Source organism: Somniosus microcephalus, chromosome 1 (genome assembly GCF_052327205.1).
Source record: "Somniosus microcephalus isolate GS21.2 chromosome 1, FLI_Smic_1.0, whole genome shotgun sequence".
Taxonomy (NCBI): domain Eukaryota; kingdom Metazoa; phylum Chordata; class Chondrichthyes; order Squaliformes; family Somniosidae; genus Somniosus; species Somniosus microcephalus.
Window position 1 is genome coordinate 62,021,969 of NC_140987.1, and position 72,089 is coordinate 62,094,057.

A 72,089-nucleotide genomic window follows, 5' to 3' on the forward strand; every position below is an offset into this window, starting at 1 on the left:
GTTTCTCCTCATCTCAGTTTTGAAACGGCAGCCCCTTATTCTAAGGTTATGCCCCCTAGTTCTAGTCTCACTCATCAGTGGAAACATCCTCACCGCATCCACCCGATCAAGCCCCCTCACAATCTTATATGTTTCAATAAGATCGCCTCTCATTCTTCTGAATTCCAATGAGTAGAGGCCCAACCTACTCAACCTTTCCTCATAAGTCAACCCTCTCATCTCCGGAATCAACTGAGTGAACCTACTCTGAACTGCCTCGAGAGCAAGTATATCTTTTCTTAAATATGGAAACCAAAACTGTACGCAGTATTCCAGGTGTGGCCTCACCAGTACCCTGTATAACTGAAGCAAGAATTCCCTGCTTTTATACTCCATCCCCCTTGCAATAAAAGCCAAGATTCCATTGGCCTTCCTGATCACCTGCTGTACCTGCATACTAACCTTCTGTGTTTCATGCACCAGGACCCCCAGATCCCTTTGTACTGCAGCACTTTGCAGTTTCTTTCCATTTAGATAATAACTTGCTCTTTGATTTTTTTCTGCCAAAGTGCATAACCTCACACTTTCCAACATTATATTCTATCTGCCAAATTTCTGCCCACTCACTTAGCCTATCTATGTACTTTTGCAGATTTTTTATGTCCTCCTCACTCACTGCTTTCCCTCCCATCTTTGTATCATCGGCAAACTTGGATACGTTGCATTTGGTCCCCTCCTCCAAATCGTTAATATAGATTGTAAAGAGTTGGGGTCCCAGCACTGACCCCTGCGGAACACCACTAGTTACTGATTGCCAACCCGAGAATGAACCATTTATCCCAACTCTCTGTTTTCTGTTAGATAGCCAATCTTCAACCCATGCCAGTATATTGCCCCCAATCCCGTGATTTCTTATCTTGATCAGTAATCTTTTGTGTGGCACCTTGTCAAATGCCTTTTGGAAGTCCAAATACACCACATCCACTGGTTCCCCTTTATCCACCCTGTTTGTTACATCCTCAAAGAATTCGAGCAAATTTGTCAAATATGACTTCCCCTTCGTAAAACCATGCTGACTCTGTCCGATTAAATTATGCTTATCCAAATGTCCTGTTACTGCTTCCTCAATAATGGACTCTAACATTTTACCAACCACAGATGTTAGGCTAACTGGTCTATAGTTTCCAGCGTTTTGTCTGTCTCCCTTTTTAAATAAGGGCATTACATTAGCAGTTTTCCAATCTGCTGGGACCTTTCCTGAATCCAGGGAGTTTTGGAAAATTACCACCAATGCATCTACAATTCCTATCGCTACTTCTCTCAAGACCCTAGGATGCAAGCCATCAGGTCCAGGGGATTTATCCGCCTTTAGTCCCATTATCTTACCGAGTACCACCTCCTTAGTGATTTTAATCGTGTTTAGCTCCTCCCCTCCTATAGCCCCCTGTTTGTCCAGTGTTGGGATATTTTTAGTGTACTCTACTGTAAAGACTGATACAAAATATTTGTTCAGCGTTTTTGCCATCTCCATATTCCCCACCACTAATTTTCCGGTCTCGTCCTCTAAGGGACCAACATTCACTTTAGCCACCCTTTTTCTTTTTATATAACTGTAGAAACTCTTGCTATCTGTTTTTATATTTTTTGCTAGTTTACTTTCATAATCTATCTTCCCTTTCTTAATTAATCTTTTAGTTATTCTTTGCTGGCTTTTAAATGCTTCCCAATCTTCTATCCTCCCACTAGATTTGGCTACTTTATATGCCCTTGTTTTCAGTCGGATACTATCCTTAATTACTTTACTTAGCCACGGATGGCTGTCTTTTCTTTTACGCCCCTTTTTCCTCAGTGGAATATATTTTTCTTGAAAGTTGTGAAATATCTCCTTGAATGTACACCACTGCTCATGTACCGTCTTACACTTTAATCTATTTTCCCAGTCCACTTTAGTCAACTCTGCTCTCATACCTTCATAGTCTCCTTTATTTAAGCTTAGTACGCTGGTTTGAGATCCAACTCTCTCACCCTCCAACTGAATTCGGAATTCAACCATGTTATGGTCACTCATTCCAAGGGGATCCTTTACTAGGACATTTTTTATTCATCCTGTCTCATTACACAGGGCCAGATCTAAGATTGCCTGCCCCCTGGTTGGTTCAGTTACATACTGCTCAAGGAACCCATCCCTAATGCACTCTATGAACTCTTCCTCAAGACTGCCCTGCCCAATTTGATTTGTCCAGTCAACATGAAAGTTAAAATCCCCCATGATTATAGCTGTTCCCTTATTACAAGCCCCAACTATTTCCTGAGTTATACTCCGACCAACAGAGTTGCAACTGTTAGGAGGCCTATAGACTACACCCACTAGTGACTTTTTCCCCTTATTATGCCTTATCTCCACCCAAACTGTTTCACTATCCTGATCCTTTGACCCAATATAATTTCTCACTATTGCAGTGATTCCATCCTTTATTAACATAGCCACCCCACCTCCCTTTCCTTCCTAATTGTCAAATACCCCTGGATGTTTAGTTCCCAGTCATGGTCACCTTGCAGCCATGTTTCTGTAATGGCCACCAGATCATACTTATGTGTAGTTATTTGTACCTTCAACTCGTCTATTTTGTTACGAATGCTGCGTGCATTCAGATAAAGAACTTATAAATATGTTTTGTGACAATTTATTCCTGTTTTTACCCCCTTTACTACTCTACCTTTATCTTTATACATTCTGTCCCTTCCTGACACTCTCTGGTTTTTAATTCCCCCACTGCTACCTTGCTCTATTGCCTTCTCCGCTGACATTTTTATTTTTCGCTCTCTTGAAACCTCCCCCCCACTAATTAGTTTAAAGCCCTCTCTACAGCCCTAGTTATTCGATTCACCAGGATTTTAGTCTCAGCACTGGCCAAGTGAAGTCCGTCCCAATGGAACAGCTCTCTCCTGTCCCAGTACTGGTGCCAGTGTCCCACACCAGTCTTTGAGCCACGCATTTAACTCTCTGATTTTATTTACCCTAGCCAAATTTGCTTGTGGCTCAGGTAGTAATCCAGAGATTATTACCCTTGTGGTTCTGCTTTTTAATTTGGCCCCTAGCTGCTCGTACTCCCTCAGCAGAACCTCTTTCCTTGTCCTATCTATGTCGTTGGTACCAACATGGACCACAACAACTGGATCCTCCCCCTCCCACTCCAAGTTTCTCTCCAACCCCAAAGAGATGTCCTTAACCCTGGCACCGGGCAGGCAACACAGCCTTCGGGACTCTCGCTCTCGGCTGCAAAGAACCCTATCTATCACCCTAATGATACTATCCCCTACCACTACAAAATTTCTTTTTACTCCCCCCGCTTGAATGGCCCCTCGTTCCACGGTGCTGTGGCCAGGTTGTTCATCCTCTCTGCAGTTCCTGTCCTCACAGGGTGTAAGAGCCTCGAACCTGTTGGACAAGAGCAAGGGCTGCGGCTCCTCCAACACTACCTCCTGGATCCCCGTACCTGCCTCACTCATAGTCACACCCCCCTGTCCCTGACCACGGAATACATCTGAATTAGTTAATCTAATTGGTGTGACTACTTCCTGAAACACAGAGTCCAGGTAACTCTCTCCCTCCCTGATGTGTCGCAGTGTTTGAAGCTCAGACTCCAGCTCATCAACACGGAGCCGGAGTTCCTCGAGCAGCCTACACTTACTGCAAATGTGATCACTGTGAACATCAATGGTGTCCACCAGCTCCCACATATTGCAGCAGTAACACATCACCTGCTCTGCCATTCTATGTAATTAATTAAATTTATTATTATTATTTTTAACTACCCTCTGCCCGGATTCTAGATGATGAATATCACACCTCTATTTAATTGAACTTACCAACTTATAAAGGTTTAAAAGGGAAGGAAAAGTACTCACCAACCAGCCAATCACCTACCAGCTTGGCTGTGATGTCACTTTTGAATTCTGACCTCCCTTTGGAATGTTGCCTGTGGAGCCTGTTTAGGCTGCCTCGCCTCGCTGCTCTGACTCGACACCCGCTGCTGCTCCCGGCTGCCTCGACTGGGCCTCACCTCGCTACTCCACCTCCGCGATGTCTGCTAATCCTGAGACTGGCAGGAAAAACAAGACAAAAAACAAAACAAAAGCAGCACCTCACACCCCACTGACCCTAGCTCTCTCACTTACCCAAACTCTCAAAAGGCACTCTCTGCTGCTAGCTACGCTAGAGAGGGCTTTAAACTAAATAATGGGGGGGGGGGGGAGGATCCAGGTGAGCGGGAATTTAAAAAGTCAACGAGAAATGAGAAAGCAATAGAGCAGGATAGTGATGGGGGGAATAATAACCAGAGTGTGACAGGAAGGGACAGAATGTTTAAAAATAAGAGTGCAACAGAAAATGGGGCCAAAACATAGAAACATAGAAACATAGAAGATAGGAGGAGGAGTAGGCCATTCGGCCCTTCGAGCCTGCTCCGCCATTCAACGAGATCATGGCTGATCATCCAAACCCTAGCACCCGGTCCCTACACCGACAGCCATCCCACCCAAGCCCTATCCCCGCAACCCTGTAACCCCACGTATTTAATCCCCCCTAACACTAAGGGTCAATTTTTTTATCATGGCCAATCAACCTAACCCGCACATCTTTGGACTGTGGGAGGAAACCGGAGCACCCGGAGGAAACCCACGCAAACACGGGGAGAGTGTGCAAACTCCACACAGACAGTCACTTGAGGCTGGATTTGAACCCGGGTCCCTGGTAAAAAGACAAAGTTAAAAGCTCTATATCTGAATGCACGCAGCATTCGTAACAAGATAGATGAGTTGACGGCACAAATAGATACAAATGGGTATGATCTGATCGCCATTACAGTGACGTGGTTGCAAGGTGATCAGGGCTGAGAACTGAATATTCCAGGGTATTTGACAATTCGGAAGGATAGACAGAAAGGAAAGGGAGGTGGGGTGGTTTTATTGGTAAAGGATGGGATCAGTGCCGTGGTAAGAAGTGATATTGGCTCAGAAGATGTAGAATCGGTTTGGGTGGAGATAAAAAATAATAAAGGGAAAAAGTCTCTGGTGGGCATAGTCTACAGGCCCCCAAATAATAGCAATACTGTTGGGCAGAGTATAAATCAACAAATAATGGAGGCCTGTTAAAAAGGAACGGTAATAATCATGGGTGATTTTAATCTCCATATTGATTAGACAAATCAAATTGGCCATGGTAGCCTTGAGGAGGAGTTCATAGAGTGCATCCAGGATGGTTTCCTAGAACTGTATGTAATGGAACCAACCAGGGAGCAGGCTATCTTAGATCTGGTACTATGTAATGAGACAGAATTAATAAATGATCTCATAGTAATGGATCCTCTAGGAAAGAGTAACCATAGCATGGTTGAATTTCAAATTCAGTTGGAGAGTGAGAAAGTTGTATCTCAAACCAGTGTCCTGATCTTAAACAAAGGCAATTACAGTGGCATGAGGGCAGAACTGGCGAAAGTGGACTGGAAAAATAAATTAAATGGTAAAACAGTTGAAATGCAGTGGCGGACATTTAAGGAGATATTTCATAACTCTCAACAATAATATATTCCAGTGAGAAAGAAAGATTTTAAGAGAAGGGAGCACCATCCATGGCTAACTAAGGAAGTAAAGGATGGTATCACATTGAAAACGAAGGCATACAATGTTGCCAAGATTGGTGGGAGACCAGAGGATTGGGAAATTTTTAAAAACCAGCAAAGGATGACTAAAAAAATAATAAAGAGAGAGAAGATGAATTATGAGAGTAAACTGGCAAGAAACATTAAAACAGATAGTAAGAGCTTCTACAGATATATAAAAAGGAAGAGAGTAGCTAAAGTAAATGTTGGTCCCTTAGAGGATGAGACTGGGGAATTAATAATGGGGAACGGGGAAATGGCAGAGACTCTGAACAAATATTTTGTATCTGTCTTCATGGTAGAAGACACTAACAACATCCCAATAATGGATAATCAAGGGGCCACTGGGAGGGGGGAACTAAAGACAATCACTATCACTAAGGAAATAGTACTTGGTAAAATAATGGGACTAAAAGATGACAAGTCCCCTGGACCAGATGGCCTGCATCCCAGGGTCTTAAAAGAAGTGGCTGCAGAGATAGTGGATGCATTGGTTGCAATATACCAAAATTCTCTGGGCTCTGGAGAGGTCCCAGTGGATTGGAAAACCGCAAATGTAACACCCCTATTTAAGAAAGGAGGGAGACAGAACGCAGGAAACTATAGACCAGTTAGCCTAACATCTGTCGTTGGGAAAATGCTGGAGTCCTTCATTAAGGAAGCAGTAGCAGGGCATTTGGAAAATCATAATGCAGTCAAGCAGAGTCAGCATGGTTTTATAAAAGGGAAATCATGTTTAACAAATGTTCTGGAGTTCTTTGAGGAGGTAACGAGCAGGGTGGACAAAGGTAAACCAGGGGATGTGGTGTATTTGGATTTCCAGAAGGCATTCAATAAGGTGCCACATAAAAGGTTACTGCATAAGATAAGAGCTCACGGAATTGGGGGTAATATATTAGATATGGATAGAGAATTGGCTAACTAACAGAAAGCAGAGAGTCGGGATAAATGGGCCATTTTCCGGTTGGCAAACAGTAACTAGTGGGGTGCCACAGGGATCGGTGCTGGGGCCTCAACTATTTACAATCTACATTAATGACTTGGATGAAGGGACCGAGTGTAATGTAGCCAAGTTTGCGGATGATACAAAGATGGGTGCGAAAGCAAGTTGTGCAGAGGACTCAAAGGGGTAGATTTTCCTGGAGCTGTCAGGCGGGATTTCAGGCGTGTGGGGGGGGAAATCCCGATTTCGGGGGTCCGACACCATCCCGCCCAAAACCCACCTCCACGTAAGTTTCAGGGGAGGCGGGTACCCGCCCCGCACTGGGACCCACCGACCCGAGGCGGGAAGGGATTAGTGCCAATTAACAGGTAGTTAACAGGCAGTTTTTAGCCTAATCCCTATTTTGAGGGGTGTCGTGTGGGATTCCCGACGGCTCCAAACCACGCCAGGTTAGAGGAGTCGGGCCGTCGAGTTGAAGGACTTGGAGGGGTCGCGATGTCAGTGTTTAGGTGAGTGATGGGTGCATGAGTGCAAAGGTAAGTGTGTTTGGTGTGTCTAAAGTGTTTAAAGAAGTTTAAATTACCTGTACTTACCTTAACAGCCTTTCTTCCTCTAGGTTTTGGGAGTCCACCACTCAGCCGGCACTGAAAGCAAAATGGCTGCGATCTGTCAAAAGTGACAGCCTTCAGCTTTCATTGTCGGTGACAGTTCTAACTGAGTCTGTGTAGAAGGGCTCAGGTTAGAAATAAGACTGTCAGTGTTTGACAGCTTCAATCGGCTGTGAAACACTGATATTTCATCTGCCAAGACCTCTTGACAGATGAAATTTCAGTCTGTGACATCACCTGTTGCTGGGTGGCCCTTAATTGGCCTGCTGAGCCCGCTGGGCGGGCTCAACAAGGTCAATCAAGGGAAAATCGCATGGATTGGCCGAACGTCGATGTAGGCGGGACTAAAACCCGAAAGTTGTAGTCCTGCCTCCTTCCCGGCAGTTTTAGGAAAATCTACCCCAAAGAATCTGCAAAGGGATATAGACAGGCTAATTGAGTGGGCAAACATTTGGCAGATGGAGTATAATGTGGGAAAGTGCGAGATTATACACTTTGGCAGGAAAAATAAAAAAGCAAATTATTATTTAAATGGAGAAAGATTACAAAATGCTACAGTTCAGAGGGACCTGGGGGTCCTTGTGAATGAAACACAAAAAGTTAGCATGCAGGTACAGCAAGTAATCAAAAAGGCAAATGGAATGTTGGTCTTTATTTCAAAGGGGTTGGAGTATAAAAGCAGGGAAGTCCTGCTACAACTGTACAGGGTATTGGTGAGACCACACCTTGAGTACTGCATACAGTTTTGGTCTCCTTAATTAAGGAAGGATATACTTGCATTGGAGGCAGTTCAGAGACGATTCACTAGGTTAATTCCAGAGATGAGGGGGTTGACTTATGAGGAAAGGTTGATTAGGCTGGGCCTATACTCATTGGAATTTAGAAGAATGAGAGGTGATCTTATTGAAACATATAAAATACCGAGGAGGCACGACAAGGTAGATGCAGAGAGGCTGTTTCCCCTCGTGGGGAAATCTAGAATGCAGGGACGCAGTTTTAGAATAAAGGGTCGCCCTTTTAGAACTGAGATGAGGAGGAATTTCTTCTCTCAGAGGGTCGTAAATCTGTGGAATTCTCTGCCCCAGAGAGTTGTGGAGGCTAGGTGATTAAATACATTTAAGGTGGAGATAGACAAATTTTTGCAAGATAAAGGAGTGAAGGGTTATGGGCAGCGGGCGGGGAAGTGGCTTTGAGCCCTGGATCAACCATGATCTTATTGAATGGCGGAGCAGGCTCGAGGGGCCAAGTGGCCTATTCCTGTTCCTATTTCTTATGTTCTTATGTCAACTTCTTCTCCTGCCACCTCTACTTGCTCCTCCTTACTTGTGAGTTGTGCTTCACCCAGTGTTCCCTCTTCAAATTCAGTAACTGTTGGCAGTAGCTTGGGGAAGGTGAGTGCTTGACACAACACGTTATGATGCCTTGGGGCTGAGCCGTCATTTCCTCTAACCTCTTCATCTTGGGAAAAGCCTACAGGAAAAGAATAGGGATATGCTTTACAATACAGTATAGCAGCTGTACCCCATAAACAGAGCACGTTTATAAAGATGTTAGCAAGTGACACAGCAGGCAAAACCACACCGTTCTGACCACTCCTCGCTTCTGGTCTGATGACTCCCATGAGTTTTCATGATGTCTTTCTGGGCCTGATGTTTTGTGGTTGACTTGTCAAGAGCTTTATGCTTGGAACTATTGGTCCTGCTGGCAATATGCCATGTATCTTCTGCAAAATAAAGGTGTGTTACAAAAAGGAAACAGTGTTGTGTGCTGGCTTGATAGATAATCTCTCTGAGGATGCTGCTAATGGAAAGTTATATTGGGGCCATGCCTTTTATACTTACGAATGTCTGTAAGAATGCCTACACTTACTTTGCCACTTTTTTTGATGTCATTGAAATTCTTTCTTGTCTGCTCTCAGTCACAACAGACTGCATTCACTCAACCAATGAACTCCGCCCAGCCAGGTTGGGGTTCTGCTTTTAAACTTTTTGCTTACTGTTCACTTACCTTGTTTATCCTTTATTGGAGGGATAGGAGTCATCAAAGCAATGTTAGACATGGCACCAATTTTTACTCACATCTACTTTTTCACTAAAATCAATAAAGACACCGATCCCTGTGGCACTCCACTAGTTACTGTTTGCCAACCGGAAAATGATCCATTTATCCCAACTCTCTGCTTTCTGTTAGTTAGCTAATTCTCTATCCATGCTAATATATTACCCCAAATTCCGTGAGCTCTTATCTTATGCAGTAACCTTTTATGTGGCACCTTATTGAATGCCTTCTGGAAATCCAAATACACCACATCCGCTGGTTCACCTTTGTCCACCCTGCTCGTTACCTCCTCAAAGAACTCCAGCAAGTTGTTAAACATGATTTCCCTTTCAGAAAACCATGCTGACTCTGCTTGGTAAATTATGAAAAAATGAGAGAACCTTCAACTAGTGGGAACTCCAATTAACTGATGAAACTTAATAATTATAAAAGCAAAATCAAATGAAGAATTTGAAAGGACACTCACCTGCTAGATAAATAATGAAGAGTAAATTATTAATAGCTAGGGACATTTTAGGCTTTGTGTTAAATGCTACTGTCATCAATTGGAGACCATGTTGGTTTCAGCAATAAATATGGGATTGTGCAAATCTAATCTTGTACTTTACTAGGGGGTGAATTTCTCTGGGGAGTTTCCACTTTTGCTCTGTAACCTTGGCTGAAGAGACGTGGAAACCCCAGAAAAATGGCATAAACGGTGTTTATGTTGTTTCTCGAGGATTTCCACAGCTCTTCCGATGAAGTTGCAGCAGACGATCAAGAGAACCCAAGCGGAAATTCACCTTAAGTCTAATGATGCACCCGATAAAGATCTGTCTTCAAGCTATTTGTCTAAAGTACATATTTTTTTGCCAAAATCATAGTGATAAAACACAGACATTTTGTCAAAACTTGATGTCTTTCTGGGCCTGATGTTTTGTGGTTGACTTGTCAAGAGCTCTATGCTTGGTACTATGGGCTACAGCTGCTGTATTGTATTGTAAGGCATATTCCTTTTTTTTCCTGTAGGCTTTTCCTAAGATGAAGAGGTTAGAGGAAATGACGGCTCAGCCCCAAGGCCTCATACCATGTTTTCAAAGACACAATGGGCCGAATGACCTCCTTCTGTGCCGTAAATTTCTATGATTGATTCTATGAACATATTTTTATAGAATTGTAATAAACTATTGATGGAACTAATAAAGTAAATTTGTTTTTCATGTAAAGCTGTAAGCATTTCCTACATTACAACAGTGCTGACGCATAAAAAAAGTACTTAATTGGCTGTAAAGTGCTTTGGGATGTCCTGAGGGTGAGAAAAGTGCAATAAATACATGTTCTTTTGTTCTTTCTTAAAAATGGGCCTTTGGAGTTCAAATTCAACATAGTTTCATCAGTTAATTGGAGTTCCCACTGGTTGAAGGTTCTCTCATTTTTTCATAATTTACCAAAGCATGGTACCGCTTAAAATAATTTAACACACAAATGGGGTGCATACAAGAATCTTCACTCCTTGCATTCACTCCATTCAGTGCACATGTTGTAACTCTGTGCTGGGTTTGCTTTATAGTATATGCAAAGTAGCTTGGGAAATTCTTCTGAAATAGTTATTGGCATAAGTGCAACCAAAGTCAAAATAACATTTAGATTTTCAACAGATCAACCAAACCATCACTTATTCAAAAGTCACCTCAACACTCACTCGTCCACATTTAACCCCATCACCAGCACCCGACTTCGCAAAGGCACTCCACCCTTGAGGAGCCCGTTCACAGAACTGCAACCCATCCAATTCTCCACCCTTTCACAGGAACATTCTCTTCTTCAGATCTCCAAGTTCATATTGGTATTCAATCTCCTGCTTCTTGTCAATTCAACTTGGCACCCTTCTACCCTTTCAACCTAGTAAAATTGATACTCTTGTTCCACTCTCCCTCATTCAAGCTGGTACTCTTTCCTCCCTCCCAGTTCATGTAGGTGTTCTTTGAGCCCCCCTCAGCTCATGCTGCACTCACTTCCCATTCCTCCTCAGTTAATACTGGTACTCGCCTTTTTTCCCCACCAAAGCTTCTGCCCCTTTCCCTCTTCCTTTCATTATCAATTTCTCCTTTCCTCTAAAACTATTAATTTACCTCACGCTCATTGCCATTGATTTCCCCCTTCCTTTTCCTTATCACTGCCATCCACTCCCCTTCTTTCACTGCCATCCACTTCTCCATCCTCTCCTCATCCAATTCTCCCAAGGTCATGCATTCTGCCTCCTCCCATCCTCATACTATCCATTTTGCTCCCCTATCGTTAATTATGTCTACTTTCTGAGCATGCTGCCCCCTCTCTTTCCTTTGACATTCATTCTGCTCCTTTCCACCCCTTCGCTGGGCCAGGCATTGTGCCCACTCCCCTCCTTGTTATGGATTCTGCCCCCCTCCCCTCTTCTTGTCATGCATTCTGCCCCCTCACTTCTGCTTGGCATGTGTGTCAATGTTTTCAATTAATTTTTATCATTGGCAAAGAAAACATCAGAGCTAAGATGATGATCTCAAACCTGCCCCTATCATGCCCATGTTTAGGTTTGGACATGGCAAAAGGTGGCAAGCATAATCGTAACTGTAAAAACTTAAGAAATAGGAGCAGGAGTAGGTCATTCGGCCCCTTGAGCCTGCTCTGCCATTCAATAAGATCATGGCTGATCATCCACCTCAATTTCTTGGATAGAGAACTGGTTGGCAGGCAGGAAGCAAAGAGTTGGAATAAATGGGTCTTTTTCCGAGTGGCAGGCAGTGACTAGTGGGGTGCCACAGGGATCGGTGCTAGGACCCCAGCTATTCACAATGGCCCAGAAATTCGGGTCTCCACGGGTGAGTACGCATGGGGTACTCACCCGTAAGCCCAATGGAAGTGCCGGTTTCGTGCATGCACTGCGCATGCGCGGGAAACCAGCACTTCCGTTCCCCTGAAAGAAGGGTTTCAGAGGTGGAATGCGTGCGCAGGAGAGGCAGCGCGTGTGCATCGAACTTACGTTTTTTTTGCAGGTTTTCCCGGGAGGATAAGTTTCCAGGAGTTACACTTTAAAAAAGCAGGCGCAAGGCCTGCTTTTTACAAGGTAAGTGGTGAATTAATTAAAATTAAAACATTTTTTCCATAGGTTTATTATTTTTAAATACTTTAAAGAAAGGTAAGTTTATTTTTAGCACTGTTAGAAAACGTAATTTTTTTTCAAAAATTTAAATTATTGTTTAAAATAGCTATTTCATGTAATTTATAGTTTATTAAAAAAATTTGATGTTTTTAAAAAATGTATTTGAAGATTTAGTGATGTTTTGGGGCTTATAGTATTTATAGTCAAACTTATGAATGAAGCATTCCCTGCTACCATTAGCTCTCCATGGCCCACGTGATCCCAGGGGATGCATCGAACTAACTGCACTCCTGGGATACGCAAGCACTGCGTGCCGGCAGTTGGAGGAGGCCCAGGATCAGAATCCCACATGGGCCCACAGCTCAATGGCCAGTGCGGTAGGTAATTGCAGGTTGGGGGCTTGCACCCGTGGGAAGCCTCCGACCCGAATTTCTGGGCCAATATATATTAATGATCTAGACGAGGGAACTAGATGTAATATCTCCAAATTTGCAGACGACACAAAGCTGGGTGGGCATGTGTGCTGTGAGGAGGATGCCGAGAAACTCCAGTATGATTTGGACAGGTTGGGTGATTGGGCAGATGCATGGCAGATGCAGTATAATGTGGATAAATGTGAGGTTATCCACTTTGGTGACAAAAACAGGAAGGCGGATTATTATCTGAACGGCAATAGATTGGGAGAAGGGGAAGTGCAACGAGACCTGGGTGTCCTTGTGCACCAGTCGCTGAAGGTAAGTATGCAGGTGCAGCAGGCAGTTAAGAAGGCAAATGGTATGTTGGCCTTCATTGCGAGAGGATTCGAGTACAGGAGGAAGGATGTCTTGCTGCAGTTGTACAGGGCCTTGGTGAGACCACACCTTGAGTATTGTGTGCGGGTTTGTCACCTTGTCTGAGGAAGGATGTTCTTGCCATGGAGGGAGTGCAGCGAAGATTCACCAGACTGATACCTGGGATGGCAGGAATGACGTATAAGGAGAGATTGTGTCGATTAGACTTATCTTCGCTGGAGTTTAGAAGAATGAGAGGGGATCTCATTGAAACTTATAAAATTCTAACAGGACTAGACAGACTAGATGCAGGAAGGATGTTCCTGATGGCGGGGGAGTCCAGAACCAGGGGTCACAGTCTAAGGATAAGGGGTAAGCCATTTAGGACAGAGATGAGGAGGAATTTCTTCACCCAGAGAGTGGTGAACCTATGGATTTCTCTACCACAGAAGGCAGTTGAGACCAATTCATTAAATATATTCAAGAAGGAGTTAGATATATTTCTTAAAGCTAAAGGGATCAAGGGGTATGGGGAGAAAGCAGGGACAGGGTACTAAATTTGGATGATCAACCATGATCTCATTAAATGGCGGAGCAGGCTCGAGGGGCCGAATGGCCTACTCCTGCTCCTATCTTCTATGTTTCTATTCCACTTTCCTGCACTATCCCCATATCCCTTGATACCCTTAACATACAAAAATCTATCGATCTCTGTTTTGAATATACTCAACGACTGAGCCTCCACGGCCCTCTGGGGTAAAGAATTCATAAGATTCACCACCCTCTGAGTAAAGAAATTTCTCCTCATCTCGGTGCTAAATGGCCGACCCCTATTCTGAGACTGTGACCCCTGGTTCTAGACTCCCCAACCAGGGGAAACATCCTCCCTGCATCTACCCTGTCAAGCCCTGTAAAAATGTTGTATGTTTCAATGAAATCACCTCTCATTCTCCTAAACTCCAGAGAATATAGGCCTAGTCTACTCCATCTCTCCTCATAGGACAATCCCGCCATCCCAGGAATCAGTCTGGTGAACCTTCGGTGCACTCCTTCTATGGCAAGTATATCCTTCCTTAGGTAAGGAGACCAAAACTGTACACAATACTCCAGGTGTGGTCTCACCAGGGCCCTATATAATTGCAGTAAGACATCTTTACCCTTATACTCAAATCCTCTTGTAATAAAGGTCAGCATACCATTTGCTTTCTTAATTGCTTGCTGTACCTGCATGTTAACATTCAGTGATTTGTGTACAAGGACACCCAGGTCTCTCTGAACAACAACATTTCCCAATCTCTCACCGTTTAAAAAAATTCTCCGCTTTTCTTTTTTTCCTACCAAAGTGGATAACTTCACACTTCTCCACATTATATTCCATTTGCCATGTTCTTGCCCACTCACTTAGCCTGTGTATATCCCCTTGAAGCCTCTTTGCATCCTCCTCACAACTTACATTCCCACCTAGCTTATTATCATCAGCAAACTTGGATATATTACACGATAGCAAAATACTGCAGATGCTGGAAATCCGAAATAACAACAGAAAATGCTGGAAAAACTCAGCAGGCCAGGCAACATCCGTGGAGAGAGAAACAGAGTTAACGTTTCAGGTCGAAGACCCTTCGTCAGAACTGAGAAAAAAGCAGGAAATGAAACAGATTAAAAAGCAAGTTTGGGGGCTGGGAAATGAGGGAGGGGATGAAAGAACAAAAGGGAAGGTCTGTGAGAGGTGAAGAGACATTAAGAGATATTCAAGGCGAGACGAGATGGTAATAGGACAAGTAAAGAGACAAAGGATGGCTCTAGATGAAGTGTGAAATGCGCTGGCAGAATGAAGACACCTGCCATGTGGGAGAGTAAAAAAAGGAAAAGGTACAAACCAAAAGCGTGGATAAAAAATATATTAAAATATGATAGGGGCCGAGATTATGATCTGAAATTGTTGAACTCGATATTGAGTCCGGAAGGCTGTAAAGTGCCTAATCGGAAGATGAGGTGCTGTTCCTCGAGCTTACGCTGAGCTTCCGTGGAACAATGCAAGAGGCTGAGGACGGTGAGGTCTGAGTGGGAATGGAGCGGTGAATTGAAATGACAGGCGACCGGAAGCTCAGGGTCACCCTTACGGACTGAACGGAGGTGTTCCGCAAAGCAGTCACCCAATCTGCATTTGGTCTCCCCAATGTAGAAGAGACCACATCGTGAGCAACGAATACAGTATACTAGATTGCAAGAAGTACAAGTAAATCACTGTTTCACCTGGAAGGGGTGTTTGGGGCCCTGGACAGTGAGAAGGGGGGAGGTATAAGGGCAGGTGTTGCATCTCCTGCGCTTGCACGGGAAGGTGCCAGGAGAAGGGGTGCTGGGGGTGATAGAGGAGTGGACTAGGGTGTCTCGGAGGGAGCGGTCCCTACGGAATGCTGAAAGGGGAGGGGAGGGGAAGATGTGTTTGGTGGTGGGATCACGTTGGAGGTGGCAGAAATGGCGGAGGATGATCCGTTGAATGTGGAAGCTGGTGGGGTGAAAGGTGAGGACAAGGGGAACCCTATCGTGGTTCCGGGAGGGAGGGGCAGGGGTGAGGGCAGAAGTGCGGGAGTTAGAATGGACACGGTCAAGGGCTGTGTCAACCACAGTAGAGGGGAATCCTCGGTTGAGGCAAAAGGAAGACATGTCGGAAGCACTGATGTGGAAGGTGGCATCGTCGGAGCAGATGCGGCGGAGACGGAGAAACTGGGAGAATGGAATAGAGTCCTTACAGGAGGCGGGGTGGGAGGAAGTGTAGTCCAGGTAGCTGTGGGAGTCAGTGGGCTTGTAATGAATGTTGGTCAATAACCTATCCCCAGAGATGCAGACGGAGAAGTCGAGGAAGGGAAGGGAAGAGTCGGAGATGGACCATGTGAAGGTGAGGGAAGGGTGGAAATTGGAGGCAAAGTGAATGAAATTGTCTAGTTCAGAGCGAGAGCAGGAAACGGTACCGATACAGTCATCAATGTACCAGAAAAAGAGGTGAGGGAGGGGACCCGAGTAGGACTGGAACAAAGAGTGTTCCACATATCCCACGAAAAGGCAGGTATAGCTAGGACCCATGCGAGTACCCATAGCAACACCTTTAATTCGGAGGAAATGAGTGGAGTCAAAGGAGAAGTTGTTCAATGTGAGAACAAGTTCAGCCAGGCGGAGGAGGGTGGTGGTGGATGGGGACTAGTTGGGCCACTGTTCAAGGAAGAAGCGGAGCGCCCTCAGGCCATCCTGGTGGGGGATGGAGGTGTAGAGGGATTGTACGTCCATGGTGAAAAGGAGGCGGTTGGGGCCAGGAAACTGGAAACTGTTAAAGTGGCGGAGGGTGTCAGAAGAGTCGCGGATGTAGGTGGGAAGAGACTGGACAAGGGGAGACAAGATAGAGTTGAGATAGGAAGAGATAAGTTCCATGGGGCAAGAACCCCACCAGCCTCCACATTCAACGGATCATCCTCCGCCATTTCCGCCACCTCCAACGTGATCCCACCACCAAACGCATCTTCCCCTCACCTCCCCTTTCAGCATTCCGTAGGGACCGCTCCCTCCGAGGCACCCTAATCCACTCCTCTGTCACCCCCAGCACCACTTCCCCTTCGCCTGGCACCTTCCCGTGCAAGCGCAGGAGATGCAACACCTGCCCTTATGTCACCCCCCTTCCCACTGTCCAGGGCCCCAAACACCCCTTCCAGGTGAAACAGCGATTTACTTGTACTTCTTGCAATCTAGTATACTGTATTCGCTGCTCACGATGACGTCTCCTCTACATTGGGGAGACCAAATGCAGATTGGGTGACCGCTTTGCGGAACACCTCCGTTCAATCCGTAAGGGTGACCCCGAGCTTCCGGTCGCCTGTCATTTTAATTCACCGCTCCATTCCCACTCAGACCTCACCGTCCTCGGCCTCTTGCATTGTTCCACGGAAGCTCAGCGTAAGAATCACAGAAATCACAGAATCACAGAAACCTCACAGTACAGATAGAGGCCATTTCGGCCCATCGAGCCTGCACCGACACATATCCCACCCGATCCCCGTAACCCCTACACCAACACATATCCCACCCTATCCCCACGTATTTAATCCCCCTAACACTAAGGGTCAATTTTTATCATAGCCAATCAACCTAACCCGCACATCTTTGGACTGTGGGAGGAAACCGGAGCACTCGGAGAAAACCCACGCAAACACGGGGAGAATGTGCAAACTCCACACAGACAGTCACCCGAGGCCGGATTCGAACCCGGGTCCCTGGCGCTGTGAGGCAACAGTGCTAACCACTATGCCACCGTGCCGTAAGCTCGAGGAACAGCACCTCATCTTCCAATTAGGCACTTTACAGCCTTCTGGACTCAATATCCGATCAACAATTTCAGATCATAACCTCGGCCCCTATCATATTTTAATATATTTTTTATCCACACTTTTGGTTTGTGCCTTTTCCTTTTTTTTCTCTCCCACATGGCAGCTGTCTTTCATTCTGCCAGCGCATTTCACACTTCATCTAGAGCCATCCTTTGTTTCTTTACCTGTCCTATTACCATCTCGTCTCGTCTTGAATATCTTTTAATGTCTCTTCACCTCTCACAGACCTTCCCTTTTATTGTTTCATCCCCTCCCCCATTTCCCAGCCCCCAAACTTGCTTTTTAATCTGTTTCATTTCCTGCTTTTTTCTCAGTTCTTAGGAAGGGTCTTCGACCTGAAACGTTAACCCTGTTTCTCTCTACACAGATGTTGCCTGGCCTGCTGAGTTTTTCCAGCATTTTCTGTTGTTATTTTGGATATATTACATTTGGTCCCCTCACCCAAATCATTGATATAGATTGTGAATGGCTGAGGCCCAAGCATTGATCCTTGCGGTACCCCACTAGTTACAGCCTGCCAACCCAAAAATGACCTGTTTATTGACACTCTGTTTTCTGTCCGTTAACCAATCCTCAATCCATGCTAGTACATTACCCCCAATCCCATGAGCCCTAATCTTGTTTAATAATCTCTTGTGTGGCATCTTATCGAAAGCCTTCTGAAAATCCCAATACACCACATCCACTGCTTCACCCTTATCTATTCTGCTAGTTACAACCTCAAAACACTCTAACAGATTCATCAAACATGATTTCCCTTTCATAAATCCGTGTTGACTCTGCCCAATCCTATTATTATTTTCTAAGTACCCTGTTACCTCGTCCTTAATAATAGATTCTAGTATTTTCCCTACTACTGATGTCAGGCTAACTGGTCTGTAGTTCCCCATTTTTTTTCTGTCTCTCCTTTCTTAAATAGTGGGATTACATTTGCTACCTTCCAATCGACGGGAACCGTTCTAGAATCAATGGAATTTTGGAAGATGACAACCAATGCATCCACTATCTCTATAGACACCTCTTTCAAAACCCTAGGATGTAGGCCATCAGGTCCAGGGGATTTATTAGCTTTCTGCCCCATTAATTTCACCAGTACTATTTTTTTTACTGGTTCTAATTTCTTTCAGTTCCTCATTCTTGCTAGACCCTTGGTTCTCCATTATTTCCGAGAGGCTTTTTGCTTCTTCTTCCATGAAGACAGACATAAAGTAATTGTTTAATTTCTCTGCCATTTCCTTATTCTCTATTATAATTTCTCCTGTCTCAGCCTGTAAGGGACCCACATTTATTTTTGCTACTCTTTTCCTTTTTACATACCTATAGAAGCTTTTACAGTCTGTTTTTATGTGTCTTGCTAGTTTACTCTCATATTCTATTTTCCCTTTCTTTATCAATTTCTTGGTCCTCCTTTGCTGAATTCTAAAATCCTCTCAATCCTCAGGCTTACTGCTCTTTTTGACAACATTATAAGTCTCTTCCTTTGATCTAATACTATCTTTAACTTCTCTTGTTAGCCACGGTTGGACCACTTTTCCTGTGGGGTTTTTGTGTCTTATAGGAATGTATATTTGTTGTAAATTATGTATCAATTCTTTAAATGTTAGCCATTGTTTGTCTACCGTCATACCTTTTAATGTAATTTCCCAATCTACCTTAGCCAACTTGCCCCTCATACCTACGCAATTTGCTTTGTTTAGATTTAAGACCCTAGTTTCAGATTTAACTAAATCACTTTCAAACTTAATATAAAATTCTAACATATTATGGTCACTCTTCCCTTAGGGCCCTTTTACTACAAGGTTATTAATTAACCCCTTCTCATTGCACAATACCAGATCTAAAATAGTCTGTTCCCTAGTTGGTTCCTCAACCTACTGATCTAGAAAACTATCTTGTATACATTTCATGAATTCGTCCTCCACACTATTACTGCAAATTTGGTTTGCCCAGTCTATATGTCGATTAAAGTCCCCCATGATTATTGTATTACTCTTGTTACATGCGCCTCTAATTTCCTGATTTATACTCTGCCCTACATTACAACTACAGTTTGGGGGCCTATAAATAACTCCCACTAACCGAGTTCTGACGAATGGTCTCAAACCTGAAACGTTAATTCTCTTTTTCTCTCTCAACGGATACTGCCTGACCTGCTGAGAGTTTCCAGCATTTTCTGTTGTTATTTCCCACCAATGTTTTCTGCCCCTTGCTGTTTCTTAGCTCCACCCAAACTGATTCTACTTCTTGATTTTTAGATCTAAGATCCTTTCTCTCTACTGTCTTTATCCCATCCTTTATTATCAGGGCTACCCCTCCTCCTTTTCCATTTTGCCTATCTCTTCTAAAAGTTAAGTATCCTGGAATATTTAGTTCCCAAACTTGGTCAATGTGCAACCACGTCTCCGTAATGGCTATTAGAGCAAACCTATTAATTTTTATCTCCACTATTAATTCATCTATTTTGTTGCGAATGCTTTGCGCATTCAGATATAGCATTGAGTTTAAGCAGACTTTGGTAAGTGGCAGAAAAAGTCTTTTAAGTGCATTTACTGAATTTTAGTGAGTAAAAAAGTGAATTATTTGAAGTAAGTTTAATTTTTTAGAGTAACTTAAGCTGTTGGGGAGTTTAAACCGGAAGTAGAATCCGGGTATAAAAAGGGGCGGGCTTAGTGCTGCAGGCTGAGTGCAATCGCATTGAGTTTAAGCAGAGTTTGGTAAGTGGGAGAGTTCGGGCAAGTGAGAGGTGAGGGGGTGCTTGTTGCTCTGTTTTGCTTCCCTCTCTCAGGCTAATCCAATACTGTGGACGTGGAGCAGCGAGACAATTCAAACGGACAGGTTCCCCAGACAGCTTCCATGAGGGAGGTTGGTGATCAGCTGGTTGGTAGGTTCTCTTCCTTCTCTTCTATACCTTTAAGTTGGTAAGTCCTATTAAATAGTGGTGTAATATTATCATCTATATCGGGGCAGAGGGTCTTCATAACTAATATTAAGAAATTTAATTAATTACACAGATATGGGTGAACAGGTGATGTGTCACTGTTGCGAAATGTGGGAGCTAGTGGACCCCATTGAGGCTCACGGTGATTACATTTGCAATAAGTGTTTGCTGCTAGAGGAACTCAAGCTCCATGTTAAAGAGCTTGAGAGCGAGCTTCAGACACTGCGACACATCAGGGAGGGGGAGAAGTTCCTGGACTCGATGGGCTAGATTTTCAGTTGCTTGCGCCAGCAGTTAGCGCCTTAAGAGAAGTGATTTCCGGGCGCTAGGCGTGTAGCGCCCGGGCGCAGCGCAGTTTGCGCCCCGCCCCAAATTAAGCTGCCCGTTAGCGCCGGCGCAAAGTTTAGCGCCCGCCCGGATGCGCGCGCAGAAAATGACGTCACATCCTCGTGCAACGCCCTTTGGCCGCCCCGATTGCAAACTTCAGTCGGACCGCCCCATTGTGCGGCGGGCGGCCGGAGCGTTTGGAAAAAGGAACGCAACACAACCAGCGCGGGCCCCGGGGGGCGCTAATTAAAGGGAACGTCCTCTCCAGTATAAAGGCCATCCTTTTTTCAGAAAACAGTCTTGTGCAACGCATTTCTGGAGACACAACAAGGAGGACAGCTAACTGGTTTCAAGCAGCAAGAGCCAGGTATTTTTGGACTCAGGCAACAGCGCTGCAAGTGGCCATTTGGAAATTAGAGTGCTTGCCAGGATTTGATGGGGGTTGCATGGGGTGCCAACGCGGAGCTGCAGCTCCATGTCCGTAGGGCTCGCAGACGCATTGTGAGAGGGGCAGCCCTGGCTAGAGGCAGAGGGGGCTACAGGCGTCGGCCACGTAGGCCTTACCCAGTCAGGCTATACCGCCAGCAGCGCTCCTACCTAAACATGAGTGCCGCGCGATGTGTTAAAAGGCTCCGAATCCGAAAGGGGGTGATTGCAGAGATCTGCCACCTGCTTCGCCGAGATCTGCGGCCAAAGCTCAGGTGCAGGACGTCTCTGTCGGTGGAAGTGAAGGAGACGGTGGCATTGAACTTCTATGCCACCGGCTCCTTCCAATACGCTGCTGGGGACATAGCAAACATCTCCCAGTACGGCGCGCATCGCTGCATCCGCCAGGTGACCGAAGCACTGTTCAGAAGGAGAAGCCAATTCATCTCCTTCCCCATGGCCCTGGAGAGCCAGCATCAGCGCGCATTGGGATTTTCCAGACTCGGGGAATTCCCCTTGGTGCAGGGCGCCATTGACTGTACGCATGTGGCTTTGCGGGCCCCTCTGGAGCATGGCGAGCAGTATCGCAACAGGAAGGGCTACCATTCTCTGAATGTGCAGCTGGTCTGTGTCCACAAGCAGCGCATCATGGCAGTCAATGCCAGCTTCCCAGGCAGCAGCCACGATGCCTTTATCCTGCGGCAGAGTACTGTGCATGACATGTTCCAGGCACAGCCTCCCCCAAGAGGATGGCTACTCGGTGACAAAGGCTATCCTTTGTGCACCTGGCTCATGACCCCGCTCCGCGCGCCCAGGACCGCTGCTGAAGAGGCCTACAACGAGAGCCATCAAACCACCCGCAACATCATCGAGCTAACTATTGGGGTCCTCAAGCAGCGGTTCCGCTGCCTTGATCGCTCCGGAGGAGCTCTCCAGTATTCGCCGGACCGGGTCTCCCAATTTGTGGTGGTTTGCTGCATGCTACACAACCTGGCTATCCGCAGGACTCAGGCACTGCCACCTGATGTTGGACCAGCACCTCAGGAGGAGGAGCAGGAGTAGCATGAGGAGGAGGAGGAGGAGGAGGAGCAGGAGTACGTTCCCAGGAGGGAGCGACCAGGGCCAAGGGCCGCACGACGCCACCTTATTACACGGTACTTCTAAGCCCCCTGTCAGGGAATGGCCAGGGGCCATGATGGAAGATGAATGCAGCCGCTCCGCAAGCCCTCTGCCAGCGAAGCCAACAAACACTAAGAAGAACAACCATGGAGACTGCATGAATAAAGATAATTTTTTATTAAACAAAAATGAAAAGCCCTTCCCACATGAATCCCCAAAAACAATAAACGGGCCCCACAAAAAGCCCAACAAACGACTCACTCCCACAAACTGGGGAGGAGCCACTCCACCTTTATTGAAACCGGGCCTCAACGTCGGCCTAACGCAAAAAAAAAGCCCTCCAAAAGCACAACCATGGGCAAAATAAAGATGGCCACCGCCATATTAAAGGAAAGCTGGCCACACCCTCTACTGAGTGGCCCGCGAGGGCGAGACCTTGGCCAGCATTTTGCCTCCCCTGCCCTGCCTGCTGCTCCTTCGCAAGCTCTGCCCAGTGGCTGCTGCGAGGCTGGGGGAAGGCGCCTGAGGCTCAGATGCCCTTCCGCCAGATGCCGCTGGGGGGCGGCCTACACGGCGTTTGGGCCTCGAGGGGCCGTCTCCTGAGTGGCGCACCTGAGCCTGGCCACCATCAGCTGCAGCCGCTTGCCCTTGACGCCCCAGAGGGGGAATGGCGGCGACGGATGGCGCAATGTGGGCCAGCTGGCGTCTGGGATGCGCTGGCTGGTGCTGTGGCGCGGTGGCACTCGGCCGGGCCCGCACTGCAGGATCCGCAGCAATCAGCCGACGGCCGGCTTGCTGGGATGGTCCAGCGCGGCGCCTGCCCTGGCGATGCCTGCCTGAGACAGCGCGTGTGGCAGCAGTGAGTGGCACTGTGGTCCTGGTGTGCGCGCGCATCACATCCGCCAGGGTCTTGACGGCATCAGTTAGCATGCGGCCAGTCGCGGCAGTTGCTGCCCCGAACTCGCGCACACTGGTCGCCAGCGACTCGATGGCCTCAGGCATGCGCCCCACCACGCTCATGAGCTCCGTGTGGCGCCGGTCCGAGTCGTCGGCCATCTGATCGAGCTTCCGCACCACCTCCGAAGTGAAGGTGTCCGGACTGGAGTCGCGACTCTCCCGCTGGGGAGGAGGGGGCCGAACTAGGGGACCCTTGCCGCGTTGGTGACGGCGAGTGTGCCGAGCAGCAGCACTCCCCTCTGATCCTTCCCCCCTTTGGGGGGAAGGCCGCGGGCCACGCGCATGGCTGCTGGGTGGCTGGACGCCACTGGTCCCAGAAGCTGCATTGCCCTGCGACAGTTCCTCCAGGCACTCGTCCAGTGAGGAGGTGTCAAGCATTTTCTCCTCTCCTGCGGGACGTGACTGTTCCCCCGAAGGTTCGGCTTGCTCCTCCTCCTCCTCCTGGTCGGAGGTGCTGTCACTGGCAGCTTCAGGGTCCTGGTCGTCACCAGCTGAAAGCAGGAATGCACAAGAGTAGCTTCAGAGTGAGGAGACGGCGTCAGCGAGGGAGTTAGGACTGGTGGGATTCAGCGCATTGGTGGGACAGTGGCAAAGGAGGTAGCTCGGATGGGCCAGTGCGACGCGAGAGGGCCAAAAGGCGAGGTCCTTACCATTGCCGGGCAGTGGAGGGGTGGATACACCGCACGCTGTGGGGACAATCACACGGGCTCCCATGGGCACACACACGCGCTCCTCCAGCCGAGTGAGCTTCTGCAGCTTGGCGCGGCCACCCCTGGCACGGGCCTGGCGATTAAACGCTACTTTAGCCTGCAAGAGAAAGGACGGGCTGTAAGTGCGCAGTGAAGCCCTGATGTAGTGTGCACTGCCTCCCATGGGGGAATAGCTTGGCCAAAGTGTAGAGTGCCGAATGGCCATTTGATGCTCATGACTGTCCCAATGCTGCTGGCTGAGGGCTGGCCAGTAGGACTTTCAGGTCCCTTTGCCCATCATGTCAGGTGTACATGCAAGAATGAGGAGGAGACTGGAAAGGCTACTCACCTTCACAATCCTGGTCAGATCGTTGTATTTTTTACGGCATTGTTTGTGGGTCCTGGGGGCCTCGCCGGTGAACGTCACCCTCTGGGCGATCTGCTTCCAGGCTTTGGTGTAGTCATGGTGGGTTGGATTCCTCCCACTCTCTGGAAACAAGATCTTGCGCCTCACCTCCAGAGCTGTGACCATTATGTCCAGATCACCCTCTGAGAAGCGCAGGGCACGCTGATGGGCCTTCTCTGGCGTCGCCATGACTCCCTGGGGCTGAGCAGCAGTGTTGAGGCCTCTTTGCAAGGCTGCAGTGTGCAGGGCGTGGCAGCAGACCAATTCGTCCCTTCCCCCTTTAAGAGCTGGTCAGCACCACGGGGTCTGCTGTCAGTGCAAAAATGACCGCACCCGTGCTGCGCCCCGCCTGGGCGCTATCCCTCTGGACCGCCGGCTTAGCGCCTAAAGGTAGGAGTGGAACGCCTCTTTTAGCGCTCCACCACTCTCTTAGGGCGAAGCCACTGAATTTCCGGCAACGGGGCGCTATTTTGGGGCGGGCGCTAACTTCGGGCGGACGCTAAGGTTAGCGCCCCAAAACTGTCTATACTGAAAATCTAGCCCTATGTTTCAGGAGGTGGTCACACCTATGAAATTAATTGCTGCAGATGTAGTCCGCGGTCAGGGACAGGACGGTGTGACTATGAGCGAGGAAGGTACAGGGATCCAGGATGTAGTGTTGAAGGAGCCGCAGCCCGTGCTCTTGTCAAGCAGGATTGAGGTTCTTACTCCCTGTGAGGGCAGGAGCGGGGACTGCAGGGAGGATGAGCAACCTGACCACAGCACCGTGGTACAGGGGGGCCATTCAAGTGGAGGGAGCAAGAAGAAATGTTGTAGTGGTAGGGGATAGTATCATTAGGGGGATAGATAGGGTTCTCTGCAGTCAAGAGCGGGAGTCCTGAAGGCTGTGTTGCCTGCCCGGTGCCAGGGTTAAGGACATCTCTTCTGGGCTGGAAAGAAACTTGGAGTGGGAGGGGGAGGATCCAGTTGTCGTGGTCCATGTTGGTACAAATGACGTAGATAGGACAAGGAAGAAGGTTCTGTTAAAGGAGTATGAGCAGCTAGGGGTCAAATTAAAAAACAGAACCTCAAGGGTAATAATCTCTGGATTATTACCTGAGCCACGAGTGAATTTGGCTAGGATAAATAAAATTAAAGAGTTAAATGCGTGGCTGAAAGACTGGTGTGGGAGAAATGGGTTTTGCTTCTTGGGACACTGGCACCAGTACTGGGACAGGAGGGAGCTGTTCCGTTGGGACGGACTCCACCTGGCCAGTGCTGGGACTAGAGTCCTGGCGAATCATATAACTAGGGCTGTAGAGAGGGCTTTAAACTAATTAGTGGGGGGGAGGTTTCTAGAGAGCAAATAACAGAAATGACAACGGAGAAGGTCATAGACTTAGGTAGCAGTGGGGAAATTAAAAAACAGAACGTGTCAGGAAGGGACAGAAGGTATGGAGTAAAATGTAAAGCAGTAAAAGGGGAAAAAACAGGAGCTAAGTGTCACAAAACATATTTGAAAGTTCTTTATCTGAATGCACGTAGCATTCGTAACAAAATGAATGAGTTAACGGCACAAATAACTACATGTGGGTATGATCTTGTGGCCATTACAGAAACATGGCTGCAGGGTGACCCTGACTGGGAATTAAACATACCAGGTTATTTAACAATCAGGAAGGACAGGCAGGAAGGGAGGGGAGGTGGGGTGGCTATGTTAATAAAGGAAGGAATCACTATAATACAGAGAAATGATATTGAGTCAAAGGAGCAGGATAGTGAAACAGTTTGGGTAGAGATAAGGAATAATAAGGGGAAAAAAACACTAGTGGGCGTAGTCTATAGGCCTCCGAACAGTTGCAACTCTGTTGGATGGAGTATTAATCAGGAAATAGTTGAGGCTTGTAATAAGGGAACAGCTATAATTATGGGGGATTTTAACTATCATATTAACTGGACAAATCAAATTGGGCAGAGCAGCCTTGAGGATGAGTTCATTGAGTGTATTAGGGATGGGTTTCTTGAGCAGTATGTAACTGAACTGACCAGGGGGCAAGCAACCTTAGATTTGGTCCTGTGTAATGAGACAGGATTAATTTAAAATGTCCTAGTAAACAATCCCCTTGGAATGAGTGACCACAACATGGTTGAATTCCATATTCAAGTAGAGGGTGAGAAGGTTGGATCTCAAACAAGCGTGCTGAGCATGAATAAAGGGGACTATGAAGGTATGAGAGCGGAATTGATTAGAGTGGACTGGGAAGATAGATTAAAGGGTAAGCCGGTACATGATCAGTGGTGTACATTTAAGGAGTTATTTTACAACTTCCAAAAAATATATATTCCACTGAGGAAAAAAGGGTGTAAAAGAAAAGATAGCCATCCGTGGCTAAGTAAAGTAATTAAGGATAGTATCCGACTAAAAACAAGAGCATATAAGGTAGCCAAATCTAGTGGGAGGATAGAAGATTGGGAAGTCTTTAAAAGACTGCAAAAAATAACTAAAACATTGATTAAGAAAGGGAAGATAGATTATGAAAGTGAATTAGCAAAAAATATAAAAACAGATAGCAAAAGTTTCTATAGTTATATAAAAAGAAAAAGGGTGGCTAAAGTAAATGTTGGTCCCTTAGAGGATGAGACCGGGAAATTAATGGTGAGAAACATGGAGATGGCAAAAACGCTGAACGAATATTTTGTATCAGTCTTTACGGTAGAGGACACTAAGAATATCCCAACACTGGACAAACAGGGGGCTCTAGGGGGAGAGGAGCTAAATACGATTAAAATCACTAAGGAAGTGGTACTTGGTAAAATAATGGGACTCAAGCCGGACAAATCCCCTGGACCTACATAAGAACATAAGAAGTAGGAGCAGGAGTAGGCCATACGGCCGCTCGGGCCTGCTCCGCCATTCAATAGGATCATGGCTGATCCGAATCTAGACTCACGTCCACTTCCCTGCCCTCTCCCCGTAACCCCTAATTCCCTTATCTGCTAGGAAACTGTCTATCTCCATTTTAAATTTATTTAATGTTGCAGCTTCCACAGCTGTCTGGGGTAGCAAATTCCATAGATTTACTACTTTTTGAGTGAAGAAGTTTCTCCTCATCTCAGTTTTGAAAGGGCAGCCCCTTATTCTTAGATTATGCCCCCTAGTTCTAGTCTCACCCATCAGTGGAAACATCCTCCCCGCATCCACCCGATCAAGCCCCCTCACAATCTTATATGTTTCGATAAGATCGCCTCTCATTCTTCTGAACTCCAATGAGTAGAGTCCCAACCTACTCAACCTTTCCTCATACGTCAACCCCCTCATCTCCGGAATCAACCGAGTGAATCTTCTCTGAACCGCCTCGAGAGCAAGTATATCTTTTCTTAAATATGGAAACCAAAACTGCACGCAGTATTCCAGGTGTGGCCTCACCAATACCCTGTATAACTGCAGTAAGACTTCCCTGTTTTTATACTCCATCCCCCTTGCAATAAAAGCCAAGATTCCATTGGCCTTCCTGATCACCTGCTGCACCTGCATACTAACTTTTTATGTTTCATGCACCAGGACCCCCAGATCCCTTTGTACTGTAGCACTTTGCAGTTTCTCTCCATTTAGATAATAACTTGCTCTTTGATTTTTTCTGCCAAAGTGCATAACCTCACACTTTCCAACATTATATTGCATCTGCCAAAGCTCTGCCCACTCACTTAGCCTGTCTATGTCCTTTTGCAGGTTTTTTATGTCATCCTCACTCATTGCTTTCCCTCCCATCTTTGTATCGTCGGCAAACTTGGATATGTTGCACTCGGTCCCTTCCTCCAAATCGTTAATATAGATTGTAAAGAGTTGGGGTCCCAGCACTGATCCCTGCGGAACACCACTAGTTACTGATTGCCAGCCCGAGAATGAACCATTTATCCCAACTCTTTGTTTTCTGTTAGATAGCCAATCTTCCACCCATGCCAGTATATTACCCCCAATCCCGTGATTTCTTATCTTGATCAGTAATCTTTTGTGTGGAACCTTGTCAAATGCCTTTTGGAAGTCCAAATACACTACATCCACTGGTTCCCCTTTATCCACCCTGTATGTTACATCCTCAAAGAATTCGAGCAAATTTGTCAAACATGACTTCCCCTTCATAAAACCATGCTGACTCTGTCCTATTAAATTATGTTTATCCAAATGCTCTGTTACTGTTTCCTTAATAATGGATTCCAACATTTTGCCAACCACAGATGTTAGGCTAACTGGTCTATAGTTTCCAGCTTTTTGTCTACTTCCCTTCTTAAATAAGGGTGTTACATTAGCAGTTTTCCAATCTGCCGGGGCCTTTCCTGAGTCCAGGGAGTTCTGGAAAATAATCACCAATGCATCCACAATCCCTACCGTCACTTCTCTCAAGACCCTAGGATGTAGGCCATCAGGTCCGGGGGATTTATCTGCCTTAAGTCCCATTATTTTACTGAGTACCATCTCCTTAGTGATTTTAATCGTCTTTAGCTCCTCCCCCCCATTGCCCCCTGTTTGTCCAGTGTTGGGATATTTTTAGTGTCTACTGTAAAGACTGATACAAAATATTTGTTCAGCGTCTTTGCCATCTCCATGTTCCCCACCACTAGTTTCCCGGTCCCATCCTCTAAAGGACCAACGTTCACTTTAGCCACCCTTTTTCTTTTTATATAGCTGTAGAAACTCTTGCTATCTGTTTTTATATTTTTTGCTAGTTTACTTTCATAATCTATCTTCCCTTTCTTAATTAATCTTTTAGTTATTGTTTGCTGGCTTTTAAATGCTTCCCAATCTTCTATCCTCCCACTAGATTTGGCTACTTTATATGCCCTTGTTTTCAGTCGGATACTATCCTTTATTACTTTACTAAGCCACGGATGGCTGTCTTTTCTTTTACTCCCCTTTTTCCTCAGTGGAATATATTTATCTTGAAAGATGTGAAATATCTCCTTGAATGTAGACCACTGCTCTTGTACCGTCTTACACTTTGATCTGTTTTCCCAGTCCACTTTAGTCAATTCTACTCTCATACCTTCATAGTCTCCTTTATTTAAGCTCAGTATGCTGGTTTGAGATCCAACTCTCTCACCCTCAAACTGAATTTGGAATTCAACCATATTATGGTCACTCATTCCAAGGGGATCCTTTACTAGGACATTTTTTATTAATCCTGTTTCATTACACAGGACCAGATCTAAGATTGCCTGTCCCCTGGTTGGTTCAGTTACATACTGCTCAAGGAACCCATCCCTAATACATTCTATGAACTCTTCCTCAAGGCTGCCATGCCCAATTTGATTAGTCCAGTCAATATGAAAGTTAAAATCCCCCATGATTATAGCTGTTCCCTTATTACAAGCCCCAACTATTTCCTGATTTATACTCCGACCAACAGAGTTGCAACTGTTAGGAGGCCTATAGACTACGCCCACTAGTGACTTTTTCCCCTTATTATTCCTTATCTCCACCCAAACTATTTCACTATCCTGATCCTTTGACCCAATATCATTTCTGACTATTGCAGTGATTCCACCCTTGATTAACATAGCAACCCCACCTCCCTTTCCTTCCTGTCTGTCCTTCCTAATTGTCAAATACCCTTGTATGTTTAGTTCCCAGTCATGATTATCTTGCAGCCATGTTTCCGTAATAGCCACCAGATCATACCCATGTGCAGTTATTTGTACCGTCAACTCGTCAATTTTGTTACGAATGCTGCGTGCATTCAGGTAAAGAACTTTCAAATATGTTTTCTGACAATTTATTCCTGCTTTTACCCCTTTTACTACTTTACCTTTATCATTATACATTCTGTCCCTTCCTGACACGCTCTGGTTTTTAATTCCCCCACTGCTATCTTGCTCTATTGCCTTCTCCGCTGTCATTTTTATTTTTCGCTCTCTTATAATAATAATAATAATCAACTTTATTGTCATTGTTAGTGCACAAGTGCAGTACAATGAAATGTAGGCTTGCGGCACCCAAGAGTGTACATTTAGATTAAGACATTTGACGTATGAGGAGAGATTGGGTCGATTGGGCTTGTACTCGCTGGAGTTTGGAGGAATGAGAGGGGATCTCATTGAAACTTGTGGAATTCTGGCAGGACTGGACAGACTAGGTGCAGGGAGGATGTTCCCGATGGTCGGGGAGTCCGGAACCAGGGGTCACAGTCTAAGGATGGGGGGTAGGCCTTTTGGGACGGAGATGGGGAGGAATTTCTTCGCCCGGAGAGTGGTGAGCCTGTGGAGTTCTCTACCACAGAGGGCAGTGGAGGCCAATTCATTGAGTGTATTCAGGAAGGAGTTGGATATATTTCTTTAGGCTAGAGGGATCAGGGGGTATGGGGAGGGGGCAGGTACCGGGTGCTGAACTTGGATGATCAGCCATGATTGCATTGAATGGCGGGGCAGGCTCGAGGGGCCGAATGGCCTACTCCTGCTCCTATCTTCTATGTTTCTATGTAAACATTCAACATACATTTGGCTTGTAATACATTAACATAAACATAACCATAATAAAGTGCATTGGCAGATGTGCAGGCTTTAGAGTTTATTTGTGGAGTTCAGTAGGATGACAGCCCTGGGAAAGAAGCTGTTCTGAAATCTGGTCGTACGGGTGCGAATGCATCTATAGCGTCTCCCAGATGGCAGGAGGGCGAACAGACTGTGGCTGGGGTGGGAAGGGTCTTTGACGATGGTCCATGACCTCCGTAAACAGCGTTTCTGGTATATGTGCTCTATGGTCGGTAGCCGGCTGCCGGTAATGCGTTGGGCAGTTTTGACTACCCGCTGCAGGGCTTTCCGGTCATAGTAGCTACAGCTGCCATACCATACTGTATGGTATGGCAGCTGTATACTCTTAAAACCTCCCCCCCACTAATTAGTTTAAAGCCCTCTCTACAGCCCTAGTTATTCGATTCGCCAGGACTCTAGTCCCAGCACTGGCCAAGTGAAGTCCGTCCCAACGGAACAGCTCTCTCCTGTCCCAGTACTGATGCCAGTGTCCCAGGAAGCAAAACCCATTTATCCCACACCAGTCTTTGAGCCACGCATTTAACTCTCTAATTTTATTTACCCTAGCCAAATTTGCATGTGGCTCAGGTAGTAATCCAGAGATTATTACCCTTGTGGTTCTGCTTTTTAATTTGGCCCCTAGCTGCTCAAACTCCCTCAGCAGAACCTCCTTCCTTGTCCTATCTATGTCGTTGGAACCAACATGGACCATTACAACTGGATCCTCCCCCTGCCACTCCAAGTTTCTCTCCAGCCCAGAGGAGATGTCCTTAACCCTGGCACCGGGCAGGCAACACAGCCTTCGGGACTCTCGCTCTCGGCTGCAAAGAACTCTATCTATCCCCCTAATGATACTATCCCCTACCACTACAACATTTCTTTTATCTCCCCCCACATGAATGGCCCCCCGCTCCATGGTGCTGTGGCCGGGTTGCTCATCCTCCCCGCAGTCCCCGTTCCCATCCTCACAGGGAGTAAGAGCCTCAAACCTGTTGGACAAGAGCAAGGGCTGCGGCTCCTCCAACACTACCTCCTGGATCCCCGTACCTGCCTCACTTCTAGTCACACCATCCTGACCCTGGCCACGGACTACATCTGAATTCATTAATCTAATTGGTGTGACTACCTCCTGATACACAGAGTCCAGGTAACTCTCCCCCTCCCTGATGTGTCTCAGTGTTTGAAGCTCGGACTCCAGCTCTTCAACACGGAGCCGGAATTCCTCGAGCAGCCATCACTTACTGCAAATGTGATCACTGTGAGCATCAATGGTGTCCACCAGCTCCCACATATTGCAGCAGCAACACATCATCTGATCTCCCATTCTATGTAATTAATTAAATTTATTAATATTATTCTTAAATACCCTCTGCCCCGATTCTAGATGACGAATATCGCACCTTAGAAACTATAAATCACAGAGTTTAAGCTTCAAAAGAGAGAAATACTCACCAACTAATCACTTACCCGCTTCCTAGTGACGTCACACTTGGATTACTTTTTACCTCTCTCCTTCCCTCTGAGGTCCGAGACTGGAGATTGGTACACCTTACCTGGGTCTTGGGAGCCTTTTAAAGCTTCCCGTTCGCGCCTCCCGCCGACACCCGCGGTCTGAGGCCTTACCTGGGTCTCGGGAGCCTTTTAAAGCTTCCCGCTCGCGCCTCCCGCCAACACCCGCGGTCTGAGGCCTTACCTGGGTCTCGGGAGCCTTTTAAAGCTTCCCGTTGGCGCCTCCCGCTGACACCCGCGGTCTGAGGCCTGTTGGCTTACATCCTAGGGTCTTGAGGGAAGTGGCAGTAGGGATTGTGGATGCATTGGTAATAATTTTCCAAAACTCCCTGGACTCAGCAAAGGTCCCAGCAGATTGGAAAACTGCTAATGTAACACCCTTATTTAAAAAGGGTAGTAGGCAGAAGGCTGGAAACTATAGACCTGTTAGCCTAACATCTGTGGTTGGTAAAATGTTAGAGTCCATTATTAAGGAGACAGTAACGGGACATTTGGATAAACATAATTTAATAGGACAAACTCAGCATGGTTTCATGAAGGGGAAATCATGTTTGACAAATTTGCTTGAGTTCTTTGAGGAAGTAACATACAGGGTGGATAAAGGAGAACCAGTGGACGTAGTGTATTTAGACTTTCAAAAGGCATTTGACAAGGTGCCACACAAAAGATTATTGCTCAAGATAAAAAATCATGGGATTGGGGGTAATATTCTGGCGTGGGTGGAGGATTGGCTCTCTAACAGAAAGCAGAGATTTGGGATAAATGGTTCATTCTCAGACTGGCAATCAGTAACTAGTGGTGTTCCGCAGGGGTCAGTGCTGGGTCCCCAACTCTTTACAATCTATATTAATGATTTGGAGGAGGGGACCGAGTGTAACATATCAAAGTTTGCAGATGATACAAAGATGGGAGGGAAAGTAGTGAGTGAGGAGGACATAAAAAACCTGCAAAGTGACATAGACAGGCTAAGTAAGTGGACAGAGATTTGGCAGATGGAATACAATACTGGAAAGTGTGAGGTTATGCACTTTGGCAGGAAAAATCATACAGCAAGTTATTATCTTAATGGCAAGAAACTGGAAAGTACTGTAGTACAAAGGGATCTGGGGGTCCTGGTGCACGAAACTCAAAAAGTTAGTATGCAGGTGCAGCAAGTGATCAAGAAGGCCAATGGAATGTTGGCTTTTATTGCTAGGGGGATAGAATATAAAAACAGGGAGGTATTGCTGCAGTTATACAAGGTATTGGTGAGACCGCACCTGGAATACTGCATACAGTTTTGGTGTCCATACTTAAGAAAAGACATACTTGCTCTCGAGTCAGTACAAAGAAGGTTCACTCGTTTAATCCCGGGGATGAGGGGGTGGTCATATGAGGAGAGGTTGAGTAGATTGGGACTCTACTCATTGGAGTTCAGAAGAATGAGAGGTGATCTTATTGAAACATATAAGATTGTGAAGGGGTTTGATCGGGTGGATGCGGTGAGGATGTTCCCAATGATGGGTGAAACTAGAACTAGGGGGCATAATCTTAAAATAAGGGGCTACTCTTTCAAAACTGAGATGAGGAGAAACTTCTTCACTCAGAGGGTGGTAGGTTTGTGGAATTTGCTGCCCCAGAAAGCTGTGGAAGCTACATCATTAAATAAATTAAAAACAGAAATAGATAGTTTCCTAGAAGTAAAGGGAATTAAGGGTTACGGGGAGCGGGCAGGAAATTGGACATGAGTCTAGGTTCGGAATGGTCATGGCCCTGTGGGTAGTGGAGCGGGCCCAGGGGCCGTGTAGCCTGGTTCTGCTCCTACTTCTTGTGTTCTAATTCTGTGTTAGAGTTCAGGAGATGGTTTTATTCCTGTTCCTGGCTGGGGTGGAGATCGCCCTTACAGAAGGTAAGTACTGTAGAAAATATAGAGACAGAGTGATCTCCTGGAAGAGTTTCGATCGCCTAGATGGGTCGGAGAGGAATTTCCCAGATTTTTTCTCCCAAATTGGCCATTGGGTTTTTTATCTTTTTTCGCCTCTCCTGGGAGATCACATGGGTTCGGGTGGGATGGAGAGTGATAGAAGATTTGAGGTTAGGATCAGATCAGCCATGATCTTATTGAATGGTGGAGCAGGCTCGAGGGGCCGATTGGTCTACTCCTGCTCCTATTTCTTATGTTCTTATGGTGCCTTTAGCTTTGACTTTTCTCAATTTTTTCCCTGATGTTACCTTAGTCACTGATGCCCTATTACCTTTGCTACTCTCTCTCCCTTCCTGACCCAATCTGCTTATTTTTGGCCAAAACTCTGCTCTGCTCTAGAGCCTTGACATGTCTCTTGCTGCTTTTAAATTTACTCTTTCCTGAATCCTCCCCCCACCGCCCCCACCTTCATTAGTTTAAAGCCCTATCTACTGCCCTAGTTATTCGATTTGCCAGGACACTGGTTCCAGCCCGGTTTAAGTGGAGCCCATCCCAATGGAACAGCTCCCTCTTTCCCCAGTACTGGTGCCAGCGCCCCATGAAGCAAAACCCCTGCCTCCCACACCACTCTTTGAGCCACACATTTAACCTTCTAATCTGCTTATCCCTATGCCAATTGGTGCTTGGCTCAGGTAACAATCCAGAGATTATTAACTTTGAGGTTCTGCTTTTTAATTTGGATCCGAGCTCCTCAAACTCTCTCAGCAAAACCTCATTCCTAGTTCTACCTATGTCGTTGGTTCCTACGTGGGCCACGACAACTGGATCCTCCCCCTTCCACTCCATGTTCTTCTCCAGCTGCAAGGAGATGTCTTTAACCCTGGCACCGGGCAGGCAACACAACCTTTGGAACTCCCGTTCGCGGCTGCTGAGAACAGTATCAATTCATCTGACTATACTGTCCCCTACCACAACTACATTCCCTTTCGTTCCCCCCACTTGAATGGCCTCCAGCACCATGGTGGCATGGTTAGCTTGCTCATCCATCCTGCAGGCTTTTCCCTCATCCACACAGGCAGCAAGAACCTCATACCTGTTGGATAAGGACAAATGCGGCGGCTCCTCCAGTACTTCACCTGGCGTCCCCTTACCTGCCTGAGTTGCAGTCACACCCTCCTGTCCCTGACCACTAACCAGACCTGTACCACTACTTAATCTAAGGGGTGTGACTGCCTCCTGGATCAAAGTGTCCAGGCAACTCTCCCCCTCCATGATACCCTGCAATGTCTGCACCTCAGACTCCAGCTCAACAACTCTGAGGTGAAGTTCCTGAAGATCATAGAATTATAGAAATTTACAGCACGGAAGGAGGCCATTTCAGCCCATCGTGTCTGCGCCGGCCAACAAAGAGCTATCCAGCCTAATCCCACTTCCCAGCAGGCACTTACTGCAAACGTGGTTGTCCGGGATCACAATGCTCTCCACAAACTCCCACATGCTGCAGTTGCAGCACACCACCTGCACTGCCATCCCTATAGGACCTTGTTCTATTTAATTAAATTTGTATTTAATTAACTTAGTTTACAGTTTAGTTTCTTGACTACTTACTTGATCTAGATTAAGTTATGGGTAATGAAATTATATATCTACCTGTAACACAAAGCATTACAAGTAGTGTAGGCAAAAAGCTACAACCCCTTCCCCCTCTTCTCCCAATTCCCACTCTTTTCACATTCCCAAATGAAACACTCTGTTTAAGTGCAATTCATTTCACTCTGCTCTGTGCAGACCGCTCTGTGCACTGCAGAACTGTTTACTGTTGCTGGTCCCACTGGTGTCTGTGGAGAGTTTGGTATACTTAGAGAATCAGAGTGTTGGTGATTTCACTGCAGTATGTGGACAGCTGGTGACCCCATTAAACTTTGTGCATTGCAGATCTCTCTGCAGGTTGTTCAGTGTTGGTAGTTCCATTGGAGATGGTGAGGTGTTGATGACACTATTGCAGGTTATTCCTGGTGTATGCCTAAAATTAGTGCAGACTGGGAAAAGAGGGTCTTGGCTTCGGGAAACAGCAAAGAAGCCAACTATTTTTCATTAATACAGTGTATTCCCTCCATGTGGCTAGGTGGGAGAAATTATTACTATTCTCAAAACTCAAATTGTGTAGGACTAGAACAGGTCTGAGAGGAATTATTCAAATAGATTAAAATATATATTTCTGTGCAATTATGCTGCTTGAAACATATGTGGCTTTCAATTCTCTTTAATAATGTTACTGATTGGCAAAAATGTAGCATTAAACAATGTCGGTGGCCTACTGAAGTTTGTGTAGTATTAGTATCTACATTACAAAGTTAGGTGGGAAAGTAAGCTGTGAGGTGGATGCAAAAAGGCTGCAGAGAGATATAAACAGGTTGACTGAGTGGGCAAGAACATGGCAAATGGAATACAATGTGGGGAAGTGTGAAGTTATCCACTTTGGTAGGAAAAACAAAAAAGCAGAATATTTTTTGAATGGTGAGAGACTGGGAAATATTTGCATTCAGAGGGATCTGGGTGTCCTTGTACATGAATCACAGAAAGTTAACATGCAGGTACAGTAAGCAATTAGGAAAGCAAATGGCATGTTAGCTTTTGTTACAAAGAGATAAGAGTATAAGAGTAAAGAAGTCTTACTACAATTATGCAGGGCATTGGTAAGGCCACACCTGAAGTAATGTTTACAGTTCTGGCCTCCTTACCTAAGGAAAGACATATTTTCCTTCGAGGGAGTGCAACGGAGGTTCACTGGACTGGTTCCTGGGATGAGGGGATTGCCCTATGAGGAAAGGTTGAGTAGACTAGGCCTATACTCCCTAGAATTTAGAAGAATGAGAGGTGATCTCATTGAAACATATAAAATTCTTAAGGGGCTTGACAGGGTGGGAAAATGCTGGGAAAATGTTTCCCCTGGCTGGGGAATCTAGAATACGGGGTCACAGTTATAGAATAAGGGGTCGACCATTTAGGACTGAGATGAGGAGAAATTTCTTCCCTCAAGGGGTTCTGAATCTTTGGAATTCTCTACCCCAGAGGGCTGTGGATGCTCAGTCGTTGAGTATATTCAAGACAGAGGTTGATAAATTTTTGGGAACAAAGGGAATTAAGGGATATGGGGATAGTACAGGAAGATGGAGTTGAGGTAGAAGATCAGCCATGATCTTGTAGAATGGCGGAGCAGGCTCAAAGGACCAAATGGCCTACTCCTGCTCCTATTTCTTACGTTCTTATTAGATGTTGTGGAGTACTGGACCTACACTGAAGGCTGTGGAGTAGGGTTGACAATCTTTCTGGATTTTCCAGGAATGCAATGCCTGAAAAGGGTGATGTAAGCTGATTCAATAGTAACTTTCAAAAGGTAATTGGATATAAACTTGAAAAGGAAAAATTTGCAGGGCTATGGGGAAACAGCAGGGGAGTGGGACTAATTGGATAGCTCTTCTATGATTCTTTGAATCTGAGTCCCCCAGAATTGAGGATAGATTTCCCAGGCACTGCTTGGGGGAAACCTGGAAGAAACTGGGATGTAGAGATTATGGGTAACACCAATGAACCAATGAGAGGAGGAAGAGCATCAAGGGTGGGCGTGGAGACCAATAGATATGGGGTGGAGCAGGGCAGGTTTCTGTTAGCAGGTTAGGCAGCACTGGAGCCGATGTGAGCACTGTAGGCAGTAGTAGCTCTTTGTATTTGAACCACAGCAGTATCCAGTTTAAAGTCATATAAGTTTGTTATCTCAATCAATTCCTTTTTTCCATTTGCCTTCCTCCCCACTTTTGCTGCACTTTTCCTTAGCTGACCTGGAAGGGAATTTATCAGATTTTGGGACTGAAGTGGTTGGAAACCACTGCTGGCCTTTTTTTTCCACCTGCATAATTCCCCCCCCCTCCCCAATTGCTTTTCATTAAAGCGGAGGGTGAAATGGCATGTAAATTCCCACCCTTTAGCTCCCAGTGCCTGTTGTGTGACAAGGTTGCCAACCCTCCCGGTTTATAGATGCTGCCTAACTTGCTGAGTGTCTCCAACATTTTCTGGTTTTTTTTTAGATTATACAGAATTGACCACCTTTGATGCCTCAGAAGCGATGGGGGATCGGGGAGTGACCTCATGGGGTGTTGGGGATCAGAGAGTGACCTATCAGGTTGTTGGGGATTGGGGAGTGACCTCATGGGGTGTCGGGATCAGATAAATCAACTCTTGGGGTGTTGGGGAATCAGAGAGCGACCTCTCAGGTTGTTGGGGATCGGGGAGTGATCTCTCGTGGCACTGTGGGATTGGAGAGTGACATCTAGGGATGTTGGGGATCAGAGAGTGACCTCTATAGATGTTGGGGATCGGAGAGTGATCTCTTGGGGTGGTGTGGGGTTGGAGAGTGACCTCTAGGGATGTTGGGGATCGGAGAGCGACCTCTTGGGGTGGTGTGGGGTCGAAGAGTGACCTCTAGGGATGTTGGGGATCAGAGAGTGACCTCTAGGGATGTTGGGGATCGGAGAGCGACCTCTTGGGGTGGTGTGGGGTCGGAGAGTGACCTCTAGGGATGTTGGGGATCAGAGAAACCAACTCTCTGGGTACTGGGGATCAGAGAGCATCCTCTTGGGGTGTTGGGGATCGGGAAGCAATCTCTTGGGTGGTGTGGGGTCGGAGAGCGACCTCTAGGGATGTTATGGATCAGAGAGCGACCTCTCTGGGTGTTGGGGATCAGAGAAACCAACTCTCGGAGCATCGGGGATCAGTGAATGACCTCTTGGGGTATTGGGGATCAGAAAGCAACCTCTAGGGTGTGTTTGGGTTCAGAGAGCAGCCTCTTTGGGGTGCTCAGGATTGGAGAACACAACTCTTGAGGTGTTGGGGTTTAGAGAGTGACCTATCGGGGTGTTGTAGAACATTGAGCGACCACTCAGGGTGATAGAGTCATAGAGTCATAGAGTTTTACAGCACAGAAAGAGGCCCTTCGGCCCATCGTGTCTGCGCCGCCCGTCCCTCCCTGTCCAGTCTAATCCCATTTTCCAGCATTTGGTCCATAGCCTTGTATGCAATGGCATTTCAAGTGCTCATCCAAATGCTTCTTGAATGTTGTGAGGGTTCCTGCCTCTACCACCCTTTCAGGCAGTGAGTTCCAGCTTCCAACCACCCTCTGGGTGAAAAAGTTCCTCCTCAAATCCCCCCTAAATCTCCTGCCCCTTACCCTGAATCTGTGCCCCCTTGTTATTGACCCCCCTACTAAGGGGAAAAGTTCCTCTTTATCTACCCTATCTATGCCCCTCATCATTTTGTACACCTCAATCAGGTCCCCCCTCAGCCTTCTTTGCTCCAAGGAAAACAACCCCAGCCTGTCCAGTCTCTCTTCATAGCTGAGGCGCTCCATCCCAGGTAACATCCTGGTGAATCTTCTCTGCACCCTCTCCAAAGCAATCACATCCTTCCTATAGTGAGGCGACCAGAACTGTACACAGTACTCCAGCTGTGGCCTCACCAGCGTTTTGTACAGCTCTATCATAACCTCCCTGCTCTTATATTCTATGCCTCTGCTAATGAAGGCAAGTATCCCATAAGCCTTTTTAACCACCTTATCTACCTGTTCCGCTGCCTTCAGGGAATTTTGTACATGTACACCAAGGTCCCTCTGACCCTCTGTACTTCCTAGGGTCCTACCACTCATTGTGTATTCCCTTGCCTTATTTGTCCGTCCAAAATGCATCACCTCGCACTTTTCCGGGTTAAATTCCATTTGCCACTTTTCCGCCCATCTGACCAACCCGTTAATATTGTCCTGTAGCCGGAGGCTTTCCTCCTCGCAATTTACCACCCCACCAATTTTCGTGTCATCCGCGAACTTACTGATCATACCCTTTACATTCTCATCCAAATCATTAATGTAGATCACAAACAGCAAGGGACCCAGCACCGATCCCTGAGGTACCCCACTGGACACAGGCTTCCAGTCACAAAAGCAACCTTTGACCATCACCCTCTGCCTCCTGCCACTCAGCCAGTTTAGGATCCAACGCGCCAAGGCCCCCTGGATCCCATGGGCTCTTACCTTCTTGACCAGTCTCCTATGCGGGACCTTGTCAAAAGCTTTACTGAAGTCCATGTAAACCACATCCACAGCATTTCCCTCATCCACACACCTAGTCACCCCCTCGAAAAATTCAATCAGATTGGTCAGACATGATTTACCCTTGACAAAGCCATGCTGACTATCCCCGATTAATCCTTGCCTCTCCAAGTGGAGACTAATTTTGTCCCTCAGAATTTTTTCCAATAATTTCCCTACCACAGATGTTAGGCTCACTGGCCTGTAATTCCCTGGTTTATCCCTGCTACCCTTCTTGAATAATGGTACTACATTAGCTGTTCTCCAGTCCTCTGGTACATCCCCTGTGGCCAGAGAGGTTCTGAAAATTTGTGTCAGAGCCCCTGCAATCTCCTCCTTTGCCTCACACAACAGCCTGGGATACATCTCGTCCGGGCCTGGGGATTTATCCACTTTTTGGCCTGCTAAAACCGCTAGTACCTCCTCCCTCTCGATGCTAATATGTTCAAGTATGTCACAGTCCCCTTGCCTGACTTCTATATCTACGTCGTCTTTCTCCATAGTGAACACTGAGGCAAAAAATTCATTTAAAACCCCACCTACTTCATCTGGCTCTACACACAGCTTGCCACTTTGGTCCCTAATGGGCCCTACCCTTTCCCTGGTTATCCTCTTGCCCTTAATATACTTATAAAACATCTTAGGATTTTCCTTTATTTTGCTCGCCAGTGTTATTTCATGGCCCCTCCTCGCCCTCCTAATTTCCTTTTTAAGTATACCCCTGCACCTCCTATACTCCTCTAGGGCTTCCACCGTCTTTTGTCTTTTGTAACTGCCAAAAGCCCCCCTTTTTTTCCTAATGCATTTTTGTATATCCTTTGTCATCCAAGGTTCCCTTTGCTTGTTGGTCCCACCCTTGACCTTTACAGGAACATGTTGGTGTTGTACTCTCTCTATTTCCCTTCTGAAAGCCTCCCACTGTTTTGATGTGGATTTTCCTATAAGTAGCTGCTCCCAGTCCACTTTTGCCAGATCCTGTCTTATCTTATTAAAATCGGCCTTCCCCCAATTTAGAACCCTGATTTCCGGGCCGTCTTTGTCTTTTTCCATGACCACCTTAAATCTCACCGAATTGTGGTCACTATCGCCAAAATGCTCTCCTACAGACACTTCCACCACCTGCCCGGCTACATTCCCTAGAATTAGGTCCAGTACCGCCCCCTCTCTTGTAGGACTTTCTACATGTTGGCTCAAAAAGCTTTCCTGGATGCACTTTAAGAATTCTGCTCCCTCCAAGCCTTTCACACTCTGACTATCCCAATTTATATTGGGGAAGTTGAAATCCCCCACTATTACTACCGTATTATTTTCACACTTTTCTGATATCTGCCTGCATATCTGTTCCTCTATCTCCCCCTGACTGTTTGGGGGCCTATAGTACACTCCCAGCAAGGTGCTTGACCCCTTTTTGTTTTTAAGTTCTACCCATATGGCCTCATTAGAGGAACCCGCTAATATATCATCCCTCCTTACAGCAGTAATAGACTCCTTAATTAATATTGCAACACCCCCTCCCCTTTTACACCCCCCTCTGTCTCGCCTGAAGATTCTATACCCCGGAATATTTAGCTGCCAGTCCTGACCCTCCCTCAACCATGTCTCCGTGATAGCAACAATATCGTACTCCCATGTGTTCAACAACAACTTCAGTTCATCCACCTTATTTGCAAGACTCCTTGCATTAAAATAAATGCCTTCCAGCCCTGCCATATTCCCTTTTGCCTTCACATCTTTGCTCTGCCTTCCCTGCTGACTTGTTTTTTCCTCCTTATTTGGCTGTACATCACCCCCTACTATAGCTCCACTCTGTATCCCATCCCCCTGCCGAATTAGTTTAAACCCCCCCCAGCAGTGCTAGCAAACCTCCCCACAAGGATATTGGTTCCCCTCTGGTTCAGGTGTAAACCGTCCGACTTGTGCAAGTCCCACCTTTCCCAGAAGCAGACCCAGTGATCCAGGAAACTAAAGCCCTCCCTCCTGCACCATCCCTTTAGCCACGCATTCATCTGTTCTATCCTCCTATTCCTATACTCACTAGCACGTGGCACCGGGAGTAATCCAGAGATTACAACCTTTGAGGTCCTGCTCCTTAATCTTGCCCCTAGCTCCCTAAATTCTTGCTGCAGGACCTCATCCCTCTTTTTACCTATGTCGTTGGTACCAATGTGGACCACGACCTCTGGCTGTTCACCCTCCCCCTCCAGAATGCCCTGCAGCCGCTCAGTGACATCCTTGACCCTGGCACCAGGGAGGCAACAAACCATCCTGGATTCACGTCTACGGCCACAGAAACGCCTATCTGTTCCCCTTACTATAGAATCCCATACGACTATTGCTCTCCCACTCTTTTTCCTCCCCTCCTGGGCAGCAGGAGCGCCCCCAGTGCCAGGAAGCTGGCTGCTGCTGCCTTCCCCTGGTGAGTCATTCCCCCCAACAGTATCCAAAACGGTATACTTGTTTGAGAGGGGAATGGTCACAGGGGTTTCCTGCACTACCTGCCTACTTCTATTGCTCTGCCTGGTGGTCACCCATTTCCTTTCTTCCTGTGCAGCCCTTCCCTGCGGTGTGACCAACTCACTAAACGTGCTATCCACGAACTTCTCAGCCTCGTGAATGCTCCACAACCCATCCACCCGCAGCTCCAGCTCCTCAATGCGGTCTGCTAATAGCTGCAGATGGATGCATTTCCTGCACACGTAGTCACCAGGGGCAGTGCCCCTGAATTCCCACATGGAGCAGGAGGAGCACATCACGGGGCTGGGCTCTCCTGGCATGACTTTCCCCTTAATTAATTTAAATTAATTTACTATCACCAATTAAAGATATCTCTAAGGCTCTTGTATAGTCTACCAACAGTACCTGCTACACCAGAAAAGACCCTAGTAACGATAAACTACAGAGTTAAAGTTTAAAAAAGAGAAATACTCACCAACCAATCACTTACCTGCTCCCTGGTGACGTCACACACTGACTATTTTTTACCTCTCTCCCCGCTGCGGAGTTGGTAAGCCTCGCTGGTCGTGGGTTTTTATACCCAGCTGCTCCTCCTCTGCTCCCGCTGCTCCGAGTGCTCTCGGGCCTTGCTGGTCGTGGGTTTTTATACTCAGCTGCTCCTCCTCTGCTCCCGCTGCTCCGAGTGCTCTCGGGCCTCGCTGGTCGTGGGTTTTTATACCCAGCTGCTCCTCCTCTGCTCCCGCTGCTCCGAGTGCTGATGTGGGGTCAGAGGGCACATTTTGGGGTGTTTGGGTTCAGAGAGCGACCTCTAGGGGTGTTTGGGTTCAGACAGATCCTGTAGGGGTGTTGGGCATTAGAGTGACCTGTAGGGGTGTTTGGGTTCAGAGAGTGACCTGCAGGGGTGTTTGGGTTTGGAGAGACACCTCTCGGGGTGCTGGGGATCAGAAAGCGCAACTCTTGTGGGCAGTGGGGCATCAGAGAGCTCAACATCTTGGGGGTAGTGGTTGTGAAAAATTCATGGGGCACTTGGGAAATTTCTGGATTTCCTGATACCCAGTCTTCCGCTGCCAATGAATAAAACATTCTTATGCTCCCAAGGAGCAAAGACAGAGGGGACCTTTGCAAGGTAAATGCAATAAAATTTGCAAGCAAATGATCAATCATAGAAACATAGAAGATAGGAGCAGGAGTAGGCCATTCGAGCCTGCTCTGCCATTCAACGAGATCATGGCTGATCATCCAAACCCTAGCACCCGGTCCCTACACCGACAGCCATCCCACACAAGCCCTATCCCCGTAACCCCACGTATTTAAACCCCCCTAACACTAAAGGCCAATTTTTTAATCATGGCCAATCAACCTAACCCGCACATCTTTGGACTGTGGGAGGAAACCGGAGCACCCGGAGAAAACCCACGCAAACACGGGGAGAATGTGCAAACTCCACACAGACAGTCACCCGAGGCCGGATTTGAACCCGGGTCTCTGGCGCTGTGAGGCAACAGTGCTAACCTCTATGCCACCGTGCTGCCTCCAGGAATATGTCCAACCAGAAATGGCTACCCTACTGTGGACTATTGGTACCTACACAGGAGGTTGTGGCATATTGGTACCTACACTGGAGGCTGTGGACTATTGGTACCTACACTGGAGGTTGTGGAGTATTGGTACCTACACTGGAGGTTGTGGAGTATTGATACCTACACTACAAGGCAGGGCAGCCTTGAGGAAGAGTTCATAGAGTGCATTAGGGACGGGTTCCTTGAGCAGTATGTTACTGAACCAACTAGGGGGCAGGCAATCTTAGATCTGGTCCTGTGTAATGAGACAGGATTAATAAAAAATGTCCTAGTAAAGGATCCCCTTGGAATGAGTGACCATAACATGGTTGAATTCCAAATTCAGTTGGAGGGTGAGAGAGTTGGATCTCAAACCAGCGTACTAAGCTTAAATAAAGGAGACTATGAAGGTATGAGAGCAGAGTTGACTAGAGTGGACTGGGAAAATAGATTAAGGTGTAAGATGGTACATGAGCAGTGGTGTACATTCAAGGAGATATTTCACAACTTTCAAGAAAAATATATTCCACTGAGGAAAAAGGGACGTAAAAGAAAAGACAGCCATCCGTGGCTAAGTAAAGTAATAAAGGACAGTATCCGACTGAAAACAAGCGCATATAAAGTAGCCAAATCTAGTGGGAGGATAGAAGATTGGGAAACATTTAAAAGCCAGCAAAGAATAGCTAAAAGATTAATTAAGAAAGGGAAGATAGATTATGAAAGTAAACTAGCAAAAAATATAAAAACAGATAGCAAGAGTTTCTACAGTTATATAAAAAGAAAAAGGGTGGCTAAAGTGAATGTTGGTCCCTTAGAGGACGAGACCAGGAAATTAGCAGTGGGGAACATGGAGATGGCAAATACGCTGAACAAATATTTTGTATCAGTCTTTACAGTAGAGGACACTAAAAATATCCCAACACTGGACAAACAGGGGGGCTATGGGGGGGAGAAGCTAAACATGATTAAAATCACTAAGGGGATGGTACTCAGTAAGATAATGTGGCTAAAGGCGGATAAATCCCCTGGACCTGATGGCTTACATCCTAGGGTCTTGAGAGAAGTAGCGGTAGGGATTGCGGATGCATTGGTGGTAATTTTCCAAAACTCCCTGGATTCAGGAAAGGTCCCAGCAGATTGGAAAACTGCTAATGTAATGCCCTTAGTTAAAAAGGGGGGTAGACAAAAGGCTGGAAACTATAGACCAGTTAGCCTAACATCTGTGGTTGGTAAAATGTTGGAGTCCATTATTAAGGAAGCAGTAACAGGACATTTGGATAAGCATAATTTAATCGGACAGAGTCAGCATGGTTTTATAAAGGGGAAGTCATGTTTGACAAATTTGCTCGAATTCTTTGAGGACGTAACAAACAGGGTGGATAAAGGGGAACCAGTGGATGTGGTGTATTTGGACTTCCAAAAGGCACTTGACAAGGTGCCACAGAAAAGATTACTGCACAAGATAAAAAATCACGGGACTGGGGGTAATATACTGGCATGGGTGGAAGATTGGCTATCTAACAGAAAACAGAGAGTTGGGATAAATGGTTCATTCTCGGGTTGGCAATCAGTAACTAGTGGTGTTCCGCAGGGGTCAGTGCTGGGACCCCAACTCTTTACAATCTATATTAATGATTTGGAGGAGGGGACCAAGTGCAACGTATCCAAGTTTGCCGATGATAGAAAGATGGGAGGGAAAGCAATGAGTGAGGAGGACATAAAAAATCTGCAAAAGGACATAGACAGGCTAAGTGAGTGGGCAGAAATTTGGCAGATGGAATATATTGTTGGAAAGTGTGAGGTTATGCACTTTGGCAGAAAAAATCAAAGAGCAAGTTATTATCTAAATGGAAAGAAACTGCAAAGTGCTACAGTACAAAGGGATCTGGGGGTCCAGGTGCATGAAACACAGGTTAGTATGCAGGTACAGCAGGTGATCAGGAAGGCCAATGGAATCTTGGCTTTTATTGCAAGGAGGATGGAGTATAAAAGCAGGGAATTCTTGCTTCAGTTATACAGGGTACTGGTGAGGCCACACCTGGAATACTGCGTACAGTTTTGGTTTCCATATTTAAGAAAAGATATACTTGCTCTCGAGGCAGTTCAGAGAAGGTTCACTCGGTTGATTCCGGAGATGAGGGGGTTGACTTATGAGGAAAGGTTGAGTAGATTGGGCCTCTACTCATTGGAATTCTGAAGAATGAGAGGCGATCTTATTGAAACATATAAGATTGTGAGGGGACTTGATCGGGTGGATGCGGGGAGGATGTTTCCACTGATGGGTGAGACTAGAACTAGGGGGCATAACCTTAGAATAAGGGGCTGCCCTTTCAAAACTGAGATGAGGAGAAACTTCTTCACTCAGAGGGTAGTAAATCTATGGAATTTGCTACCTCAGAGGGCTGTGGAAGCTGCGACATTAAATTAATTTAAAACGGAGATAGACAGTTTCCTAGCTGATAAGGGAATTAGGGGTTATGGGGAGCGGGCAGGGAAGTGGACGTGAGTCTAGGTTCGGATCAGCCATGATCCTATTGAATGGCGGAGCAGGCCCGAGGGGCCGTATGGCCTACTCCTGCTCCTACTTCTTATGTTTATGTACACTGGAGGTTGTGGAGTATTGATACCTACTGATGTAATAAAACTCACTACGCACTTGGTTTGAGTGTAAAGCAAGACTTTAATCAACTTGTTTCAGAACATGTAGGTCTAGTTATACTTCACTAGTTCCTTGTCTTACAGAATGTCCCTGGCAAGCTGGGGCCGACGCCCGAGTATTTATACTCCTTGGACGGCGCCACCAGCTGGCCGTCCAGCGTTATTTCACGAGTAGTTTCTTGATGAATGATGAGATTTATAACATTCTTCCTGCCTAAAAGATTTGGAAGTCCGACGACTTTCTCTTAGCGGATCAGGCGGACCACGAATAGCCGCAGTCTTTTAGATTTTTGTTTATGGCTAGAAGGCACGTCTCCCCGGACCGTGTCTTGGACCCTGGGCCGCTTGATCCATACCGGTGGATCGACAGGGCCCGTGTTGCTCTGATCGACCCGAGGGAGACTGGGGAGATCGTGACTCCGGGTGCGGGTCCCCAGAGGCGCAGAACCGTCTTCATCCTGTTGGATAGCCGGGGATTGACCGGCGTCCTGGCCTCGGGTGGCCATCCCACGGGGTACACTGGGCTCCCCGAGTGGATCCGGTGGGGCAGCTGGCGGATCTCTCGATGCCCCAGATAGGGCATCATCTTCGGGGGAGCGCAGAGTGTCGGCATCATCCCCATGGGTCCCTCTATCGGTTGGGTCCGTGGAACCGGCCGGACAGGGAGCCAGGTCCTGGAGCGAAACGGTGGACTCCCAGCCATCCGGGTACTGCACGTGTGCATATGTGGGGTTGACGTCCGTGAGTTCTACCTCATCGACGAGAGGATCGGTTTTAGATGATCGGAGGAATCTTCGGAGCAGCACGGGGCCGGAAGTGCCAACCATGATGGTAGAGACGTCCCATGGGTGGAGCGACGCTGGAAGCTGAAGAATCGCTCATGAGGTGTGACATTAGTAGACGTAGAAAGGAGAGACCTGATGGAATGCAACAAGTCAGGGAGCATAGTTTCCCACTGCTGGTCTGGTAGGTTGCATGACCTCAGCGCAAGACGAACAGCGTTCCAAATGATAGCGTTGTATCTCTCAACCTGTCCGTTACCGATGGGATGGTACGGTGTTGTTTTACTTGTGGCAATTCCCCGTTGGGAGAGATAACTTTTGAGTTCACTTGACATGAAGGAGGGACCCCAATCAGAGTGGATGAAATTGGCCATACCGCAAAGGGAAAAGACTTGATCAAGGCATTTGATCACTGTGGAAGTAAGCATATTGGGACAGGGGAAAGCGTGAATATTCGTCCACCATAGTCAGTAAGTAGGTGTTTCATGTTGAGGAGGGCAATGGCCCTTTAAAGTCAATGCTGAGTCGCTGCACAGACTGCATAGCGTGTATGAGCGAGCCATCCGATGGATGGAAGAATTGCAGTTTTAACTCCGCACAAATTCTACAGGAGGAGCACGTTCTTTTCACATCTTCCGTAGAAAATGGGAGATTTTTAGATCGCACAAAGTGCAACATACGGGTAACGCCAGGATGGCATAAGTCAGTATGAAGATCCGCCAGAGTCGAAGTTGACATAGAAGAGCAGAATGCCTGCGTGAGGGTATCCGGGGCCACATTCTCTTTGCCAGGTTGATAATGTATGGTGTATCCAAAGGCGGCCAATTCCATCCTCCAGAGTTGTATTTTGTTATTCTTGATCTTAGTGTGTTTCCGGTTATCCAGCATAAAGGCCACGGAGCGCTGATCGGTTATAAGTGTGAAATGGCGACGACTGAGAAAATGACTCCATTTACATATCGCTTCGATGATGGCCGTAGCCTCCTTCTTGACAGGAGGATAATGGAGCTCGCTACCCTGCAAAGTTCTGGACAGAAATGCAACGGGTCGACCACCTTGATTCAAGGTAGCAGAGATCGCCACATCCGATGCATCGCACTCGACCACGAAAGGAAGATTTTCATCAATGGAACGAAGCGTAGCTTTTTCCAGTTGTCGCTTGAGGAGGTTGAAAGCTGAAATAGCCGTTGCCTCTAATGGAAGTGACTTTGCGTGAAGCAGGGGCTGGATCTTGTCGGAGAAGTGGGGTATCCATTTTGCATAATAGGCGAACATGCCGAGTGCCCGACGAAGAGAGCCGAGATTCATAGTGGGAGGGAGCTCCTGAAGCGGACGAAGTTGCTCCGGATCCGGTTTGATGACACCGTTGCCCACCCAATAGCCAAGGATGTTGACTGATGGTACTGATTTCACAGATTTGGACTCATTTAAGGTTAAGTTGCGATGACGGAGAACGTCAAAAAATTTCTGGAGGTTGGCATTATGCTCCTTCTGGTCATGACCAGCAATGGTGATATTATCCAGATATGGAAAAGTGTCTGTTAAGTTCTCCTGTTTGACTAGGCTATCCATTGCCCATTGAAAGACGGCCACCCAATTGGTGACCCCAAATGGAAGGCGACAAAACTGGTAAAGCCGACCATTGGCCTCAAAGGCCGTATACTTCTTGTCAGAGTCCTTTAACGGCACTTGATGACATGCGCTCTTTCAATCAAAAGTTGAAAATACCTTGTAGTTCGCAATGTTATTGACCATGCCATCGATGCGTGGTAGTGGGTAGGCATCCAGGTCGGTATACTGGTTAATAGTTTGTGAGTAATCGATGCAAAGACGTTTCTTGTGTTGCTTCAGAGGATTTTTAACAACGACGACTTGAGCCCGCCAGGAAGATGAACATGGCTCAATGATACCGTCAGCTAGAAGGCGAGAGATTTCTGTCTCGATAAAGGATCGATCATCTTGGCTGAAACGTCGTGATTTAGTGACTATGGGCTTACATCGAGGGGAAAGATTGGCAAACAAGGAGGGCTCGTTGAGCAAAGCCGCTGAAAGCGCACAAAATGGTACTTTGGAAATAGTAAGCTCCGGCTTTGACCCTCCAAACTCAAAAGTGAGTCTTTTGTGTTGTTTCTGGAAATCCTGTCCCAGGAGCACATCACTGCATAGGTTCTTGAGCACCCCGAGCCGGGTGGAGAAATAAGTGCAGCCATTGAGAATAAGGTCGACAATACAAAAGCCGGAAGAATTGGTGGTCAGTGTTGTCAGAGCCATTGCAATTTCCCTGTCCAAGGGGTAAATACGCAGTTTTAACTTACTGACAGCCCGTTCACTAATGAAGCTGTCAAAGCTGCATGAGTCGATTAGTACACTCAAAATGTGTCCATTTACCGAAACCTTCGTGGCTGCATGGGACAGACTTTGGGGAAAAACAGCTGTGATGGGAGGAGGGGCAGTTTTACCCTTGACAGCTGTAACCTTAGTAGTGGTTCTTGGGGGAGGAGCAGTTTTATAGATTGCAGCTGTAACCTTAGTAGTGGCTCTGGGGGGAGGAGCAGTTTTATAGATAGTAGCTGCAAAACTAACAGGAGTTAGTATACCTTATCTCGACCGGTATACCTTAGAAAAGTGGCCTTTCTTACTAACAGTGGCTCTTGACTGGCATACCTTAGAAAAGTGACCTTTCTTGCTGCAATGATTACAGGTCGCATTACGAGCAGGACAAAATTTCCTATAATGGAACGCACCTCCACAGAAGAAACACTTCCTTCCAGATTGCCAAGATGCCACTAGGGCGGGGTCGTCACCAGTGTAGGTTTCTAGGGTAGGGTTGTCATCAGCTGGGTTGGAGTCATCATCCGTGGGGGCTTCCGCCCGAGGCCTGTCGAAGGAGTCACTAAAAGTGATAGCAGCAGCCCGTGCACATGGTGAAAGATAGGTGTCTGCATTCCTCTTTGCTATGTCCAGAGAACATGCCTGGTCATAGGCAGCCTGTAACTTGAGGGTTTTATTCTCCAACAGACGCTGACATATGAAGGGAGACGCAATCCCATTAATAAAGGAATCACGAATTAACTCCTCCTGGTACTGCTCGGCTGTAACAGCTTTAAGATTACAATCCTTGCTGAGCCTGCGAAGTTTCTGAAGGAATTTGTCAAGTGATTCCCCAGGTTGTTGTCGCGTTGTGGCCAGTAGATGCCGAGCAAAAATTTCATTTGGGGACTTGACATATAGCTGCTGTAGTATTTGGATAGCGGCGTCATAGTCTACACAGTCTTCAATATAATCAAACACATGAGGGGATACATAATTATCAAGCATTCGTAACTTGTTAGGAACATTCTCACCACACTCCTCAAGGAAGTTGCTAAAGGTACAATACCAGTGTTTCCATACCTTAGCGGCTATAAGTGAATTCGGGTCCAGGTCGAGACGGTCGGGTCTGAGTAGTTTCTCCATGATGGATCGATTACTTGTCTGAGTTCCCTTCTACGGTTCAAGTCATAGCTGGCTGTTCCCGAATGACCCAAAGCGTGGAGTCGATATCAAGTTGATTAAATTGACGTAATAAAACTCACTACGCACTTGGTTTGAGCATAAAGCAAGGCTTTAATCAACTTGTTTCAGAACATGGAGGTCTAGTTGTACTTCACTAGTCCCTTGTCTTACAAAATGTCCCTGGCAAGCTGGGGCCGAGTATTTATACGCCTTGGACGGCGCCACCAGCTGGCCATCCAGCATTATTTCACGAATAGTTTCTTGATGAATGATGAGATTTATAACACCTACATTATTGAAATTTTTGAAGTAACAAAGGGTAAACAAGGGTAATGTTGTAGATGTAATACATTTGGATTTTCAAAAGGCCTTCAATAAGGTACCACATAGTAGACTCATGACTAAGATTAGACCATGTGGAGTCAGGAGGCAGGTAGCAGAATGGATAGCAAGCTGGCTACAAAACAGAAAACAGAGAGTAGAGGTAAAGGAAAGCTACTCAGACTGGCAAAAGGTTGGAAGTGGTGTTCCGCAGGGAGTGGTGCCGGGACCACTGTTGTTCACAATTTACATTCACGATTTGGAATCAGAAATTGTACTTCAGATTCCTAAGTTTGCGAACAACACCAAATTGGGGGGGTGTAGTTAATCCAAAAGAAGAATATGACAAAATACAAGAAGACGTTAATAAACTTGCAGAATGGGCGTTTAATTGGCAAATTAATTTCAATATAGATAAGTGTGAGGTGGTGCATTTTGGTAGGAAGAATAAGGAGGCCACATACTGCTTGGATAATAAGAGTCTAAATGGGGTAGAGGAGCAATGAGTACAGATACACAAATCACTGAAAGTAGAGATGCAGATTAATAAGGCCATAAAAAAGCAAACCAAGCACTGGAGTTCATTTCTAGAGAGATAGAATTGAAAAGCAGGGAAGTCATGTTAATGTTGTATAGAACCTTGGGTAGACCACATGTGGAGTACTATGAACAATTCTGGTCTCCATATTATAAAAAGGATATAGAGGCATTGGTGAAGGTGCAAAAATGATTCACAAGGATGATACCAGAACTGAGAGGTTATGATTATCAAGAAAGACTGAACAGGCTGGGATTCGTTTCTCTAGAAAACAGAAGGCTGATGGGTGACCAGTTAGAGGTCTTTAAGATTATAAAGGGTTTTGATAGGGTAGACATGGCGGAAACATTTCCTCTTGTGGGGGAGACCAAAACCCAAGGCCATAAATATAAGATAGTAACTTATAAATCCAATAGGAAATTCAGGAGAAACTTGTTTACACCAAAAAGTGGTAAGAATGTGGAACTATGCTACCACGAGGAGTAGTTGAGGCAAATAGCATAGATGCATTTAAGGGAAGCTAGATAAACACATGAGGGAGAAAGGAAAAAAGAAAAAGTTGTAGCCAGCACTGAGTGCAGCGAGCACAGAGTGAACAACTGGGAGTTTGGTAAGTGTGGGAGTTTTAAGGGTTAATCTCTTTTAAAATCTAGTGTTAATCTTAAGTAAGATCAACTGTTTAAGTTAAAATTTAAACTTTAAATGTTTAAATTTCTTCAGGCTTAAGCAGAGACAAACAAGCAAGCTCTCCTGCTGGAGAGCTGCTGTACTGGATTAAACTGTTTCCTGAAACAGTAGCAGAGCAGTGGCAACTCATCTGAGTCACCAACAGTATAATCATAGGGGCCTGTGAGTGCAGCAAGCACAGAGTGAACAACTGGAAGTTTGGTAAGTGTGGGGGTTCGGTGAAGTGGGGGAAGGAGGTGTTTGCTTTTCCTAACTTCTCACGCAGAGCGGCGGTGGACCTGAGTGGGAGCAGACCGAGACCTGAGAGCAGCGATAAAAGCAGCAACAGACCTGCATCAACATGAGAAAATGGCAGTGTGACATCACAGGTAAGGCAGGTAAGTGATTGGTAGTGACTGTGGGCTAACTTTTATGTTAACATATAACATATAACTAAATTTTAAAAACTAAACTTTTTATGAAGGGGAATCATGTTTGACAAATTAGCTCGAATTCTTTGAGGACGTAACAAACAGGGTGGATAAAGGGGAACCAGTGGATGTGGTGTATTTGGACTTCCAAAAGGCATTTGACAAGGTGCCACACAAAAGATTATTGCACAAGATAAAAAATCATGGGATTGGGGGTAATACACTGGCATGGGTGGAAGATTGGCTATCTAACAGAAAACAGAGAGTTGGGATAAATGGTTCATTCTCGGGTTGGCAATCAGTAACTGGTGGTGTTCCGCAGGGGTCAGTGCTGGGACCCCAACTCTTTACAATCTATATTAACGATTTGGAGGAAGGGATCGAGTGCAATGTATCCAAGTTTGCCGACGATACAAAGATGGGAGGGAAAGCAGTGAGTGAGGAGGACATAAGAACATAAGAACATAAGAAATAGGAGCAGGAGTAGGCCAATCGGCCCCTCAAGCATGCTCCGCCATTCAATAAGATCATGGCTGATCTGATCCTAACCGCCAATCCACTATCACAGAACCATCCCCTGAATCTAACAGAATTAGACACACGAAATAGGAGCAGGATCAGGCTACACGGCCCCTGGGCCCGCTCCGCTACCCACAGGGCCATGACCGATCCAAACCTGGACTCATGCCCAAATTCCTGCCCGCTCCCCGTAACCCTTAATTCCCTTTACTTCTAGGAAACTGTCTATTTCTGTTTTAAATTTATGTAATGATGTAGCTTCTACAGCTTTTTGGGACAGCATATTCCATGGGCCTACCACCCTCTGAGTGAAGTAGTTCCTCCTCATCTCAGTTTTGAAAGAGCAGCCCCTTATTCTAAGACTATGCCCCCTAGTTCTAGTTTCACCCATCATCGGGAACATCTTCCCCGCATCCACCCGATCCAACCCCTTCACAATCTTATATGTTTCAATAAGATCGCCTCTCATTCTTCTGAACTCCAATGAGTAGAGTCCCAATCTACTCAACCTCTCCTCATATGTCCATCCCCTCATCCCCGGGATTAACCGAGTGAACCTTCTTTGTACTGACTCGAGAGCAAGTATGTCCTTTCTTAAGTATGGACACCAAAACTGTACGCAGTATTCCAGGTGCGGTCTCACCAATACCTTGTACAACTGAAGCAATACCTCCCTATTTTTATATTCTATCCCCCTAGCAATGAAAGCCAACATTCCATTGGCCTTCTTAATCACTTGCTGCACCTGCATACTAACCTTTTGAGTTTCGTGCACCAGGACCCCCAGATCCCTTTGTACTTCAGTACTTTCCAGTTTCTTGCCATTAAGATAATAACTTGCTCTACGATTTTTCCTGCCAAAGTGCATAACCTCACACTTTCCAGTATTGTATTCCATCTGCCAAATCTCTGCCCACTTACTTAGCCTGTCGATGTCCCCTTGCAGGTTTTTTATGTCCTCCTCACTCACTACTTTCCCTCCCATCTTAGTATCATCTGCAAACTTTGATATGTTACACTCGGTCCCCTCCTCCAAATCATTAATATAGATTGTAAAGAGTTGGGGGCCCAGCACTGACCCCTGCGGAACACCACTAGTTACTGATTGCCAGTCTGAGAATGAACCATTTATCCCAACTCTCTGCCTTCTGTTAGATAGCCAATCCTCTATCCATGCCAGAATATTACCCCCAATCCCGTGATTTTTTATCTTAAGCAATAATCTTTTGTGTGGCACCTTGTCAAATGCCTTTTGGAAGTCTAAATACACTACGTCTACTGGTTCTCCTTTATCCACCCTGTACGTTACTTCCTCAAAGAACTCCAGCAAATTTGTCAAACATGACTTCCCCTTCATAAAACCATGCTGACTTTGTCCTATTAAATTATGATTATCCAAATGCCCTGTTACTGTCTCCTTAATAATGGACTCCAAAATTTTACCTACCACAGATGTTAGGCTAACCGGTCTATAGTTTCCAGCCTTCTGTCTACTGCCCTTTTTAAATAAGGGTGTTACATTAGCAGTTTTCCAGTCTGTCGGGACCATTGCCGAGTCCAGGGAGTTTTGGAAAATTATTACCAATGCATCCACAATCCCTACCGCCACTTCCCTCAAGACCCTAGGATGTAAGCCATCAGGTCCAGGTGATTTATCCGCCTTGAGTCCCATTATTTTACCGAGTACCACTTCCTTAGTGATTTTGATCGTGTTTAGCTCCTCCCCCCCTATAGCCCCCTGTTTGTCCAGTGTTGGGATATTCTTAGTGTCTTCTATTGTAAAGACTGATGTAAAATATTCATTCAGTGTTTTTGCCATCTCCATATTTCCCACCATTAATTTCCCGGTCTCATCCTCTAAGGGACCAACATTTACTTTAGCTACCCTTTTTCTTTTTATATAACTGTAAAAACTCTTACTATCTGTTTTTATATTTTTTGCTAATTTACTTTCATAATCTATCTTCCCTTTCTTAATCAATCTTTTTGTTATTTTTTGCTGTCTTTTAAAGTTTTCCCAATCCTCTATCCTTCCACTAGATTTGGCTACCTTATATGCCCTTGTTTTTAGTCGAATACTATCCTTAATTTCTTTACTTAGCCATGGATGGCTGTCTTTTCTTTTACACCCTTTTCTTCTCAGTGGAATATATTTTTTTTGGAAGTTGTAAAATAACTCCTTAAATGTACACCACTGATCATGTATTGTCTTACCCTTTAATCTATTTTCCCAATCCACTCTACTCAATTCCGCTCTCATACCTTCATAGTCTCCTTTATTCAAGCTTAGCACGCTTGTTTGAGATCCAACCTTCTCACCCTCTAATTGAATATGGAATTCAACCATGTTATGGTCACTCATTCCAAGGGGATCCTTTACTAGGACATTTTTAATTAATCCCATCTCGTTACACAGGACCAGATCTAAGGTTGCTTGCCCCCTGGTCGGTTCAGTTACATACTGCTCAAGAAACCCATCCCTAATACACTCAATGAACTCATCCTCAAGGCAGCCCTGCCCAATTTGATTTGTCCAATTAATATGATAGTTAAAATCCCCCATAATTATAGATGTTCCCTTATTACAAGCCTCAACTATTTCCTGATTGATACTCCGTCCAACAGAGTTGCCACTGTTCGGAGGCCTATAGACTACACCCACTAGTGTTTTTTTCCCCTTGTTATTCCTTACCTCCACCCAAACTGTTTCATTATCCTGATCTTTTGACCCAATATCATTTCTCTGTATTACAGTGATTCCTTCCTTTATTAACATAGCCACCCCACCTCCCCTTCCTTCCTGCCTGTCCTTCCTGATCGTTAAATAACCTGGTATGTTTAATTCCCAGGCATGTCACCCTGCAGCCATGTTTCTGTAATGGCCACAAGATCATACCCATATGTAGTTATTTGTGCCATTAACTCGTCTATTTTGTTACGAATGCTACGTGCATTCAGATAGAGAACTTTCAAAGATGTTTTGTGACACTTAGTTCCTGCTTTTGCCCTTTTTATTACTTTACCTTTTACTCCATACCTTCTGCCCCTTCCTGACACGCTCTGGTTTTTAATTTCCCCACTGCTACCTAAGTCTATGACCTTCTCTGTTGTCATTTTTATTATTTGCTCTCTAGGAACCTCCCCCCCACTAGTTAGTTTAAAGCCCTCTCTACAGCCCTAGTTATATGATCCGCCAGGACTCTAGTCCCAGCACTGGCCAAGTGAAGCCCGTCCCAACAGAACAGCTCCCTCCTGCCCCAGTACTGGTGCCAGTGTCCCAGGAAGCAAAACCCATTTCTCCCACACCAGTCTTTGAGCCACGCATTTAACTCTCTAATTTTATTTGTCCTAGCCAAATTCGCTCGTGGCTCAGGTAATAATCCAGAGATTATTACCCTTGTGGTTCTGCTTTTTAATTTGGCCCCTAGCTGCTCAATCTCCCTCAGCAGAACCTCCTTCCTTGTCCTATCTATGTCGTTGGTGCCAACATGGACCACGACAACTGGATCCTCCCCCTCCCACTCCAAGTTTCTCTCCAGTCCAGAGGAGATGTCCTTAACCCTGGCACCGGGCAGGCAACACAGCCTTCGGGACTCTCGCTCTCGGCTGCAAAGAACTCTATCTATCCCCCTAACGATACTATCCCCTACCACTACAACATTTCTTTTAACTCCCCCCACTTGAATGGCCCCCTGCTCCACGGTGCTGTGGCCAGGTTGCTCATCCTCCCTGCAGTCCCTGCTCCTGTCCCCACAGGGAGTAAGAGCCTCGAACCTGTTGGACAAGTGCAAGGGCTGCGGCTCCTCCAACACTACCTCCTGGATCCCCGTACCTGCCTCACTTCTAGTCACACCATCCTGACCCTGGCCATGGACTACATCTTGAATTAATGAATCTAATTGGTGTGAATACCTCGTGATACACAGAGTCCAGGTAACTCTCCCCCTCCCTGATGTGTCTCAGTGTTTGAAGCTCGGACTCCAGCTCTTCAACACGGAGCCGGAGTTCCTCGAGCAGCCAACACTTACTGCAAATGTGATCACCGTGAACATCAATGGTGTCCACCAGCTCCCACATATTGCAGCAGCAACACATCGCCTGATCTCCCATTCTATGTAATTAATTAAATTTATTAATATTATTCTTAAATATCCTCTGCCCCGATTCTAGATGGTGAATATCACACCTTAGAAACTATAAACCAAAGAGATTTAAGCTTAAAAGGGAGAAATACTCACCAACCAATCACTTACCTGCTTTCTGGTGACGTCACACTTGGATTACTTTTTACCTCTCTCCTTCCCTCCGAGTTCCCAGACTGGAGACTGGTACGCCTTACCTGGTCTCTGGGACATTTATAGCCCCGCTCTGCCGCTCGAGTTTCCCGCCGACGCTGTGAGGCCTTACCTGGTCTCTGGGACATTTATAGCCCCGCTCTGCCGCTCGAGTTTCCCGCCGACGCTGTGAGGCCTTACCTGGTCTCTGGGACATTTATAGCCCCGCTCTGCCGCTCGAGTTTCCCGCCGACGCTGTGAGGCCTTACCTGGTCTCTGGGACATTTATAGCCCCGCTCTGCCGCTCGGGTTTCCCGCCGACGCTGTAAGGCCTTACCTGGTCTCTGGGACTTTTATAGCCCCGCTCTGCCGCTCGAGTTTCCCGCTGATGCTGTGAGGCCTTACCTGGTCTCTGGGGCCTTCTATAGCCCCGCTCTGCCGCTCGAGATTCCCGCTGACGCTGTGAGGCCTTACCTGGTCTCTGGGGCCTTTTATAGCCCCGCTCTGCCGCTCGAGATTCCCGCCGACATAAAAAACCCGCAAAAGGACATAGACAGGCTAAGTGAGTGGACAGAAATTGGGCAGATGGAATATAATGTTGGAAAGTGTGAGGTTATGCACTTTGGCAGAAAAAATCAAAGAGCAAGTTATTATCTAAATGGAGAGAAACTGCAAAGTGCTACAGTACAAAGGGATCTGGGGGTCCCGGTGCATGAAACACAGAAGGTTAGTATGCAGGTACAGCAGGTGATCAGGAAGGCCAATGGAATCTTGGCTTTTATTGCAAGGGGGATGGAGTATAAAAGCAGGGAAGTCTTGCTTCAGGAATACTGGGTGCAGTTTTGGTTTCCATATTTAAGAAAAGATATGCTTGCTCACGAGGCAGTTCAGAGTAGGTTCACTCGGTTGATTCCGGAGATGAGGGGGTTGACTTATGAGGAAAGGTTGAGTAGGTTGGGCCTCTACTCATTGGAATTTAGAAGAATGAGAGGCGATCTTATCGAAACATATAAGATTGTGAGGGGGCTTGATCGGGTGGATGCGGTGAGGATGTTTCCACTGATGGGTGAGACTAGAACTAGGGGGCATAATCTTAGAATAAGGGGCTGCCCTTTCAAAACTGAGATGAGAAACTTCTTCACTCAGAGGGTAGTAAATCTATGGAATTTGCTACCTCAGAAAGCTGTGGAAGCTGCAACATTAAATAAATTTAAAACGGAGATAGACAGTTTCCTAGCTGATAAGGGAATTAGGGGTTACGGGGAGCGGGCAGGGAAGTGGACGTGAGTCTAGGTTCGGATCAGCCATGATCCTATTGAATGGCGGAGCAGGCCCGAAGGGCCGTATGGCCTACTCCTGCTCCTACCTCTTATGTTATTATGTTATATTACTAAATTTTAAAAATTAAACTTAATTTAATAAACTAAATGAGTTAAGTAATTTGATTAACACTAAACAAATTAATAAAATAAATAAAATAATGAGAGAACAGGAAATGTGTTGCTGCTGCAATATGTGGGAACTTGTGGACATTTTTGTCCAGGGCGACTACATCTGCGGTAAATATCTGCAGCTTGAGGAACTTCGGCTCTGAGTTGAGGAGCTGGAGTCCGAGCTGCAGACATTGCAAGACATCAGGGAGGGAGAAAGTTACCTGGACCTTTTGCTCCAGGAGGCAGCCACACCTCTTAGATTAAATACTTTAGAATTGACACATGGTCAGGGACAGGAGTGTGTGACTGTGAGTGAGGCAGGTATGGAGATCCAGGAGTTAGTATTGCAGGAGCCTCAGTCCCTGCACTTGTCCAATAGATTCGAGGTTCTTGCAACCCTTGTGGATAAGTGCGGGGATTGCGGGGAGGACGAGCAAACTGAACACGGCACCATGGTACAGGAAGCCGTTCAAGAGGGGGGAGTAAAAAGGAAGTTGGTTGTAGTAGGTGACAGTATAATTAGGGGGATAGACTGGGCCAGAAATTCGGGTCCCCACGGGTGAGTACGCACTGTGTATGCAGTGGAAACCTGAACTTCCGTTCCCTTGAAGGAAGGGGTTCACAAGTCAAACGCATGCGCCGGAGAGGCAGCGCGTAGACCTGGAACTTGTGATTTTTTTACATGTTTCTCCGTGTGGGTAAGTCCCTAGCAGCTGCGCGTGGAAAAAGCAGGTGCAAGGCTTGCTTTTAACAAGGTAAGAGGTTAATTAAGTAAAATTAAAACATTTTTTCCACAGGTTTATCATTTTAAAATACTTTAAAGAAAGGTAAGTTTATTTTTAGCCCCATTAAAAATTTTAATTAATTTTTTCAAAAATTTAAATTTTTGTTTAAAATAGTTAATTTATGTAATTTATAGTTATTTAAAAAATGTGATTAAAAAAAAAATTATTTGAAGTTTTATTTATGTTTTGGGGCTGATCTCTATTCATAGATTTGACAGGTCTTCCGATTGGCTCCCCATGGCCCACGTGATCCCAGGGGACGCTGCGAACTAACTGCGCCCCTGGGATACGCGAGCACTGCACACCGGCAGCTGGAGGAGGCCCAGGATCGGAATCCCATGCGGGCCCACAGCACAACGGCAGGCGCGCTATGTAAGTACAGGTCGGGGGCTTGTGCCCGCAGGAAGCCTCCGACCCGAATTTCTGGCCCACTGTTCTTTGTAACCAGGAGCGTGAGTCCCGAAGGCTATGTTGCCTACCTGGTGCCAGGATAAAGGACATCTCCTCCGGGCTGGAGAAGAACTTGGAGTGGGAGGGGGGGATCCAGTTGTTGTGTTCCATGTAGGTACCAACGACATAGGTAGGACAAAGAAAGAGGTTCTGCTGAGAGAGTTTGAGCAGCTAGGGACTAAATTAAAAAGCAGAACCACAAAGGTCATAATCTCTGGATTATTACCGGAGCCACGAGCAAATTGGGATAGGGTCAATAGGATCAGGGAGATGAATGAGTGGCCCAAAGATTGGTGTGGGATAAGCGGGTTTCGATTCGTGGGGCACTGGCACCAGTATTGGGGAAAGAGAGAGCTGTTCCATTGGGACAGACTACACCGGAACCATTCTGGGACCAGAGTTCTAGTGAATCGAATAACTAGGGAGGTAGATAGGGCTTTAAACTAAATAAGGGGGGTGAGGGTCCCGGTGGTGAGAAATCTAGAATGCTAAAGAGAAAAGACAAGGAAGCAGTGCAGGAAAGTGATTGGGGTAAGGATAACCAGATTGTGTCAGGAAGACACAGAGCGTGCAAATAAAGGAGTGCACTAACAAATGGGGTCCGGGTAAGAAAAAATGGTAATAAGACAAATAAGGCCATAGTACAAAAAATTGTTAAGATGTCTAAAAATGTTAAAAAGACAAATCTAAAGGCACTGTATCTGAATGCATGAAGCATTCGTAATAAGGTAGACGAATTAACAGCGCAAATAGATGAAAATGGATACAATATAATTGCGATTACGGAGACCAAGTCTGGGAGCTGAATATCCAAGGATATTCGATATTTAGGAAGGACCGGCAAAAAGGAAAATGAGGTGGGGTGGCGTTGTTAGTAAAGGATGAAATCAGAGCAATAGTGAGAAGGATATTGGCTCAGAAAATCAAGATGTAGAATCAGTCTGGGTGGAGCTAAGAAGCACCAAGGTGCAGAAAACATTGGTGGGAGTTGTCTATAGGCCTCCAAACAGTAGTGTTAATGTAGGGGATGGCATCAAACAGGAAATTGGAGATGCATGTAACAACGGTACTACAATAATCATGTGTGACTTTAATCTACACATTGCTAAACCAAATTAGCAATAATACTGTGGCGGATGAATTCCTGGAGTGTGTACGAGATGGTTTTTTAAACCAGTACTTTGAGGAGCCAACTAGGGAACAGGCTATCCTAGATTAGGTATTGTCCAATGAGAAGGGGTTAATTAATAATCTTGTTGTGCAGGGTCCTTTCGGGAAGAGTGACCATAACATGATAGAATTCTTCATTAAGATGGAAAGTGAAGAAGTCCAATCCGAAACTAGGGTCCTAAATCTAAACAAAGGAAACTACGAAGGTATGAGGTGTGAGTTAGCTATGATAGATTGGGGAGCTTCATTAAAAGGCATAACAATGGATAGGCAATGGCTAACATTTAAGGAACAAATGCATGAATTGCAACAGTTATGCATCCCTTTCTGGCGCAAAAACACAAAAGGAAAAGCGGCCCAACCATGGCTAACAAAAGAAATTAAGGATAGTATTGGATCCAAAGAGGAGTCATATAAAGTTGCCAGAAAAAGTAGCAAGCCTGAGGATTGCGAGCAGTTTAGAGTTCAGCAAAAAAAGGACCAAGAGATTGATTAAGAGGGGAAGAATAGAGTATGAGAGTAAACTTGCAAGGAACATAAAAGTGGATTGTAAAAGCTTCTACAAGTATGTAAAAAGACAAAGATTAGTGAAGACAAATGTAGGTCCCTTACAGTCAGAAACGGGAGAATTTACAATGGGGAGCAAGGAAATGGCAGAGCAATTAAACAAATACTTTGGTTCTGTCTTCACGGAAGTGGACACAAATAACTTCCCAGAAATGCTAGGGAACCAAGGGTCTAGCCTGCATCCCAGAGTACTAAAAGAGGTAGCCATGGAAGTAGTGGATGCATTGGTTGTCATCTTCTAAAATTCTATAGATTATGGAACAGTTCCTGCAGATTGGAGGGTGGCAAATGTAACCCCACTATTTAAAAAAGGAGGGAGAGAGAAAACAGGGAACTACAGCCTAATATCAGTGGTAGGGAAAATGCTAGTGTATTATAAAGGATGTGATAACAGGACACTTAGAAAATATCAACGGGATTAGACAAAGCCAACATAGATTTATGAAAGGGAAATCGTGTTTGATAAACCTACTGGAGTTTTTTGAGGATGTAACTGGTAGAATAGATAAGGGAGAACCAGTGGATGTGCTGTATTTGGATTTTCAGAAGGCTTTTGATAAAGTCCCACATAAGAGGTTAGTGTGCAAAATTAAAGCACATGGGATTGGGGGTAATATACTGGCATGGATTGAAAATTGGTTAACAGACAGGAAACAGAGAGTAGGAATAAATGGGTCTTTTTCGGGGTGGCAGGTGGCGACTAGTGGGGTACCACAGAGATCAGTGCTTGGGCCCCAGCTATTCACAATATATATCAATGATTTGGATGAGGGAACCAAATGTAATATTTCCAAGTTTGCTGACGACACGAAACTTGGTGGGACTGTAAGTTGTGAGGAGGATGCAAAGAGGCTTCAAGGCGATTTAGACAAGTTGCGTCTTCTCTTCTTAGGCAGTCCCTCAGAACCAAGGATGACTTGCTTCCACGTTAAATTTGAGTTCTCAGGTGACTAATAAGTCCAATGCAGGACCTACAGTCTCTGTCACAGGTGGGGCAGACGGTGGTTGAAGGGGCGGGTGGGTGGGGTGCATGGGTTGATGTGCGCTCCTAGCGCTGCTTCTGCTTGCTCCCGGCGAAGAGACTCGAGTTGTTCAGCGCCTTCCCGGATGCTTCTCCTTCACTTTGTGCGGTCTTGGGCCAGCGATTCCCAGGTGTCGGTGGGTATGTTGCACTTTTTCAAGGAGGCTTTGAGGGTGTCCTTGAAGCGTTTCCTCTGCCCACCTGGGGCTCTCTTGCAGTGTCGGAGCTCCGAGTCGAGCGCTTGTTTTGAAAGTCTCATATTGGGCATGCGGACGATGTGACCCATCCATCGGAGCTGATCGAGTGTGGTCAAAGCTTCAATGTTGGGAAGAACACTGGCGTTGGTGCGCCTATCCTGCCAATGGATTTGCAGGATCCTGCGGAGGCAGTGTTGGTGGTACCTCTCCAGTGCTTTGAGGTGCCTGCTGTACATGGTCCATGTCTCTGAGGCATACAGGAGGGCGGGTATCACTACTGCTCTGTAGACCATGAGCTTGGTGCCGGGTTTGAGGTCCTGGTCTTCAAACACTCTTCCTCAGGCGACCGAAGGCTGCACTGGCAAACTGAAGGCGGTGTTGGACTTCGTCATTGACATCTGCCCTTGTTGACAGTAGGCTCCCAAGGTATGGAAAGTGGTCCACGTTGTCCAAGGCCTCGTCGTGGATTTTGATAATCGGGGGCCAGTACTGTGTGGCGGGGGCAGGTTGGTAGAGGACCTTCGTCTTATGGATGTTTAGTGTAAGGCCCATGCTCTCGTATGCTTCGGTGAAGGTGTTGATGGAGGTTTGAAGTTCAACCTCCGAGTGTGCGCAGACGCAAGCGTCGTCTGCATACGGTAATTCGATGGCAGAGGATGGGACGACCTTGGATCTGGACTGGAGGCGACGGAGGTTGAACAGTTTCCCGTTTGTTCTGTAAATTAGCTCCACTCCAGCGGGGAGCTTACTGAGGGTGAGATGGAGCATTGCAGCAAGGAAGATCGAGAAGAGCGTTGGTGCGATGACACAGCCTTGCTTGACCCCGGTCCGTATGTGAATTGGGTCTGTGGTGGATTCGTTGGTCAGGATCACAGCTTGCATGTTGTCGTGAAAAAGGCGGAGGATGGTGACAAACTATTGAGGGCAGCCGAATATGAGGAGGACACTCCATAATCGCTCACGGTTGACAGTGTCGAAGGCCTTTGTGAGGTCAAAGAAGACTACGTACAGCGGTTGGTGCTGTTCCCTGCATTTCTCTAGTAATTGACATGTGGTGAATATCATGTCCATTGTGCCCCTTAGTGGGCCGAATCCGCATTGCGACTCTGGGAGGAGCTCTTCAGTCACTGGGAGAAGGCGATTGAGGAGGATTCTTGCAATGACTTTCCCTGTGGCAGACAGCAGGGAAACTCTTCTGTAATTACCAACAATCAGACTTGTCACCTTTCTTGAAAATGGTCACAATTACAGCGTCTCTGAGATCCCGTGGCATGCTCTCCTCCTTCCAGATAAGAGAAATTAGTTCATGAATTCATGCCAGTAGTGCTTCTCCGCCATGCTTTAGTGCCTCAGCAGGGATTCCATCTGCTCCTGAGGCCTTGTTGTTCTTCTGTTGTCGGATGGCCTTTTTAACCTCATGCCGGGCTGGGGTTGTGCTGAGGTGGTGGCAGGTAGATGGAGTTGAGGACACTCGTGTCGAAGACAGAGTCTCGGTTAAGGAGATCTTTGAAGTGCTCCTGCCAGCGGGCACTGACTGCCTCCCTGTCCTTGATGAGTACCTCTCCCTTCTTGGCCCGCAGTGGGGTAGAACCTTGGGTGGTCTTGACTGCGCTAAAGAATCCACACATGTTGTTGTTGTCGGCTAGCAGCTGGATCTCCTGCACTTTCTTCACCCACCATCTGTTCTTTAGGTCGCGAGTTTTTTGTTGGACCTCGGCCTTCAGGCGTCTGTAGAGCTGCTTTCTTGCTCTTGAGTTTTGTTGCTGTTTCCAGATCAGGAATGCCTTGTGCTTGTGGCTTATTAGCTCCTGGATCTCCTGGTCGTTCTCGTCGAACCAGTCTTGGTTTTTCCTGGTCGAGTGACCGAGCGTCTCTACACAGGTGTTGATTATGGAGGCCTTGAGTGCAGACCAGGTGCTGGGAGTCATCAGGTTGGTTCTAAGGTGCAGGCTGAATAGGGCTTTCTTCGTGGGGTCTTTGAGTGCTCCAGCGTTGATTTTCCTGCAGCATTGTTTCAGTTGCCGCCGCTGTTTTGGGGCTGCATTGATGGAGATGACAAAGCGGATTAGGCGGTGGTCTGTCCAGCAGTCATAGAAACATAGAAACATAGAAGATAGGAGCAGGAGTAGGCCATTCGGCCCCTCGAGCCTGCTCCACCATTCAATGAGATCATGGCTGATCATCCAAATTCAGTACCCTGTTCCTGCCTTCTCTCCATATCCTTTGATCCCTTTAGCCTTAAGAAATACATCCAACTCCTTCTTGAATATATCTAATGAATTGTCCTCTACTGCCTTCTTTGGTAGAGAATTCCACAGGTTCACCACTCTCTGGGTGAAGAAATTCCTCCTCATCTGTCCTAAATGGCTTACCTCTTATCCTTAGACTGTGACCCCTGGTTCTGGACTCCCCGACCATCGGGAACATCCTTCCAGCATCTAGTCTCTCTAGTCCTGTTAGAATTTTATAAGTTTCGATGAGATCCCCTCTCATTCTTCTAAACTCCAGCGAGTACAAGCCCAATCGACCCAATCTCTCCTCATACGTCATTCCTGCCATCCCAGGTATCAGCCTGGCGAATCTTCGCTGCACTCCTTCCATGGCAAGAACATCCTTCCTCAGATAAGGCGACCAAAACTGCACACAATACTCAAGATGTGGTCTCACCAAGGCCCTGTACAACTGCAGCAAGACATCCTTGTTCCTGTACTCAAACCCTCTTGCTACGAAGGCCAACATACCATTTGCCTTCTTAACCGCCTGCTGCACCTGCATGCTTACTTTTAGTCATCAGCTCCTGTCATGGTGCGGTCCTTCACTCGGACAATGACCTAGTCCAGCAGATGCCAGTGCTTGGAGCGAGGGTGCTGCAATGAAGTCTTGTACTTGTCTCTCTGACGGAACAAGGTGTTGGTTATGACAAGGCCATGTTCTAAGCATTTCGTCAGGAGGAAGGTATCGTTGGAGTTGGCTTTACCTACCCCGTCTCTGCCGATCACACCTCCCCAGAGGTCTGTGTCCTTTCCAACTCTGGAGTTAAAGTCGCCAAGGTGGATCAGCTTGACGCCCGTTGGAGCTCAGGACAGGGATTGTTCGAGGCTGGAGTAGAATTCCTCTTTGGTATTGTCTGTGGCTTCCAGTGTTGGGGTATACGCACTGATGACCGTAGCAGACTGGTTCCGGGGCTAGGGTGAGCCGAAGAGTCATGAGGCGCTCGTTTATACCGCAAGGGGAGTCTGAGATGCCCAACTAGTTCATTTTTTATGGTGAAGCCTACCCCATGGAGGCGGCGTTCTTCTTCAGGTTTGCCTTTCCAGAAGAAGGTGTAGCCACCGCCTTGCTCCTTGAGCTGGCCTTCACCTGCCCGCTGGGTCTCGCTTAGGGCAGCAATGTCTATATCGAAACTTTTGAGCTCCTGGGCAACGATAGCAGTACGGCATTCCGGTCTGTCACTGTTGGGGTTACTCATGAGGGTCCTGACATTCCAGGTCCCTAACTTCATTTTAAAAAGGGTGGAAGATGCCTGTCCGTGAATTTTTTTAACGTGGGGTGGCCGTTGCACACCAGCTACCACATGGGCTTGACAGAGCAAGGTCTTGGCCTAATGGCAAGGGGATCCAAGATGATTGGAGACCAGGCTCTGCTACAATGGCCTAACACACACACATATACATACTCCTACTGCCCTCCTCCCTCCTTCCCGCTGGTCCTCTCTGCCTGGGTTTCATAGGATGTATTGTGGTCCACCCGACCTCGCTGTTGGCACGTGCTGCACCTTCCCTGGGTCCCGACCCCGCTGCTGGTTCACGCTGCACCACTCCTGGGCCTTGACCTCGCTGCTGGGCTCGTCCTCGCTCCTGGGTCCCGGCCTCGGACATGAATGATGTTGTCTCTCGCAGGATCAAATTAGCATTGATATTCTCGCGAAGTTGAGTGAGTGGGCAAATACATGGCAGATGCAGTATAACATGGATAAATGTGAAGTTATCCACTTTGGTAGGAAAAACAGAAAGACAGAGTATTATTTAAATGGTGATAGATTGGGAAATGTTGATGTACCTGGGTGTCCTTGTACACTGATCACTGAAAGCAAACATGCAGGTGCAGCAAGCAGTAAGGAAGACAAATGGTATGTTGGCCTTCATTGCAAGAGGATTTGCAAGAGGTGCAAGGATGTCTTACTACAGTTATACAGGGCCTTGGTGAGACCAAACCTGGAGTACTGAGTGCAGTTTTGGTCTCCTTACCTAAGAAAGGACATAGTTGCCACAAAGGGAGTGCAGCAAAGGTTCACCCAACTGATTCCTGGGATGGCAGGGCTGTCGTATGAGGAGAGGTTGGGTCGACTAGGCCTGTATTCACTAGAGTTTAGAAGAATGAGAGGGGATCTCATTGAAACATATAAAATTCTGACAGGGCTAGACAGATTGGATGCAGGGAGGATGTTTCCCCTGGCTGGGGGGTCTAAAATGTGGGGTCACAGTCTCAGGATAATGGGGTAGGACATTTAGGACTGAGATGAGGAGAAATTTCTTCACTTAGAGGGTGGTGAAACTGTAGAATTCTCTATCACAGAAGGCTGTGGAGACCAAGTCACTGAATATATTTAAGAAGGAGATAAATAGATTTCTAGACACAAAAGGCATCAAGGTTATGGGGAGAGAGTGGGAATATGATATTGAGATAGAGGATCAGCATGATCAAATTGAATGGCAGAGCAGGCTCGAAGGGCCAAATGGCCTACTCCTGCTCCTATTTTTCTATGTTTCTATGCTTTTATATAGAGCCTTTCATGACCTCAGGGCATCCTATAGCATTTTACAGCTAATGAAGTACTTTTGAAGTGTAGTCACTGTTGTAATGTCGGAAACGTGGCAGCCAACTCTCACAAACAGCAACATGATAATGATAAGATAATCTGTTTTAGTTATGTTGATTGAGGGATAAATATTGGCCAGGACACTGGGGAAACTCCCCTGTTCTTCTTCAAAATAGTGCCATGGGATCTTTTACATCCACCTGAGAGGGCAAACGGTGCCTCGGTTTAATGTCGGCAAATTGGGGACCCAACTCCCAGGAAGATTGATTGGAGGCAGGTTGGAAGCGGGTTCGGGACCCGCTGCCAATCTTTTTGATTCTGCCAGCAGTCCTGCCTCCAAACCTGACCCCTGAGTGCCAGCATAGCCGAGCCCATAGAGTACAAAAGCAAGGAAGTTATGATGAACTTTTATAAAACACTGGTTTGGCCACAACTGGAGTATTGTGTCCAATTCTGGGCACCGCACTTTAGGAAGGATGTGAAGCCCTTAGAGAAGGTGTGGAAAAGATTTACAACAATGGTTCCAGGGATGAGGATTTACAGTTACGTGGATAGACTGGAGAAGCTGGGGTTATTCTCCTTAGAGCAGAGAAGATTGAGAGAAGATTTGATAGAGGTGTTCAAACATGAGGGGGTCTGGACAGAGTAGATAGAGATAAACTGTCCCCATTGGCGGAAGGGTCAAGAACCAGAGGACACAGAGTTAAGGTGATTGGCAGAAGAACCAAAGGCGACATGAGGGAAAACTTTTTACGCAGCGAGTGGTTAGGATCTGGAATGCACTGCCTGAAAGGGTGGTGGAGGCAGACTCAATCATGGCTTTCAAAAGGGAATTGGATAAGTACCTGAAGGAAAATAAATTGTAGGGCTATGGAGAAAGGGCGGGGGAGTGGGACTAGCTGAAGCGCTCTTTTTTTGTGGTCAATGATTTACTATGTAATTGATGAGTTGTATAAGTACTGTTGTACTTGAATGTTAAAGTAAAAAAAAGGACAACAGGTAATACCAAGCAAAAATGAAGAGTTACTGTTAAATCCGTGTATCTTGATGTATGGTGTCCTTCAATAAATAGACAGAGACTGCAGATAACAAACAACAGGTGTTTACTGGATGAGGGTTACTCTAAAACTAACAGTACAGATCCCTACTCAGGGTTTATACACAGGTGTGGTCACTGCCGGTGCTACAGTATACAGGAGCTGTAAAAAGTAGTTCTCCCCTTAAAGGTACATACACTACAGTTACTGTTGTGTATGTACCTTTAAGAGAATAACTGGTCTCAGACTGCAGTACCGGCAGTGACCACCCCTGTATAAAAGGCGCTAGTAAGCCTCTGTAGTTTCAGTTTCCCGATTGACTCCTTTCAGTAAAGACTTGTTTTGTTCAACTCCTGCTGTCCGTGTCTCAATCATACACGGACATAATACTGGTGACGAGCAGATACGAACTTACCTACAGTCTGCACCACCTCCTGGGATCCATTCCTGCAGCGAAGTGAGCAGAGGTCGAGGCCAGAAGGAAGAAAGAAGCAGTCGAAACGGGCGTCGACCGTGGGCATCCGCCCCTGTGTTAGCGGAGTTGAAGATTGCTGGAGAAGCTGTTGAAAGCGGGGCCTGGTTCCTGTCGACGGTGCTTCAGCTAATCGGACTGGTGGCAGGTAGTACACTGATCCTTCCTGGGCTGCGGCGGTCGCGAACTCGAGCAGGTGGCTTGCAACGGGGCCGAGTTGGGAAGAGGAGAGAGAGAGGGTGGAGCACACAGGGCGCGGCCGGTGCTACGATGCCGGGCTGCGTATAGACCCGAGAAGAGGGAGGCAAGAGTCCCACAGGGTTGTTCCATGACGGGAAAATAATTTAAAAAAAGAAATATTAAACACGCAGGAAACCGCGAGGAGCTGCAGGTTGCAATGGAAACCGCGGAAAGCAGTGCTAGCAACAGCGGGGAAGAAGGCAAAGCGCGGGAGGCGCCATTTTGTTAAATCGGGGAAGAAGGCAAAGCGCGGGAGGCGCCATTTTAGATTTTCAAGATGCCGAAGACTGGCTGTATCACTGCCTTTGATAATACAATAGAGGACTGGACCACGTATGTGGAAAGAGTCGAGGTATATTGCGAGGCAAACGAAATAGCCGATGAGAAAAAGGCATCGGTATTGCTAAACTTACTGGGCGCTAGAACGTATGGCCTATTGCGGGACCTGATTACTCCAGCCAAACCGAAGGCGAAGAGTTTTAACGAAATTGTTGCTGTCCTACAGGAACACCTAAACCCTGCACCGCTGTTGATAGCCGAAAGATTTAAATTCCACAGGAGAACTCAGCATAAAGATGAGAGCAATGCTGAGTACCTTACGGAACTACGCAAGCTATCAAAGCACTGCCAGTTCGGAGCAGGACTGGCAGATACCCTACGGGACAAATTTGTCTGTGGACTCCTGAGTGAAGGAACACAGAAGAAGTTACTCTCAGAGAAAGAGCTGACGCTAGATAAGGCTTTCAGCGTGGCAGTATCGTACGAAGCAGCAGCCAAGGGAGCTGCGGAAATTCAACAAAAGCCACAGGAATACGGCACCCACGAAATGACACGGGGATTTGCAAAATGTTATCGCTGTGGCAGAACTAACCATGACCAGAAGGACTGCTGGTCCAAGGACAAAATATGCAGGCAATGCGGAAAGATGGGACACATTGCATGAGTTTGCAGGTCTGGGAAGACCAGCGACAACAAAAAGGCTACTAAGGAACCGTACAAGAAAGTACAAAAGGTGACGGACAGTAGTTCCGAAGACCAGATGAGCGATAGTGAATCCGGGAACAGGAGACTAAGCTGTCTCAAACTTCACAATGTAGTCGCAAAAGAGGATCACCGAACCATTTGGGTCACCCTCACGATAGCAGGGTCCCAAGTTAAAATGGAATTGGATACAGGATCAGCGCTAACCGTCATGAATCGACGAGACTACGAGCGGCTATTCTCACACATACCCTTGAGAGAGACATCCATCATCTTGACGACGTATACGGGGCAAAAAGTATACCCCAGAGGAAAAATAAGGGTGCCTGTCGAATACAACGGCAAGAAAATATGGAAGTTGCATCTCTACATACTGCAAAATGGTGGACCACCATTATTGGGATGTGAATGGATCAAGAAGATAAGCTTAGATTGGCACTCCATTCATGCAATGACGGTGGACGGTAAAAAAGATGAAGACGTCACTCCTGGACGATTGTCAACAATCTTAGCTAACGCCAAAGAGGTATTTCAACAAGAACTGGGCACTCTTAAAGGCGTAACCGCCTCGATAAAAATAGAAGAGAATGCAATTCCCAAGTTTTTCAAAGCAAGACCGGTACCATATGCAATTCGCCCAGCCGTCGAGGCAGAGCTGGAGAATCTGGAGAAGCCAGGCGTGTTGTCTAAGGTCGACTGGAGCGAGTGGGCGACACCCATCGTTCCTGTCATGAAGAAAACGTTAAGCAATAAGTCTGAGGAGCCAAGGAAGGTACACATCTGTGGGGATTTCA